General features: G+C 38.4%; 2 protein-coding genes, 2 long non-coding RNA genes and 1 pseudogene across 7 annotated transcripts in view; 1 reads left to right on the forward strand and 4 right to left on the reverse strand.

The window, feature by feature from the left end:
- The window catches only part of LOC104587800 (dehydration-responsive element-binding protein 1B pseudogene), a 5155-nt pseudogene extending 4333 nt beyond the window's left edge, over nt 1–822 (reverse strand). The window contains exon 1 of the transcript XR_016077646.1: nt 1–822. This exon is cut by the window's left edge and continues 432 nt beyond it. The product of XR_016077646.1 is annotated as a dehydration-responsive element-binding protein 1B pseudogene (transcript).
- A 23738-nt stretch (nt 823–24560) lies between these two features.
- On the reverse strand, nt 24561–29707 carry LOC104591311 (uncharacterized). 3 transcript variants are annotated; one of them, XR_016077708.1, is made up of 4 exons: nt 28441–29624; nt 25602–25677; nt 25322–25489; nt 24561–25204 (listed from the first exon to the last, which is right to left on the reverse strand). It is a non-coding gene; the product is annotated as an uncharacterized LOC104591311 (long non-coding RNA). The 3 variants fall into 3 exon arrangements; XR_016077710.1 differs by lacking the exon at nt 28441–29624 and adding an exon at nt 26807–27642; XR_016077709.1 differs by lacking the exon at nt 25602–25677 and having other exon boundaries at nt 28441–29707.
- A 3804-nt stretch (nt 29708–33511) lies between these two features.
- LOC104587808 (uncharacterized) lies at nt 33512–37000 on the forward strand. Its single transcript, XR_733661.3, has 2 exons — nt 33512–34241; nt 36534–37000. It is a non-coding gene; the product is annotated as an uncharacterized LOC104587808 (long non-coding RNA).
- A 3085-nt stretch (nt 37001–40085) lies between these two features.
- Nucleotides 40086–51957, reverse strand: LOC104587813 (uncharacterized). Its single transcript, XM_088890171.1, has 6 exons — nt 51523–51957; nt 50501–50621; nt 49794–50224; nt 42744–42812; nt 42512–42638; nt 40086–41765 (listed from the first exon to the last, which is right to left on the reverse strand). Exons 1-6 carry the CDS (start codon nt 51564–51566, stop codon nt 40242–40244), a joined length of 2316 nt encoding a protein of 771 aa, XP_088746297.1. The 5' UTR covers nt 51567–51957; the 3' UTR covers nt 40086–40241.
- An 8894-nt stretch (nt 51958–60851) lies between these two features.
- Nucleotides 60852–64626, reverse strand: LOC104587823 (uncharacterized). Its single transcript, XM_010245562.3, has 3 exons — nt 63264–64626; nt 62295–62490; nt 60852–61710 (listed from the first exon to the last, which is right to left on the reverse strand). Exons 1-3 carry the CDS (start codon nt 64140–64142, stop codon nt 61187–61189), a joined length of 1599 nt encoding a protein of 532 aa, XP_010243864.1. The 5' UTR covers nt 64143–64626; the 3' UTR covers nt 60852–61186.
- Between the last annotated feature and the right edge of the window lie 7463 nt (nt 64627–72089).

Raw genomic sequence — 72089 nt, forward strand, 5'->3', positions numbered from 1 at the left:
AAGGTGCCCAGCCAAATCCTCGACTTCTTGTTGGGCTCCCGCACTTCGCAAACCCACTTTCCGCCCTTCCTCTCCCTCACACCTCTGTAGATAGGGTGGCGCGTCTCTCGGAACTTCTTCCTACCGGCTTTTCTCTTGTGCCCCACCACCACAGCCGGCGTGCTCACCTCCGGTGGAGAGCGAGAGCTCGCATCGGAAGGCAGCTGTGTAGCATCTGCTGCTTCGCTGGAAGAAGAAGAAGAAGCGGAAGACTCCTCAATGTCCATGTAGAAGACCGAGCAAGAGCAAGTCTGAGGAGTTGCAGAAAAAAGCAGCACCGATGGGAGAAGACAAAAGGATAGTAGAGAAGACTTTATAGGCTTGACGTGAGTCGTGACGTTTGAAAGAGGAAGACTACTCTTACCATTTTATACGGAACGCACGCAGAAAAAACAAAAAAAGGGAAAAAAGCACGTGTGGAAGATTTAGTGCACGTGTTTAATGAATATGAAAATCGCACGTGAAAAGACTATGACAGACGGTGAGACGGAGAATAGAATAGACAGTTGTGGGCTCCGCCGCTCCGGGCTCCCACACCAGTCCAGTTAAATGCTTACGAGTTACGACACCATAATATGTGAACGCAAGATACTCCCGCTGCAAACACCAACTTCAATAGGAAGTCCTCACGTGAAACTGCAGTTTTAGCTCATGCTTCTCAATTAAAATTAAAAAAAAAAAAAAAAAAAAGTAGTAATGCAATCAAGAATTATTAGGCCCTGTTGTTTTTTATTTATATGGGTAAGCCTGTTATTCTAGGTAATTAAGTGTTTGCTCGGATAAACATGTTTTTAGTGTTGTTGTACACTAAATAGTGAGGTGAGAAGAAAAGAGCATTTACCAACATGATTAGTGGGTGGATAAGTGATTTGCCCAAGTGGAGGAAGGTATCACTTACCTGGCATTATGGTCAATTTATTGATTGTCTAACTTAATTACTTCCATTAAATATGGCTAAATGAATGATATATAAGAGTTTAATTGTAGTACATTTTTTAAACTAAAAAATTTTCACTGCATCAAAGCCATAAAAGTGATTATATCAAAGTCCATTTGGAGGAAATTGATGGAACAATTCAATTCCCTCCCTGTATTCTTTGTAGGGTATATATAAAAGAAGATTAATTTGCTATGTAGAAAAAAAAGATGATGATGATGGTGGTTATTATTATTATTAGTATTAGAGTTGGAATCTGCCCCCATTGGCTTGCGCCCCAAAAACATCCCACAGTATTAGTTAGAACTTAGAAGACGTCGTGTGTCATTTCACCTAAAAAGTGAGTTTCCCTCCTTCAAGTTTGAACCTCAATCTTTCACTCCCATCCACCTACCCTCTGAAACTTAGACCATCCCATCTCTTCCCCCGTCGGATCTTGTTGAAAAATCCGACACCGATGATTCTTCCGGCAGATACATCGGAACTCCCCATCCCTCTCACCACAGATATTCTTGAATATGTTTTTCTCAGATTTTTAACTTTTTTTTTTTTTTTTTGCAATAGAAAAAATGCAGAAGGGAAGAATCACCGGCAGATATTCTCCAATCTGTTCTCTCTTCCTCCTGCAATACTCCACTCTAAATTCACTTATTTGAGTTTAACCATGGAATGCTGGCTGATACGCAATGCAAAGATAAGAATAAATTTCATGGTTATTTAATGTTCAATTTAGAAGAAATACAAATGCAAATATATACAGTGTAAATACATATAAAATAATATATAGAAAATACAAGGTTTTGCATTCTATATATTTATATTTATACTCCTTCCAAACTGAGCCTAAAGAATGAAGATGGCATTAATTAAACCATAATAATTGTGTGGGTCAAACAGAGCACAATCGTTTTTGTGATTAGAAGGTTGGCTCTCTCCAAAAAAAGATTAGAGGGTTGGCACTGAAGACTTTGTTGTCCTTGCTGCTGATAATTTAGACATAGCAACTCAATGTCTCAAGATTAGAGGGTTGGCACTGAATCCTTTTCTATGGTCGTCCTTGTTGCTGATAATTTAGAGATAAAAACAAGCAGTTAGTTTGTCGAAATTAAAAGTCGCATAATCAAGTTTATGGGGATGATATAAAAAGACATTGTTGTCGTTGTTTCAAGCCTTTGAGTCCTAACCAGAGCCAGCACCTATATCTGTCGCGATTCTTTCCTTTTACGCAAAAAAAAAAAAAAAAGTTAAAAAAAAAAACTGAGAAAAGCATACTTGAGAATATCTGAGATGAGAGGGATGAAGAATATTACCTTCAGTGTATCTGCCGGAACGATCATCAGCGTTGAATTTCTCGGCAAGATCCGACAGGAGAGGAGATAGGGTGGTCTGACTTTTAGTGGGTACACCGGTAGGAGTGAGAGACTAAGATTCGAACTTGAAAGAGAGAAACTCATTTTTTTGGGTGAAATGGGAGTTAACGCGTGCATGCGTGTGGGAGGACACGTGTGGGGGTAGATTCGAACTCTTTTTTATTATTATTTTTATTATTTTTATTATTATTATTATTATTAATTGGGCTAAACTCATTTTCATTTACCAATTGAAAAAAAAAATGCATATTCCGTCTAAAAGGAATGATATAAACCATTTACTTTTATTTTTATTCTTTGAACCATCATAAGGCCACCGGCCCACTAACAAGAAAAGTTCAGGCTTTTTTAAGAAGGGATACCAATGCAAGGTTCTTCAGAGAAATATATTAGGTTAGAAAAGAAGCATCATTCACATGGAAGCTTAATTTGATAGTAGCCGATGGGTGCGTGATGGGTATACAGGATTCATGTGTTTATTGTGTCACCTTCTGCTTTTAGGGAATTTTTACACGGCTGCTTCTTCTCACCATACAAATAAGGCTCTATATATCATTGGTATATTTTTATCTTAATATTAAAATTAAAAAATTCAAATTTGAATTGTTGGCTTTGCAAGGGGAATGTATGAATGAGTTCACATCTGCGCCTTCACAACATCCCACAGCACATCCCTGCCATGTATTGGGAATATCTCCATTATCGATTCTAGTATTATCATTGAGAGATGTTCTCGATACACAGCGGGGATGTGCTGTGGGACATTGTGGGCCACAAATCTAAACTCTATTGGAATGTCAGTCAGTCTCCCTTGTTTTTTTTCCTAATAGTCAAAAAAATTTTCAAAGTTATTATTATATGGTAGGGACACATGTCCAATTGTCCATATTTGGGAGAATGACCGATTAGCTCAGCTCAGAATTCTTAATCCCACCATACAGGGGATGAATCATGACTGTAGATTGATGCCAAATTCATTGGGCTGCAATGTACTCCCACCATACATTGGGCTGCAATGTACTCCCATAAAAATAAATCTGAAATGTTTTGGGGCAAATGACACGTTATCCCACTAATTTCTTTATTTGTCTTTTTAATTAAAAAATATTGATTATAATTACTCTTTTACCCCTTATTCACGCAAATGTGTCAACCCCATAAAGCTCCAAAACAGTCTATGGCCTATTCCGATAATTTTGAGGGTGTCCAACAAAGAAATATGAATGGGTTTTGTTTTCTTTTTTAACAAAAAGCAACTTCTTTGCACCACATCAGCAATTGCTTTTATTCTAAAAAATGGAAGCGTTCATATTTGCCAAACATTCCCTTGGTTTGTCATCTTCACCTTTATGTACAGATAATGACAAGTTAAAATAGAAGGAATCACACATCTAAGGGGCGTTCTCGGATGTATTTAAGTTCTAAAAACAATACAAAACCAGCTGATTTAAAAATAAATTGGTTTTGACACAAAAACATAGAAATCAAGTTCTTGCTTATAGATGTGTTTTTGGTCTTCAAAACTGAGAAAAGAAATGTGTTCCTGAATTTTTTGTTTAAAGCATGGCTTTTGAACCGCTATTAACCCGGATGATTGGACTGTTTGGCCCAAGAACTGTCCACGCAACTGGTTCTGTTTTATCTCATACCCGGTCCTTGGCCAAAAATTGTTAAACCAATCAACAACCTATTGACCCAGCGATCAAACCATCAACCCGTCCAATGGTTTTTGGCCATTTTATTTTAATTTTTTTAGAATGAGTCATCCATTCAAATCGGATGGTCAAACCGTCGACCCAAAAATCGGTGGCCAAAACAATCATAGTTCTAGGTTCTTTTTCGAAATATTGGTTTAAAGAACATGTTTTCATTTGTCTAATTAGGGAAAATCTATGACGCCAAAAAGACATGGTACTGGAATAGTTTTGATCAATCAAAACTCACCAATGCATTTTGATAAATTCCACCTAATTGCTTGATAGACTTATGATACCGGTTGATTGGCCATAAATATTTCAGATATGATGTATTTCAGGTATCATAGTCAACCCCGACTATTTAATATCATGTTCTATAAATTATATAATTTCTATATTATAAAAATTATTTTTATTTTAAAAATCAGTGGTTTCAAAATGATGTATTGTTTTAATTCTGAAACAAAAACAACTTATTTTTGCTTTCAAAGCAAAAATACATCATCATCATCCCTGTCTTATCCCAAATATATGGGATCAGTTACATGAATCCTATTTTGCCAATCTGTTTCATTTAAAGTTGTATCCACATATTTTTATTTACTAGTAATTAAGCACATGCATTGCATTGAGAAATTTTTCTTCATATTAATTACTTGAATTTTAGATACATCATAGTTAAGATAGAAATTGAAAATTAACAAAAATAACAATATGATTAAAAATAAATTAAATATTTATTATTTAAATGTGACATCATGGATTTAATTTATTTGAAAAGTCGGATCACTAGCCCACCTTGATAATAAAATAGCTTTGCATTTGCATTAGTTTTAACTTAAGGAAAATTATAATCGGAGAAAGTTGTACATTTAAAACTAGGCTACAAGTTGGTTCATAAACCAACAAAACTTTGACAACCGGCTCTACATTTCAAATTATAAAAACCCTCGCCATGTCATTGGAGTCTTATGTGGTTGTTGCCAACATAGGACTCTTAATTAGACATGTTCATGGGCTGGATAGCCCAATGGGTCAGCTCGGCCCGGCCCGATCTAAGTCGGGCTTGAACAAGATTTCATGCCCACGGGCTCAGGCCTAAAATATTGGGCCTGACTTTTTTTCATGCCAAGCTCAGGCTTTCTTAAAAAAGCTCGGCCTGAGCCCGAGCCTGGCTTTATAATGTATTATTTAATAAAAATATATTTTATATAATAAAAAACATATATAATGCATTTTTTCTTTATTTTTCTTCTCTTTTTTCAAGTAATAATGTGATCTTTACACCAACTAGAGAACGATAGAGATTGAGGAAGAAGGAGATATTGAACAAGAAGGAGAGTAAGGGAGAAGAATGAGAAAGATTGATGGAGAACAATAGAGAGAGAGAGAGAGATGTTTTTGATTTGGCTATAGACTGAAGCTGAGAGAGTAGGAAAGACAGAGAGAGCGGGAGATTGAGAGATGACTCTGAGAGTGAGAGAAGGGAAGGAGTAGGGTGGCTGTTCACGGGTCAGGTTGGGTCGGTTTGAGTCATTTTTTTTCAACCGACTCGACCTAGTCGGTTTACTTATTCACTAAATCGAAACCGACTGACCCTAAAGCAAAACTAACCCAAACATGAAGGGTCGGTTTGGGTCAGTTTATCGATTTAGTCGGTTTATATATATATAACTAAAATATCTATTTATATTTAAGCTTATTTCTTTTTAGTTTTTATGCAAAACCAAAATATATATTTAAATCGATTAGTTTTTTATGCAAAACTGATTTTTTTTGTCAATATATATTTAAATTTATACAGAACTGAATTAAAAATTGTACCATCGTATTATATTTGTATTAGTTTTACGTTTTTAGTTTTTATTATAAATAACCATTTTTTCAAAGTTCAAACAAAACACAAAAAAATATATATATCAACATCTAACATATAGGGTAGGGACTAATTAATAATTACATAAAAATATAGGATCGGTTCGATTTTGGTTCCTACATGAAAACTAAAACCAATCCAAATTGTCGGTTTATTTTCTCATACAAATCGAAACCGACTAGTAATTTTGAAAATCTGACCAACTCGGGGTGGGTCGGGTCGATCTAGTCGCTTTGACATTTAATGTGAACACCCCTAGGAGGGAGATTGAGAGATAGAAGGAGTGGGAGAGCAACCGAAAACCTATTTTTGGTATAGGTTTTTTGCTGTGTCCAACATGGACTAAGAGTCCCATGTTGGCAATAGCCACATAAGCCTCCGATGGCATGGCAGGGATTTTTATAATTTGAAATGTAGAGTTGGTTATCAAAGTTTTGTTGGTTTCTGGACCAATCTGCATCCTAATTTTAAATGTACAATCAACTTTGTTTTTTTATGGTATCTGATGTAACCGTTTTTGGCCATGTACCAATTTTTTTTCGTGATGTATCAATTTTTTGGCTAAGTACCTCGTCATTTAACCTGCTCCCAGGTGGCTTGTGACTCAGAGGATGATAGAGCTCCCTGGTGGAGAACTGCCTGGTGATGAGCTACTTGGTGGCGAACTCCCTGGTGGTGAGTTACCTGGTGACGAGCTCCCTAGTGGTGAGCTACTTGGTGACGAGCTCCCTGGTGGAGAGCTACTTGGTGACGAGCTCCCAGGTGGTGAGCTATTTTGTGACGAGCTCCCTGGTGGAGAGCTACCTGGTGACGAGCTCCCTGGTGGTGAGCTACTTGATGACAAGCTCCCTGGTGGAGAGCTACCTGGTGACGAGCTCCCTAGTGGAGAGCTACCTGGTGACAAGCTTTGCATTCCCACCTATATGAAACATCTCTCCTTATTTAAAATTATAAATCAAAGTTTTGCTATATAACATCCAATAAGTTCCAAAAGGTATAATAATAGGCTTTTAAAGTGTTTGGAGTGTTACTTGAGCACTTCCAGTTATAGTGGAATAAGTAATTTGAAGGGACTAGGGAGGTCTTAGCATTTGACCGAGATTCCAAGATTAGATAAGAACATCAATATTAATATTTGGATGGACTGTTGTTATACAATGATGATTATTACCACTTGTTATACAAGTGATGGCTTAGGTTTCATTCCTAGAAACAGCATATGATTATTTGTTTTGTGAATTATGTGAAAGCTATTGTTAAAATTAATGGGGCTCAATGGGTGAGGCACTGATTAATAGAATTAGTGGTAAAGTGTGGGTAGGATTAATGACAAAATTAATGGGGTTAATTGGCTTAATTAGACTCTTTCACTTTAACTTAATCAGGATTAACAGGAAAGTAGGGTGATTAGAGATCAATGGCAAAGTGGGTTCAAGATAATGAAACCCTTTTTTTTTCATCGGGCTATGTAACAGGGCACAGGCCGCCCACTAAACCCATAACCCCAATCATGGTGGCCACAGATTCGACTATAACTAGCCAAATAACTTATCAAATAAGCCACTATCAGTTGGTATATGATTTAAAACTTAACTAAAGAGGATAGTCAAAGATTTACTAAGGCTGCATTTGATTGTGGTGGAAAAATCCTCGATGTAAAATTTAATTTCTCAGTTTAAAATTTGAATAGGTTGTTTGGGGATTTTTTATGTGAGAATCGATGTATCATTTACATCGGTTTACAATGGAAAAGTCAGCCAATTAAATTTTACATTGAAAACAAAAGTTTGAAAAAGTGAATCAAGTGTGGAGTTTTACATTGATCGGCTTTTAGACTGAAAACAAACAGATATAAATATGAACCGATAATGAATTTTACATTGGTTTGAATTTACATTACAATCAAACACAGTTTAAGGAAAATCATATCAATTAATACAAACAAGATACAGTCAATATAGCCCGATATAATATTAGGAATTCAACAACTCGGATTGAATTAGGGTTTACCTCAACCTCAACCTAGCCTGACTTTCACCCCTACCCCAACGCAGGTGGAGTGACACACTGACACCGAAGCTAGGCCACGACCTATGCCCCATGCAAAGTATATGGAGAATACATATTTCTCTATAGCCAACTTTTGTTTGTTTCCATACATACAAATACAAATCGTGTAACAACTATTACTTTTTCAATTATCTAAAAAAATAAAACGATTACTTGTTCAATTAATTTTTCGAGATAGCTAGAAATGTTGCACATCATTTGTTTTAAATTTTGTTTCTTTATCATGTATTATATGGAAAGACTTTTATGAAAATATGTTACCCTTCACCTAATTAATGCCAAGTTTTGACATGACGTGTTGATTTGTATCTCCAGCTTAATCACATCAAGTGTGACTCTATTTGCACCTTTCCACTTAATTCCAAATTTCCTATCCCGGCCCACAAGAGAAAACTAAGAAGAAAAAGCAAATACGAAACAAGAAGTGGAGAAAAAAATGCTTAACACGATTGCCACCTAATATCCAATTAATTATCCTTTTTACCTATGTATGGCCCAACATTTATATTCATGACAAGTAGAACATATATATATACTCTTGCCACAAAAATTGTAATTCCTCATAAAAAATAATAATTCAAGATGTTTTTTCTTTATTTTTAGCCTACAAGCCAAAGATGAAACTGGGTAGAGTGAATTATTTAGGTACAAAACTAATTAAATATCTTGCTTATAATCTAGGGATTTTTGGACAGCACTCCCCCTCAAAAATCTTTTCTGCAGCCCCCTCTTAGATTAGTAGCCCCCCTATAAACCACATCCTGCCTATGAATTTGGCATCAATCCACGAGCAGGATTCAATGTACCCTTAGGAAATCCTAGTTCCACCTAGGGGTGGACTGAATCATCAAAACCCCTATAATCCATATTACCTATAAAAGAACGAATATCCCTTTTTTCTAGAATTTTTATTGGATATTTTTTACCCCCTTATCTAAACAGCATACAAGAGGGTATGGTATATAAGTCCTTTACTCTCACTTCAAAAACTACCCATTTATAACAGTTAAGAAACTGTCCACTTATAATTGTTCAAAAACTGTCCATAGATTCTAAATAATATTGTCTTGGAGATAATATCATGTGCAAATACTTGTACGAATTTACTAGTAAATATAAATATCACAAAAATTCTAAACTGACAATGGCAATTGTTTGGCAAAAATAATGGACTTGGTGAGAGAATGTGAATAACTTTTTATACTTTATGCTATTAAAAGAGTTTACATCGTACACTGTAAGAATAACCTACCCCATTGAATTGGCATGTGTTCCACTTTATGACCCAGAGTCTCACTTGATGACCTCGGTTCTCATGAGAGGCTGAAAGCTTTCTATACCATATGATTCTCAAGGTTGGTATGATCCTTTGTTTTTTTTAGTTTTATTTTTTCTAACACATTATTATCATTGCGTCATTGCTATCTTAATCGTATCATTTTCATTAAAAAAAATCTCCAATTGGATCTTTAATTTGGGCCATCCTATTTCTTTCTTCAATGGGAGACATGATTTGACTCCATTTCTCCATCTCGATCGGGTCTATACACAACGACTCTCGAATTTTTCACGAGTGCAGACTTTTTAACCAACAATTATTAAGCCTTCCTTAATAATCAACCAGCAGTCATATGTAGCGAATTTGGAATTCTTGAGATGCTCTCTCAGAGAACCTTGGTTAATTTTGGTATTTCATTCAAGTAGAAAAAAAGAAAAAAAAAACTCGTTTGGAGTTTGAATTTGATAATGTCTACTTTTCAAAATACTTTTGCTATAAAAAGCACAAAAGAAGAATAGAATGCTTCGTGCTTCGATTGTGTGGTTCAGGACATTTTTGCTTTTTCGCAAAATGTGAAGGGGCATATGTGTGAAGCCATGTAGTAAATTTTTATACCACTTTCTTAATTTGGGTCATAAAAGTTTTGAGTTGGATATATGTTTATAGTTGCCATGCGCCACTTTTATGCCAAGTGGCATTAATTTGTGCAACATATCATAACCCATGGTCATTTTTAACAACTATTTTGCGAATTATATAGCAGCTTAAAAGAGGTAGTTAGGCTCTTCAAAGATACATAAAATTGCCACATGGCAAAATGAACAAGGCACAAATTCTATCCTACATGTGAAATTTTTCATATCACATATAGTATCAATACTCATGCTTTGAAAAAGAAAAGCAAAAGCAAACAAGCACATCCAAATGCAAATGCAACTTTTGTTGATGTAGTGGAATGGGCTTTGAAATAATGTGGGGAAGAATATTGATTATTGACCAAGCGTTTTGTCTGTTTTTCCATTGTCAAACTAAATCACTCTCATCAATTTAGGAGGTTTTGTTTGGATAAGTTACCGTTTTTGAGTTTCGAAATGGAAAATAAAATTTAAACAGAAAGTGTTTTGAGCTTTTTGCAAATTTGTCCTAGCTACGCCAATGAAGATTATTACCGAAGTCAGAATGACCCCAAAAATATCTGCAAAAATCTTTTGTAATTGTCTAATATTTCTATTGCTTCTTTTTCACCAACGGCACAGATGGAATTGCCGCAAACAGTGCTGCTTGATACTGTCTATTTCAAGGCCAATGCAGGTGAAACAAACCTCCTCGAAACAGTGTCGCTTGCTAACGTCTGTTTCAAGGCCAATGTTGGTGAAACAATCTCACCTGTCCTTACCGTCTGTGCCGGTCTGTTTCAAAGTCTCTAATTTCCGCTCTCCCCTATTTCACCGTCCCCCTCCACCTCTATCTCTCTTCGGTCTCTCTCTCTCTCCATTCTCAGACCTCCCCCTCCACCTCTATCTTTCTCCGGTCGCTCTCTCTCCATTCTCAGACCTCCCCCTCTGCCTCTGGTCTTTCTCTCTCCTTTCTCCATTCTCAGACCTCCCCTCTGCCTCGGTCTCTCTCTGGTCTTTCTCTCTCTCAACCTCTGCTTTACGATCTCTCTCAACCTCTGTTCTCAGACCTCCCTCTCTATTCTCCGATCTTTCAGTAAATTATTTGTAATTTCAATTTTGATTGTGCTCATTTAAGTTGTTTTATTTTGAAAATTTGAAGAAGAATAAAGGGTAAAATAGTACTGATGGTTCCAAATCCTCATCAACCAGTGCTATAGAACTGAAAATGAAAGAAGTAATAAGAATATCAAATACAATGAGATTTTCAATTAAACAGCGGATGCAAAGTGCAGGAATGCCTAAAAAACATGACCAAGTCTCGATACTCCAGAAACTTGCACCATCAATCCAAAATAGCAAAGATCAATCTTACATGGGAGGGATTCACAATATTGTATCACTATGGAAAAAGCAAATCACTAAGGCCCAGGCAAGAATTAAACATAATCAGTGTCGACTTGGACCAACGATCAATCCTAATAAAAAACTATTGAGAAAGATTCAATATTCCAAGTTTAAAGTTGTCAAATAAAGGTATTTTACTTTAGTTTTTAAGGCCCTATTTGGTTTGTGGGAATAGAGGTCTAGAATTGGAATTGGAATGGACTATTCTGATTCCAATTATTTGGTTGGGTGGAATCGGAATTCCATTCCCATTCCTATTGAAATGGCATTCCCCATTTGAGGGAATGGTCATTCCCTGCTCCTCCCTTGGGAATGAAATTCTATTCCTACTCATTCCAATTTCCATTCCCATTCCCATTCTTGTCTGAAACGAACATACTATGGGAATGAACCATTCTGATTCCAATTCCGACTATGAACCAAACGGACCCTAACTCTATTTAATCTGATGGCAATTTCTTCTATTTTACGTGTTTTTCCATGAAGCAGGTTAATATTCGTATTTTTTTTTTTTTTTTTTACCAATCTCAGAAAGTTCATGGGAAAGTCTTTAAGATTTTTATTGAATTTGATGCATTTTATGCTTTAATAATTAGTCTAACTCGTCAATGGAATTTTCTGTGGTACAAAAAAGCCTCAAAATAGATTTAAATCAATTGGATACATAACATTATGGAATGTGAAAGTGTTTTCTTTTTTTTTTTTGATAAAAAGGCAAAGAAGCCTAATATTCATTAGAGAACTCAGCAGAATCAGCAAGTACAATCTTCTTTAAAAACAAGGGAGCAGAGGACCAAGTAAAGGATGAATTACATGACAAACCAAACCGAGCCAATGCATGAGCCGCCTTGTTAGTCAATCTAGGAGAGAAGGCTACTGAGAACTCCGGGTGATGATTAATGATATTCTTGCAACTGAGAAAGAGTGTAGTCACACTCCATAGAGGGATACCATTACCCTCCAACAAGAAGTTGATCAGAGTAGCACAATCACCCTCAAAAACATCTTTGGAAATTCCACAGGATATAGCAAAAAGGAGACTTTCCAGCAAAGCATGGGCTTCAGATTCCAGAGAAGAACACAGGCAAGAAGGGACCACGCGAGCATAGATCAAGTTTCCATAATGGTCCCTAATGATACAACCAGCACTTGAGCGAACAAGAGAGGTTGCACCATCAAAATTAATCTTCACCAGAATAGCTGGAGGCTTACTCCATCTGCAAGGAGGGACTGGGGCAAGAATATTCAAAAGGTTATGAGAAGTTGGACAGACATCATACAAAAACCCAACAGATTATTCCCGGGCTTTACAGATAACCAGTTCAGGAGGCCATACAACTCCGCAAAAAATAACTACATTGTGAGCCAACCAAAGATGCCAAATGATTGAGAATGCCAGTGGGTAAGAAGGATGGGGGGAGGAGAGATAAGCTGATCCCAGGGAAATCCAGAAAGAGATCATCAGCTCAGGGAAATGCTTGAACAGATCAAAACGGGCACCCAAATCAGAACCAAACCAAACTGCTTTTGCAATTGGGCAGAATAGGAATAAGTGATCGACTGATTCCTCCTCAAACAAGCAAAATGGGCAACAAGAGTCAAAATTGGGCTTCCACAACTTTAATTTATTCCTTGTAGAGATCGCATCATTTAAGGCCCTCCAGATGAAGATCATGATCTTGGGGTGGATCCATTTAAGTTTCCAAAAATTTGACCATTCGCATTCACCATATAGAAAGTTTGCATTAGAGGAACAAGGTAGGTCCGAATCTAGAAGTCTATATGCTGAAGAGGTGGTGAACTGCCCATGGGGAGTAAGAGACCAAATAAGTTGATCCTCCATGACATTACTATATAATGGGAGAGCCAAGGAGAGAATCTCTTGTGCAGCCTGTGGCTATTGATGATGGATAAGATCCGCCACTTTCAGAGGAAGGCTCTGGTTTGGTTGGTCCAGCAATATCTCCATTGATTTCATTAAGATTACTGACAATGCAGTGCTCTTCTCTATCTTCAATATGCCTCATTACTGTAAATGGGACCTTCTTTGTTACTATGTCCACCCGTCATCCTTGGCCCGACAGAAATCTGTAAACGAGATCACCTCTTATGCTTCTTCGACTGATAAACCATGGTGTTTGTATGGTGATTTGAACATGATTCACTCTGCTTCTGAGAAATCGGGGGGTAGAGGCCTTACAGATTCGGACCTTGGTTCTCTAGACTCCCTAATTACAACTTGTGGTCTTCTTGATATTCGTTTTTCTGGCCCCAAATTTACCTGGTCTAACCAGAGCGACTTGATGATGGGCTCATTCGTATGAGACTGGACCGTTTCCTTGTTTCTTCTTCATGGGCCAATCTCTTCCCGAATGCCTTTGTGCAGCACCTTGCCTCGATGGGTAGTGACCACCATCCGATTTTGTTACACTCTACAAATTCCATTCCTTCTAGCTCTAAGCCTCGGAGGTTTGAAGAATTCTGGGTCAAAGAGCCACTATTTCGAAACCTGTTCATGGATATCTGGAACAAGTCACCTGGTATGTTGTGTAAATTTTGCTCTTGCTCATCTTAATAATCGGTCTGATTCAAGCTTTGGTAATTTCAAAAAACATATTGCACACATTGAAAGTCAGCTTGCGCATGAGCAATCCCGTCCATGTCATTCTATCTACAATCAAAAGATCGCGTCTCTACAGAACAAGTTATTTGAATGGCTGTGGAGGGAGGAGACCTATTGGAAATAAAGGAGTCTAATTAATTGGAACTTTGAAGGGGATAGGTGTACCAAATTTTTTCATATATCGGCCTCCAATAGAAGAAGGAGAAATGCAATCCACTGCCTTAGAAATCCGGATGAAATATGGACCTCATCCAAATCAGACATCGAAGATATCCTTACCAATCACTTTATTGGCCTCTTCTCCTCATCTAATCTGGACTTATCGGATTTTAATGTCCCTGACATTGCCTAGTCCATTTCTAATGATGACAACATTTCTTTGCTAAAAATCCCAGATGAGCTAGAAATTTCCCAAACTCTTTTTTGTATGGCCCCTTCCAACACCGTTGGGCGGCGTTAAAAGCTGAATTGATTCCCTGGGTGCAAAGTATTTTTCGAAATCCTTCCAACATAAAAGAGGTAAATGCTACTTATGTTTAATCCCAAAAAAAGATTTTGTGGAAGGTCCCAATGATTTTAGGCCCATTGGGCTAAGCAATGTGCTATATAAACTTATAGCCAAAATCATCACAAACAGGCTAAAGCCACTTCTTTCGAAGATTACTTCCCCTTTCCAGTGTGCCTTTGCACCGGGAAGGAACATTGTGGATAATTCCATTATTGTGCAGGAGGCTCTCTCTCCATTTCATGAAATGTCAAAAAGACAGATACGAGTCATTCATGCTTAAAATTGATTTATTAAAAGCTTATGACCGTATTGAGTGTGGTTTTCTCATAAAAAGTCTAAAATGTTTTGGATTCTCTGAGGACTTTTGTAATCTAGTTTTCTGGTGCATTTATTCCCCGAGATTCTCTATTCTTATTAACGGTTGTCCAAGCAAATGGTTTTCCCCTACTCGAGGTCTTAGACAGGGGTGCCCCCTTTCCCCTTACCTATTTATTATTGGTACAGAAGTTCTTTCTAGAATGCTGGAAGCAAAATGTTCTCTGAAGGCGAATGATAAATATCTCGATGGGCCCTTGCTTATGGGTAGAGCTAAAGTGTTGGAATGGAAGTTCTTAGTCGAAAAACTAAAGTCCAACCTGGCGGGATGGAAGAAGCGTGCAGATCTGTTCTTATTAGGTCCACTCTTCAAGCTGCTCCCCAATATATCATGCAGACCTATCTCCTTCCAAAGCAAACATGTTCGAACTAAATAATATCTGCAGAAATTTTTGGTGGTCTGACTCTGAGAATGCTGGTCTTCATCTTAGAAAGTGGTCACTGTTTTGTAGACCAAAAGCCTATGGCGGGCTGGGCTTTCGTGATTTTGAGTTAGCCAATAAAGCCCATATCATAGAAATTGGGTTGGAGATTACTTAAGTTCCCTTCGGCTTTGTGGGATAAAGTCCTCCGTGCTAAATACTTCAGGTCCTCCAATTTCTGGGAATTAAAACCAAAACCGAGGATATCCCACATATGGTGAGGTATTCTTGCTTGCAAATCTCATGTTCGCAAAGGGTGCCGTTGGATAATTGGTAATGGGTGGAGCGTTGATGCCTTATCCGATCCCTGGCTCTCTAATGTTGTGGATCTTTTTGTCTAGCCCCTCCTCTGAAGATGGAATATGGAAGTGTGGAACATTAAAGAAATCCAAGAACATTATTAGAAAGGTAAACAATAGTAGCAATTACCATAAATTCAAGAGAAAAACATGAAATCAATATTTCAAAGGAAGAGAGAGAGAGAAAAGAAAGTTACAGAGAGAGGGAGAGGGGAAACCTGAAGGACCGAAGGACCGAAGGAGAGAGTGACTAATGGACAACATTGAGTGGGGAAATTCAAGAGCAAACCTCTTAAACCATCCTTAGGGGTTAGCGTAATGACATGTGGTACCCTTACTGTTTAGTTATTGTCTTGTGGTACCCTTAAGTTTTCTGACAATTGACTAGCTCTACCCCTGTTGTTAATATCCGTTATCGGCCAAAATTCATACACACATGACACCACATGATGTATGATTTTTTTTTCAAAACCCAATTTTGCCCTTCGTCCCTCTCCCTTCTTCACCATCCCTCTCCCTGGCAGCAGCTACAGTGAACCACTCTGCAACCATTCCACTCCCTGTTCTTGCTGCCATCGCCATCACTGTCGTCGTCTGTATCCAACCACTTCTATCCCCACCAGAAAACCTTCAGCCGCTCTCAGGTTAACCAAAAACCCTCTCTCTCTAACCACTTCTATCCCCTACAAAATGCATCCACAAGAATACCCAGCTATGCAAGATTTGGCAGCAATTGTGACCGTAACATTTCGTCTGTTGCCTTCGGCATCAGCAAAGGAGCGTCAACAAGCATACCTGAGAAAGTAACAAGGATTTCAAATTTTGCTTCTTGAATTCTTCGTTGTTCTCCTCAGAGATGCCATTGGGATATGGTTTTATTTACAGGAGGCGATTGTCGCAGCTTGTGGGGGAACGAACTACTGGATCGGTGTACAGAAATCCTCCTGGCATGGGAGTTTCAACAGAGAAGGTTATTGAGAAGGCTGGGCTGAAAGGCTTCAGAGTTGGCAATGCAGAGGTTTCCAAAGTTCATGCTAACTTCTTCATCAATACCGGCAGCTCAAATTCTCGAGAGATGCTTGAACTTATTGGCTTGGTTAAGGCAAAAGTTAAAAAGGAATTTGGAATACAACTCCAAAAAGAAATACAATATGTTGGTCCATTCTGTAAATATTCACTAGTCGTGTCTCTGACCAAAAGCCATTAGGCGTCCAAGCTACCAAGGTCCATCCCTAACGACACCTTGCAAACCATGTCGAACGCGAACCTCCTTAATAGCTCTGCATGTCGACCACCTTATTATTCGCCGAAGCCGACTTCAATAAGGGCAACAGCCGCTCTTCCACCTCTTCCACCAGCGTCTTCACTACGAACTCCCGTAGGGATTTGGTGGTGAACTCGTGGCTTTACTAACTTTCGGTAAGTTTGCCATATATAGCTCCCCATCCACATTGAATATGTCGTAGCCCAGAAGGTCACCGAGGATCTCGGTGAAAGGCTTACCTTTAGGGAAAAAGAAGAATGGGTGAGTGTATTCAAGTTCACAACTTCGCATTGCGATCGACCTCTAATAGACTTGAAGTCTTGAATGCAATTTCGTACGAAGCCTAACGACTTCACATAATCAAAGTGTGCTAATGGGGAAACTGGAATTTAGTCTCATCACTTTTTCTAAAATTGGCTTCCTCTCTGCAACTATAGAATTTGTTCTTCATATCTGTTTTGAACTTCCAAATTTTTTCCGTTCCTCTACCTTTCCCTCTATTAAAGCGTCGTTTCTTCAAGGTTCTTCAGATCTGATCATGAATACGGTATTGCGTCCCATACATGTCACCACAGCCACCGTTGCCAGTAGCGGCACCGGTCTCGGTGGAAATGAAACACACCTGCTGACCTTGCCTGACGGTGAAATTGGAAGCCTCCGGGAAAGAAGGCATCACCGGTGCAAGCCTATGTGGAAGAATTGGTTTCCCATTCCTTAATATTTTGCACCATTGAAAAGGAAGAAGAGTCCCAATTTCCGCTGAGACCTTTCTCCACTAAAGAGGAAAAAGAGGGTAAATTTGACTTTAACGATAATGACAATTGTCAGAAAATTTAAGAGTACCATAAGACAATAACTAATGTGATATATCATGATGAAGTTAATTAAAGTTAGTAGATTTTTTTTTTTTTTTTAATCTCAAACTTTATTCTTGGTGGAAGGAGCAGTCAAGGTGGTTTTTTTTAAAGAGGCCTAGGAGAGGGACCTAAATATAAACAACAACAAGAAGAAAACAATTTTAAATGTGGTTCTATTCATATATTTAATAAAGGTTTCATTTAGAATGGAAAAGGGAAAGATAATTCTTTTTTGGGAGAAAGACGGTTCAGCCCAGGGTCAGAATTTGAAGGTTCAAAGTACTATTGAGGTAGGTGCCAGGTTGGAATTGATGCCAAATCATGGGTGGGTGTTAGTGCATAGAGTGTGGGTTGCTGACATTTTAAATGTTTATAGTTCTACAGTGGAAATCAGAAATTTGCATTGGGCATGTCCGTACTTTTCCATACATTTTTTAAGGCGGAGGATGATTCCTGATGTAACCGTTTTTGGTCACGTACCATTTTTTGTGATGTATAAATTTTTTGGCTAAGTACCTCGTTGTTTGACCCAGTGGTGACGTGCCTTGGTGATGAGCTTCTTGGTGGCGAACTCCCTGCGGGAGAACTACTTGGTGACGAACTGCTTGATGGCGGTCTGGTGGCGAACTGCCTGATGGCGAGATGCCTGGTAGTGCTCCCTGGTGGCGAACTACCTGGCGGCGAACTGCCTGGTGGCGAACTACTTGGCGGCGAATTGCCTGGTGGCGAACTACCTGGCGGCGAGCTACCTGGTGGCGAACTCCCTGGGGACGAACTACCTGGTGGCGAACTGCCTAGTGGTGCTCCCTGGTGGCGAACTGCCCGGTGGCGAGCTGCCTGGTGGCGAACTGCCCGGTGGCGAGCTGCCTGGTGGCGAACTGCCAGGTGGCGAACTACCTGGTGGCGAACTGCATGGTAGTGCTCCCTGGTGGCGAACTGCCTGATGGCGAACTGCCTGGTGGCGAGTTACCTGGTGGCGAACTGCCTGGGGGCGAACTGCCTGGTGGCGAACTCCCTGGTGGCGAACTGCCTGATAGAGAACTCGTCACTTGACTTGCTCCTAGGCGGTCTGCAACTCAGAGGATGGTGGAGCTCCCTGGTGCAACGCAACCCGACTACCCTCCGCGTGAGGTGATTTTCTCTCCTTTGTAGACGGCGGGAGCTGAGGGACCTGCGAGAACTGAATCAGAGGACTCGGGGGTATTTTCCCGGCGGGGACTCTCCGATGCCTAAGTTAGCATTCTGATTACAAAGGGCTTGGAGAGAAATGAGAGAGCTAGAGAGCGGGGGTTACCATCCTTCTTTCTCCCCTCTGGCTTTGGGGGTCGGAGTCCTTATATAGTGGTGCCCTCGCGGGTTAGGTGGGTAAAAAGCCTTCAAATGGTAAGACGTCATATCCCGTCAGAACCGGGGTACGGTGATGAACTCCTCGAGGTTGTCAGGCTGGCGCTTGTGCGAGGCGGCCAGGTCAGCGCCTAGGCCAGGTTGTCAGGTCGGCGCCTGTCAGTCAGCAGGTCGGTGTCCGGGCCAGGTTGCCAGGCCGGCGCCTGTGTCTGTCGGCGGGTCGGTGTCCGGGCCAGGTTGCCAGGTCAGCGCCTGTGTCAGTCGGCGGGTCGGTGTCCGGGCCAGGTTGCTAGGCCAGCGCCTGTGCCCGGGTCAGGTTGTCAAGTCGGCGCCTGTGTCCGGGTCAGGTTGTCAGGTCGGCGCCTGTGTCCGGGCCAGATTGCTAGGTCGGCGCCTGTGTCCGGGCCAAGTTACCAGGTCAGCGCCTATAGCAGGCTGATCCGGCCAGGTCGCGCAGGTCGCGCGCAGGCCACCCGTGGGCCGCGTGCAGGTCGCGCGCAGGCGCACCAGGCCGCGTGCAGGTCGCGCCAGGCCAGCCAGACTGGTGCCTGGGGGGAGACCAACTTGGTAAGTTGTTGCCTGGGTGCTTGCCTAGTTGTCATGAGGTGCCACGTGTCGCAATTTCACTGGAGGGCCAAATCTGCCCTCATCAATTGCCCCCCACTCCCGAGCTGAGAGTAACTCAGCGAAGGGAGTAGATTTCTTTTGGCCCGTAAGTCGACGAGCTAGTAAGTTTTGATCCAATTCCTTAGGCTTTGGGAGCTGCCTGTATGTGGCGAGCTGCCAGTAAGACGAGGGGGTCTCCGCCAGTTCAGTAGTGTAGCCCTTAGGCTTTGGGGCAACTTATAGTTCACTTTTGCTGATTTTGTTCCTGCTGAGAAAGCGACTGGATATTTAGCAATAGTGTGGCCCGCAGGCTTTGGGAGTGACTCGTAGTCTACTCTTTTTTTACTTTTGCTCGTGCCGGAGAGGCGGCTGGGCCTTAAGCAGTAATGTGGCCCGTAGGCTTTGGGAGTGACTCGTAGTCTACTCTTTTTTGACTTTTGCCCGTGCCGAAGAGGCGATCGAGTCTTAAGCAGTAATGTGGCCCGTAGGCTTTTGGGAGTGACTCGTAGTCTACTTTTTTGACTTTTGCCCGTGTCGGAGAGGCGACCGGGTCTTAAGCAGTAATGTGGCCCGTAGGCTTTTGGGAGTGACTCGTAGTCTACTCTTTTTTGACTTGTGCCCGTGTCGGAGAGGCGACCGGGTCTTAAGCAGTAATGTGGCCCGTAGGCTTTTGGGAGTGACTCGTAGTCTACTCTTTTTTGACTTTTGCCCGTGCCGGAGAGGCGACCGGGTCTTAAGCAGTAATGTGGCCCGTAGGCTTTGCCTGTGAGGTGTCGAGCTATGATTGAGCTGCATCAGATTCGTAAGGCCAGTCACCCACTCCTACAAGAAGCTACTAGGAGCTCGACCTTCGGGGGCAACACTACTAACTTTAGGTTGCCAGCTCACACGGGAGCCTTGGAAGGCTCGACCGGTAAGGGCGCCTATGTAGTCTGTTGGTCGTCAACTCCCGTGGAAGCCATGAAGAGCTCATCTTTGTAGGGGGGACCTTGCGGAGAGGACTGATGAGGCATTATTTGAATTGAAAGTAAGGTTGGTAGAGCTACTTAGTCTGTTAGCCCCCTGCAAAGTTTTTGAGTTCATAAAAAATGTAAACTATAAAGTGATAGCTTCAAAAAAGGTGAGGACTTAGCTTTGGTAAGATGAGAACTTAGCTTTTGTAGGATGAGAACTTAGCTTTTCGTAGCGTTTCCCACAGACGGCGCCAATTGATGTAACCGTTTTTGGTCACGTACCATTTTTTGTGATGTATAAATTTTTTAGCTAAGTACCTCGTTGTTTGACCCGGTGGTGACGTGCCTTGGTGATGAGCTTCTTGGTGGCGAACTCCCTGCGGGAGAACTACTTGGTGACGAACTGCTTGATGGCGGTCTGGTGGCGAACTGCCTGATGGCGAACTGCCTGGTAGTGCTCCCTGGTGGCGAACTGCCTGGTGGCGAACTACCTAGCGGCGAGCTACCTGGTGGCGAACTGCCTGGGGGCGAACTGCCTGGAGGCGAACTGCCTGGTGGCGAACTGCCTAGTGGTGCTCCATGGTGGCGAACTGCCTGATGGCGAATTGCCTGGTGGCGAGCTGCCTAGTGGCGAACTGCCTGGTGGCGAACTACCTAGTGGCGAACTGCCTGGTAGTGCTCCTTGGTGGCGAACTGCCTGATGGCGAACTGCCTGGTGGCGAGCTACCTGGCGGCGAACTGCCTGGGGGCGAACTGCCTAGTGGCGAACTGCCTGGTGGCGAACTCCCTGGTGGCGAACTGCCTGATGGCGAACTCGTCACTTGACTTGCTCCAAGGCGGTCTGCAACTCAGAGGATGGTGGAGCTCCCTGGTGCAGCGCAACCCGACTACCCTCCGTGTGAGGTGATTTTCTCTCCTTTGTAGACGGCGGGAGCTGAGGGACCTGCGAGAACTGAATCAGAGGACTCGGGGGTATTTTCCCGGCAGGGACTCTCCGATGCCTAAGTTAGCATTCTGATTACAGAGGGCTTGGAGAGAAATGAGAGAGCTAGAGAGCGGGGATTACCGTCCTTCTTGCTCCCCTCTGGCTTTGGGGGTCAAAGTCCTTATATAGTGGTGCCCTTGCGGGTTAGGTGGGTGAAAAGCCTTCAAATGGTAAGACGTCATATCCCGTCGGAACCGGGGTACGGTGATGAACTCCTCAAGGTTGTCAGGCTGGCGCTTGTGCGAGGCGGCCAGGTCGGCGCCTGGGCCAGGTTGTCAGGTCGGCGCCTATCAGTCGGCGGGTCGGTGTCCGGGCCAGGTTGCCAGGCCGGCGCCTGTGTCCGGGTCAGGTTGTCAAGTCGGCGCCTGTGTCAGGGTCAGGTTGTCAGGTCGGCGCCTGTGTCCGGGCCAGATTGCCAGGTCGGCGCCTGTGTCCGGGCCAGGTTGCCAGGTCGGCGCCTGTGGCAGGCTGATCCGGCCAGGTCGCGCAGGCCGCGCGCAGGTCGCGCGCAGGCCGCCCGTGGGCCGCGTGCAAGTCGCGCCAGGCCAGCCAGACCGGTGCCCGGGGGGGAGACCAACTTGGTAAGTTGTTGCTTGGGTGCTTGCCTAGTTGTCACGAGGTGCCACATGTCGCAATTTCACTAGAGGGCCAAATCTGCCCTCATCAATTCCCACTGGAAACATTGCTTTTTGGAGTTTGCATTTAATTAGCTTTAGAAACAAGGGGATCTACACTATCACATCAACCAATCTTCACTCATGAGTAAACCTATTCACGGGCCGGGCTTCGGGCCTGATTTACACTGTTGGACTTGGGGTTTTGGGTTGAGCCCCATTCAAAATTTGGCAAAAACCAAGCCCGATCCTGGCCCATGAACAGGTCTACTCACTACTTGTGAGCTGCAAGATCAATGTAGTTAGCAGGAGGACCAATTCTTTTTCTTACCCATTGCCTACTTTAAAGGCTATGTTTGGTTTGAAGGAAAAAATAGGGAAAGGAAGGGAAATGTAGAGAAATCTTTACAAACCTTGTATAGGTTTCCCTGCCTTTCCCTTCCTTTCCCTACTTTTTCCTTCAAACCAAACACAGCCTAAAAGCTTAAAAGGGTAAAAGATGTTTTTTTTTTTTTCATTTTGCCATCTATTAGAGCTATTCGACGAAGGTGTTCCCAATACAAGGTCGGGATGTGCTGTGGGGCATTGTGGGGCGCAGATGTGAACTCTTCCTATATTCCTATGGCATCACTACCAACCTTATCTTTTTTCCTTTTTCCACCGATTCATCTTAATATATGTATTCTTTTCGCACTCTTTTCCTACACATGTTGTTTATTGACTGCGGAACAATCTACTCCATACAATATAAGTTAGCCTTATAATTATTTTATAGAAATTTTCTTTTAATTTAAGTGATATTCACTATCACATAAGACTCTGGATGTAAAAATTTGAGTTGCAATTTTGCAAAATGTCTAATAAAACAAGTTATTTTTCTTTTTTGGTTTTCTTCAACCAATCAATGAAATGATACCAAACATAGATGAGCAAATTTGTAAGTTGAACATAAACCCATCTTATCAAGTCCCACATTTCAAAGGGGTAAAATAGACTTTTTGTGTTTTCTATCAAATATAACGGAGTCATATTCTGACAGGGGGTATGTAGTAGTATTTGTGGGGAGGTTTAAGTAATATCCCTTAATAAAGTTGTACTTCTATTTACATTATTTTCCAGCGTATTTGCTTTCCCATGTGTCAAACTAGATTTTTTGCTACCATCATTAAGCTCGTCCTTTTGATTGACCATGTACCCATGTTTGTTTCTTTGGAAAGGCCTAAGGCTTAGTTTGGAAGGAACGTACAAATACAAATGTATACAGTATAAATATATACAAAATAATACAAAATGCAAGATTTTACGTTACAAATTTATATTTATACTCCTTCCAAACTGAGCCTTTGGACAAATTCTCTGATCCCTTGTGAAGCTATTATGTTTTGCCTGAGCTTTTTAAGAAATTGTTGAGACCAAAGGATCCTTTATGTCAGGTAGAGATGCATTGTTCTTGCAACTTCGTGGATGAAGACAATTTGATGTGATAGTGCAGAATGACCCTCTTTAATCTACAAACTTAGCTCCACATGTAATAACATGTAAGTTCCACACTTACATAAAGGTTTGAAGTATTGATATGTATGTTGAAGTATTGTAGGAAACCTATTGACTTTAGGCAAATGGCACGCAATTCTTTTGCTTGAAACTTTGTGTGGGAGCTCTATACAACCAAAAGACTTCATATCTATAAAAAAGAAACGAGGAAAATGGGAAAAAAAATCGAGATTTTGAAGCTCAAAGTGGGTTTGAGTGCAAACTTGAGAAAAAAAAAGCACAATTTCTTGAAATCATTTCATATCTCAAACATTTTATGTTATGTTTGAGTATTTGAAATACGTTGATCTACCAATATTTGGTTAAAAATCTAAGATTCTTTACTTTTATGAATTATGAGGAGTTCCATACATTTAGCAACAATTTATGGAAAAGAAACAATTGCTGTAAAAAAAAAAAAGAAAATTTTACAGGTTTTGCGAGATCTTATGACAAGGGAATACTATAATGTGGATCTATAGATAATCTATCATATCTGTGGATCCATTAAATTTTATGTTAAAAAATATTTTTTCTAATTCTTTTATAATTTATTAAATATTAAAAAATACAAAATAATTAATTTTAATATAAGAAATTACTAGTTCCATACTTGCATGAAACCTGTGCCTTAGATTAATTGATCTTCTATCATTATTCATGAGAGAAGGATCTAAAATGTTTTTTTTTTTTCTCATTTTCTTTAGCTATTTAATTATTTAACTTCAAAATTAAAAATTACATTAAAATATTTTTAGCAAATTAAAGCTAAAACACTAGTTGATGCAAATATTTTTACCACACCAACAGTCGTATTGCATATATTAATGAAGTTGTCGGAAAGAATATTTTGAAAACATACCAACACAGTGACAGCCGGCGTTAAGATTTATTTGAATTTCCATAGCATATATATGCATGAATTAATTTTTCCACCATATCCCTATGTAACTAAAACATATAGAATATATGTTTCCCATGTTATATGTGCAGAATTTTCTCAAGTTACAGAATACAGAATAGGTAGCAAGGTTCCAATAACAGAGGTCACAATCTCAATACCTTTGGTTTGTCGGTGTGATTAGGTAACTACTTCCTTGAGACTTGGAATCTATCATAATCAAGCAGTAAGTCATGAGAAGCTAATCACATTTCTCACTTCTCCCATTTTTCTTTTTCTTATCAACCCTAGATCTACATCTAGAAGGAGCTAAGGGCTTGTTTTTTTTTTGGGGGGGGGGCACAAAGTAGTTGCCCTCAGACACAAGGAATGACCTTGGATCTACATCTCAAAGTTGCAATCTGTATATAGTATCGCCATGCTGTATAAGCTACAAGCACCAGATATGGTGCCTACATGAATACATTGTTTTTCCTATTCAGAGCTGTCCTGCTGCCTAGTGCCATCACAGTTCAGCCAAGGAAGAACTTTGCAACTTCTTTTTAAGCCGAAGAACACGTTTTCTGTGTGAAGGACCCTTTTGGTGTTGCTCCCACTCATGTGCTCCCCTAAGAATCCGACTTCCACAGGCCTACAGAAAGAGAAGTTGAAGGTGTGTTGATCTTAAAATCATTATTATAATCACATGCCACTTGGAAATCAGAAAAGAAAATTCTGATAGTGTCCCACTTGTAAGGCATTAACTAACCTCACAGATATGTTGAGTCCACAAATCTCTTGAAACTAATTTTGGCCTCTCCATACCATTGAACATCTCTGAGTCTGGGCACCAAGTATTCATCCTTGAACAAGAAAGATCTGATTACGGTAACAGAAGGTTTAACCACTTGTTCTTGCCATGATTCATCAGAGTTGCCTGCAGTTAAGTGTATTCAATGAAACAATACATGAAAACAGGTAGAAAGTGCTTCTCACAACTAAATAGAAAGAAATGCATTGAACAGTAAATTACTCAGATTGTCACATACACAATATGGCTTCAGTTGCATCAACATAATGCAGATCCTATCCAAAAAGGGTTTGCAATCTTGTGAGTCTCCTTTTCTAGAAAACAATGACATATCTTAGCCTATGACCTTTGACATGGAAAAATAGCCAAACAAGAAAATATGGCATGGCAAAGAAATAGAAATGCAGAAGACTTGGGAGTAAAACTGCTGAAAGGAGAAGTTAAAGAATCAGTAGAAGCAGCTAAACTTAGGGTGTATGATGAATTCTGCAAGAAACTAAATGCAAAAAGTGAGAAAAGCATTAAACAATCCAAAGACAATGGAGAAATTAAAAAGTAAAAACCTAGATGAAGTTGGATGCATCAAAGTGAAAATCAAATAACCCTAGTAAAGAATGAGGAGATCAAGAAGCAGGTTTCAGAGATTAATAAATAAAGAACATTTTGGAAATACAAAGGGGCCATTACTTGTATTGGCATAATGTCAAGCCTACAAGCCTGAAAAAACAATGTATGTCTGAGAGAGAGCATAGAGACATTGTAGAATTAGGGATTCAGAGGTTGGAAAAGCCTTTCCCAAAGGCTTTATGTTTGTTGCCATCCCAATAAAAGTTTGGAAATACTTAGGTGAGATAGGCTTATTGTACTTGACTAAATTATTCAATATAATATAAAACAAAGAAAATGCATACTGAGAGGAGTAAAAGACATGAAATTTGGGAAAGGGTGAGTGACAATTAAGAGATGAAACTCGTAGCTTATAAAAGGAAAAAAAAAAAAACAATTTGGATTCATGCTGACTGTGATAATCTGGAATATATAGAAGAAAAGGAATGATCGAATTTTCAACCAAGTGCAGACATCAGAGGAGATAACCAGCAGGGCCTGTGGTACCCTATATTCTTCTTTTTCGATAGGTAAATAGAATTTTTTTTCATTAAAAAGAAAAAGTATACAATCTAGACAGGTGTTCAGGCAACACAAACAATCACAACAAAGAATTAACAACATCATGCCAATACAAAATAAAAAGAAAACCACATCAAAACATATCATCCAGGTTACAAATTTGTAACCCCAAAACTTCCCCAAGACTGTCCCCTAGGTCTTCTCTATTGACTTGTTTGATCAAATTCTGGCAAAACCAAGACCCAATCTGTTACGAATTTTCCAATAGCTGCCACAAGCCTATCCAAGTTCCAAGCTTTATCCTCAAACACTCACCTATTTCTTTCTGTCCATATATTCCAGCAGATGGCAAAAGGTAAACAGCTCCAAATTAACCTGGCTTTCTTGCTTCCTCTGAGTTTTGACTTGCAACAACACAATATCCTGATTACACTTTCTCAGCATATTTCTCACCAGAACCCTTCTTCCTTTTCTCAATCCCCTGGCATTCCAAGATAGCAACAACACAATAGTCGCTTCCCTTCACTCTCCCTTGTCAAGGTCCTCCTCCTGCCCTTTACTTTCCTCCCACGCTTCTCCCCCCTCCCCCCCCACTGCTTTCTTCTTACTATATTCCTCCCTCCTACTCCTTTCGAATTCTCCAATTGCCTTTCTGACCACTCTCTCCTCACCCAGAAAGAATAAGCCAAGTGGTTTTCCCACCCCCACCTGTTGTTCAATATCCACCCTCAGCTAAACAGTAATTTCTTCACCTAAAAGCTCCTCTCTCTCAAGTCCTCTGTCACCTCTCCTTCCTCCCTTACTTCCTTCCCCACCTCCCATTCTTCCACTTCTCCCCTTGCACCCCCAACCCCTCCGCTTCCTTGACATGAAAATCTTCTCTTTCAGTTATACACCCTGTGCTGTTGTTCAAGCCTGTCACCCTCCCCAGAAATTTTCCTCTTTGATTTACACCCTCTTCAACTTCCATGGTTCTCCTGTTATCCCCTACTTTACTGGAACCTTCCAGCCCCGACGAAGAAGGGAGGAGGAACAAAACGTACCTCAGAATTCAATTGCTCTATAATCTCGAAAGTCTTCAATCCAGGCAGAAATCTGTCCAAGTGCTCTAACTCTTTGTCAAATTTTGAACTAAAAATATTTCAATTTCATAAAGGAAAATAAAAAGGAAAAAGTCATCTATAATGAAACTCAAAAATATTATGGGTTTGAAGAGAATATATTCATATTAAAACAAATTATTTGGATGATATATATATATATATATACATATAAATTGAAAACCTGATGTTGATTTAATTAGCAAAATAAAACTTGTTCAGAACAATATAAAATATTTTAAATGCACTAGGAAATTTGTCAAGATATATTCCAATAATATTTCATATCAGTACCCATGGAAATGGAAATATGTTGTTGAAATATATAGACATTTTCAACCATGGACAAGATGAGAATGTTGAGATGGATGAGTGAAAATATTAAAAAGGAAAGAATTTAAGTGCATTGAAGAGAACCTAGGAGTAGTTCCAATTAGTGACAAGATGAGTAAAAGTTGACCAAGATGGTTTGATCTGGTGCATATATGACTAATGATTGCACCAATAGGAGTAATTTGGTACAAGTAGAAGGTTCTAAAAGAGCATGGAGAATAGCAAGAAATGCATGGATTTAAGTGCTGAAAATAATCTAAGGGCGTATGATTTGAAATAAAATTTGGCTCCTGATACAGAACAATGACAGAAGACGATTCATGTAACCAATACTAGATAGTTGGGGATAAATGCTGAGCTGAGCTTTGAGGTGAGTTGTAATAAGCAAAAAAGTGTACCCAATTATTTCTGAAAATTGAACTACAGTATGATAAGTATGCTTATCATGCCCTAACCAGGAATGCATGTGCAAGCAAGAAGGCATGACACATAAAGATGTGAAAGTAGTACACATACTTGACGATGAACCAGTCTTCTGGTATTTGCATTTAGCTTGTCAATAGCTTCTTGTAAGATAATTTTGTAATAGTCATCATCAGAGAAATCCAAAATAGCCCTCAAATTCTCTCTTAAAATCATATTTCCCTTGTTTGTCGAGGTACTCGTGCCACCCCCAGCACTTGAGTCATAATGTGCATCTGTGATACAAGAATGAGATGCATTTGTATTGGAATGAAATATTCTAAGAAAATCTTCAAATTCGCGTACACCAATAGCCTGCCGCAACCCCCGAGCGTAATCTGAAGTCAGGCTAACCTCCTTTAACCAATGGGCTCTTGGTTTATATTTCCTCCATCAGTGCTAGCCAACCAAACTCATCTCTAGCTGCTTCTCTATCCTTCCTTTCAGCATCAGAAAGAACCCCCAACCTCTTCTTTCACATCCAGCCTCTGGATTACCTCCAAAACCTTAAGACTTTCTATGAGAGAGACATCCAACCTCTTCCTTGCACCAGGCCTTGATTTTGCTCTTTAAGTACTTTAGCTTCCTCCAGAACACCATACATGCAGAACCAGACACTTGGGATTCATTCTACCACTCCTCTAACTTGCCAAAGAACCCAGGGATCTGGAACAACATCATCCCCAGCTTGAAGGGCCTAGGCATTCTGTTTCTAGCCCCCACTCTCAAAAGAATTGGCCAATGATCAGATGTTGGCCGAGCTAACGCCACCTGTACTGAACCTGGAAACGTGTCATCCTGCCTATTGTCAATGGAAACCTGTCCAGTTTAGACAAAGCCAGGTTATCTCTGAAACTGCTCCATGTATACTCCGCTCCCTGTAATGGCAAATCCAATAGCTGCAACCTGTAGACAAACTCTCTGAATTCAATCATCTCAGGTGACAGCCTCCCCCCTCCTTTTCCTGAACAAATCTGATAATATTAAAATCACCTCTAATACAAATAGGGAGGCTCCATCTATTAACAAAGGATTTAATCTCTGCCCAACAGCTCCTTCATGCAAGTCCATTCATATCCCAGATCAGGAGCATACCACCAGACACTCCAAACTGAAGGCTGGAATACAAATTTGGTTTCCTTCATACCCCCTCTACTAATTGCTTACTACAGCTCTCCTTTGTCTTTTTATGTCTTCTTTGTCTCATGGAACAATGCCAGACTAGGTTGCCTCTCTTCAAGCACCTTCTTTACCGCCGCTCTTTTCTTAGAGTCACCAAAGCGTGTTCAAGAAGCCAGGTAAAAGGTCAATTGATCAAAATGTGTCAAAAAGCCAGGTAGGGTGCACACGGAAAAATAAGCCTCACCCATAAGAGTAGGCATACATGAAGCATGCCTTCAAAACATTGTCTCAAGTAACTAGGTCAAGCCTGGTAAACCCAAAATATTAAAAGGTTGTTTATGGACCAATTACCCTCAGATCCCACAGCATCTAGATTAATTGTGCACTTGTGCTTCTAATCAAACCCCTTATGAGATTGGTTCCAGGTCAATCTTGAACCAGCCTGTTTCTAACCATTGGCAGCACTCACAAGATATTATCAAACCAAAATCCTTCCTCTCCCCAAAAACAGGAAAAAAAGATAATACTAGGCTACATGGGTTTGAATATGGGAATCTCTGACAGTTGAATCTACCTAATCCCAAAATTCTGGGTCACATTGATTCATCTTAGATTGGTTAACCAATGAATATGCATACAAGAACATATTGTATTTGGACAAAAAACAGCCAAATCCCAATAACTTAAGAAGCATTCAAATTCCACCGGTCACAAGACCCCAGATAGCAATATTTTTCCAGATTTTTAAACTCTTAATGCATTTTTTTTCATAAAAACATTGTTTTGAGAAAAGGTAAAAACGTTTTTCTGAAGATAATGTTTTTTATTAACATTTCCAGATAGTAACATTTTTTTCATAAAAAGCATCAATTAATAAGTTATTTTGAGAGGGGTGTGTCTTCATTACTGATAGGCAGAGCCCCGAAAATACATGTACAAGCCCAAAACCTCATATACAAAGTATGACTGTACAGCTTAAACAGAATGTGTCTGTCCGTCTGTGTACTGGATACATGCCCAATCCATTACATTTTAGCATTAAAACAGACATGATTCGCTGGATCTGAACCATGTCCCATGCCCAAATAAATAAGGTTTTTCTAACTATAACAAAAATTGAGAAGATAAGCAATCATAATGATAACCTCTAATTAACTAACACTGTGAGTTTTACAATAGACAAGCTCAACCAATCATGGTGGCAGATGAAGATTTATAAACCAATCCATGTCATGAAAACAGAATACTGATCCAAGAATTAATTGGACAGAGTGACACGAATTTTCTACTGCACAAACATACAAAAGTAAGAAGAACAAAAATTCCAACCCGAGTGGATGTCCATATTACTAACCATTAATGAACAGAGAAGAGTTTTAAAAATTTTATGATTTAAAATACAATTCAAATTCAAATCATGAATCACAATTGTTCTAATTCAATTATTTCTTGAATCTTATGATTTCATTCATGAATCTTATAACATACAATTGAATCAATTTGGAAAGGACCTAGGTTTGTATTTGTATTTTTTCCTGAAGGGCTTTTATTTTAAAACCCTTGCTAGAATAAGGTCTGCTTGAGTAATCTAAAACCTATTTCAAAATCTTTTTTTTTTTTTTTCCGTTTATTTTCCATCATATGCAGGCTAAAAAGCCATATTGTTTAGGTTAATTGAACTTGAAGTTAAACTTGCTCGTATCATCACTTGTAGTGTAAAGTTGAAAAATTTGTTCTATTGTTTACTAAAATGATAGATTTGGATTGAAAATGTGGTCAAATCATCTTTCTATGCATTTAAGTTTGTAGTATAGATGTTTAAAGTATTTTTGGTAATAAATAAAAAAGAAAAAATTTATTAATAATAGATGGTACAGTACAACTGAGGATGATGAGAGATCACCAAGAAATACAGAAAGGTACAAGAAGATAAGATAGCAATAAAAAGAAAGACTATAACCAAAAAATGAGAAGAATGTAACTCCAGACCAACTCAAGGAGATTCCAAAAACCAGCACCAAGATCTTCTTTTGAAAACCCCTCAAACTCTGGAAGAATGACAACCTAATCCATGATCCTTTTACTGCAAATACGTTTAAAATATTGTAATTCAGTTTGATTACCATGCATTTAATGTATTTTGAAAAAAAAAATCAGAAATAATTTTATGATTTTGATGCAATTCATTTCATAATTCAATTTGATTCAACATTTAAACTTTTAAAGTGTTTTTATATGATTCAAAATTGATTTCATTAATCAAGCATAATATAACTTTACAAGCCTCCCTTGGAGAGGCACAAGGTGCAGCCTCTCCTAATAATCATTACAAAGGATCATAAAAACAGATTACATAGCTGCCCAAAATAACGCATCCCTAGAGGACCCTTGTTTAGCAAGAGAGTCGGCCAAAGTCTTGTTAAGCATTTGACTTTTTTTACGAGGTCCCTATAATACCAAACAACTGAATCTGGGTTCACCAGCCAACCCACAATCACCTTGGAGTCTCCTTCGATAAGTAGACTCTCTACTCCAAGTTGGTTGGTAATCTGAATTCCTTGTACTGCAGCCACTAACTCAGTCACCTTTGTAGAGTCCCCTATTCCCACCGGGCCTGAAAACAAAGAGACTGTTGCCATCCTCATTTCTCAGAATCCCTCCAATTCCTAATGGTCATGGATTGCCTTGGCTATTACCACCAAAATTCAATTTAGTAAAAACCTTCTAGAGGAGGTGCCCAAACTGTTACAGATCTTTTTTTCTTAACCGAGGAATGGGACATAACATTTCAATTCCTCCAAAAGTCATCCAAAGGAAAGGAGCTAAGGAATCCAAAGATTTCAGCCAATAAATAGCCCTGGTTAGAATACAATCCTTCACTTACTGTAAGGGACTAGGAGAGGAGAAAAAAGATTTCAGCCAACTTGTAAAGTATTTTACAATCCATGATTACAATATGTTTAAAGTATTTTACAAATAAATCAGCATTCTCTACAACTAACAATATGATTACAATTTTCGGAACATTGGCACAAAGCAGGGTGGAGAAAAACGTACCTCAGAGAAATAATTGCATACAAAATATCAGATACAACCTCAATATCTATTCCTTTAAAGCAACATAAAATACAGTGCATACCTGGATATAATAATTTGTTCCCCCAACTATGACTGGCAAGCAATTGCGGGAGAGTATGCCATCTATAATCTGAAAATCCAATTATTAAATCAAGTGGTGGATTACTAAATGTCAAGCTTGATATATGTAAGCACAAAATAAATAGTTAAACACTTATTAAAAAAGAAAAGAAGTTTATGACACAATGCAAAATCCAAAGGTAAGTTAGTCGAATAAACAAATAAGATGGGAAGAAAAGCCAAACAAAGTACAAAAGGTATATAACCAATCCACTGGAGGTACTTGTTGCTTCCTCAGTCACCAGGTTCATAATTTGATTCCATTTGTGTCTGATTCACAATCCGCTATTTATAGGGAGGTTAGCAAGCAAGGTGCAAAATTATAAAAAAAAAAAGAAGTCAGAAAATTCAAAATATGCCAAAAATTTTAAAAAATGCAAAATAAAATATTAAACATAATGTTAATAAAAATATAAACTTAAATTTTAAAATAAATGTTTTAAAAAGCCTATTATCTAAAATTAAAATACATAAACATAACATGTAAAGCGTATTCAAATGAAAATTTAAAAATAAAAGCAAACATATAAAGCATTTTCAAACATGCAAAACCCACAATCTCTTTTTTCCTTAATTGCATTGCTTTAAGTAGCTAATGTGATGCAAAACATATTACATTCTTGATTCTATGAGTCGCCTTTGTACCACACCCCTTGAGGCAAGCCCAAACAAGTCTATGTTATGGTCTGAAATTCTTTTTTATGTGAGAAATAAGAATTTCAGACCTTAACATAGATTTGTTCAAACTTGTCTCAAGGGGCGTGGTCAAGGGTTCAGGGGTGGAGCCCCCAGCCCAACCGTAAGACTCAAAAAAAAAAAGCAAAAAGTGCAAAATATTAAAAAAGTGCACACCTGGGCTGAGGTGCAAAGCACATGCCTATGCCTAGGCACACCAAGCGTGTACCTTTTGAAAGGGGTATACCATGGACCTAGGCGAGGCACATACCTCACCTATGCGCCTAGGCATGCCTTTTAAATCACTAACCCAAGTATTAAGCTTCAACTCAGAATTAGTTCATTCAGTTTTTAAACCCAATAGATCCATTTGTTAGTTTCATGAGATTGGCATTTGCATTATGCAGATATAAATGGAATATTCACAATAAAGACAAACAATTTATTATTAATTATGAGAAGTGGATTGACTGGAATGGGAATCCCATTCCCATTCTAGGCGGAATGGGAATCCCCCGTATGGGGGAATGGCCATTCCCAACCCCCCAAAGGAATGCGATTCCCATTCCGGTTTATGGTTGATTTTTTTTTTGTTTTTTACAAAAATACCCCCTTCATTTCCAACCCTAGTCAAACAGAGAGCCATCGCCGACAGAGACTGCAAGCAATGTAGAACTCCAAACCATCTGCCGTCGCCGAAACAACCTCTGGCGAGGTAAGGTAGGAGCGCTGCTGAATCATTCTCCTCCTCGTCCTCCTCCTCCTTCCAAATCAACCGCCCATGCTCTGGTGTGGGATCTAATTGCTTCGGTTTCATATGTAATCCAATCTTCACAGAAGACGAATCATTTTCAACAAAGGTACGTATTGTTTAAGATCCGTATAAAATGTACCATTATAGTGTTTTTCTTTTGCACAATAGCTGCACCGTTATGCTTTGTGTTTTATTTATTTATTCTTCTTTTCAAATTTAGCTTAGACATTGTTTTGATCCTGACATAAAATAATTGCATAGTATTTTCTTGTTAAGTTGCAAATACTTGCATCAATTTTGTGTTGGAGATATTCAGAAAGTTGTAAAAATATGAGAAGTGTAGGAGAGTCCAGATGCCGGAGGTGGTTTTTTGAAACTAAGGATGACGTAGAGAATTTTATTGGGTTGGTTTGTAATGTTGTTGAGAAAGATGTGGTGGTCCTGGTGGAGCCATGGGTCTCTAGGGGTATAGGTTGGAAGAAGACTAAAATGGGATTCTTGGCAGCAGTGATTAATAGTGGCAAATACAAAATGGGTTAAAAAGGGGGTCAGCAATTGCACGAAGGTTGACAAGGGTACCTCAAAAAGCAATAGAGACAGAGGCCATAGTGTGATAAGGAGAAATAATGTCCTATTGACTGGGCGCTTGCTGTTTCTTGATTCCCACCTAGCTTGTAATTGGAGAGAGTTTGGTTTTGTCATTGTAGTTTTATCATGATGTTAGGAGTTCTTGTCTAGAAGGTTGGATGTTTTCTTTTTTTCTCACTCTTGGGTGGTATTTATTATGCTTCTTGTTTACTTAGTTTCATCATTAATAAATTCTTTTAATTTATTTCAAAAATATTAGTATTCTCAGAAACCTACAAATGCTTATGTGCTTAACTTAAATCAAGACCAAGTTGTGCAGATTCATGACACTGATCACAAGCCTTTAGAGATCTAAGTTGCTGACTTACCTTTTTCAACTTGTACCATATGTTTTGGTTTTAGGTGCAGGAAATTCCATTATCTTGGATAGTGGGGCACCCATCATTCTACTTATATGCTTTCTATGTTTCCTAATAGAATATCTGTTACTTCCCCTCCAGAAAGAAAAAAGGAAAAATCATTAGCTCAATCAGGCACTTGGATCAACAAACATGTAAATTCTGATTTAATGTGTTAACTGATGCCATTAATATGGAAACTGCTTCATATGTTAGTAATATTGACAGTTTATATATATATATATATATATTTGGTAGAATTAATAAATGTTGAAGCTGAAGCCAATGGCAGCTAGAGGAAGGGGATGTAGAAAGATTAAGAAAGGAAAGGTAGATTCATCAGGGGGTGAGAAGTCAGAGAGAAGGAAGAGTGCAAGCATGAAGGGAAGAGGCAGAAGGGGCAGCAGGAAGTAAAAATGTCAGAGATTGCAGAATGCAGATGGTCTTGTGAGGTGGTTTGATGGGGGTAGATGATGTTTGTGATATTTTCTGGTGGTTCATGTTGGATGTGGTTATGCACATTTGTGTTTGGTTTGCTCGGCATTCTGTTTGTTTTCCTTTGTTTTTGGCATGTTCCATGGTTTTTGTATAGTGCTTCATGTATGGGACTAGGGTTGACAGGAAGTGGCTAATTTTTACTGTCACTCTTTTGTCTTGTTAGGTTTGTGGTATTTTGTTGTTTTCTTTTATGCTAAGGCTGCATAACTCCTTTTAATACAATTTTTAATTTACTTTAAAAAAGGTTGAAGTCTTAGGCTCTTAGCATTGTTAGAGAATGTTGGAATATCAATAGATTTGACTTGCATAAGGTGGAGGTAGAAGGGGGCTCCAGTGCTACCATTGGGTTGCTCAATTCACTTTCTGCTTATCCTTGGAAGATCTCTTGAATTTCAATTTAAGACTAGAGCCTTGGCTTATATTGTTGTCCTTGATTCCAGTTTTCTAATTTTGCTAATAACCTTGCTGGCTTGTTGACCTTGGTGCCAGAGGGTTGAGGGATTCTTTGTTCTGTTGCAATGTTGATTTTGTAGCCTGTGCATGGGTCAATTATGTCAAATTAAGTGCAGGGAAAGAATTCTAACTACGTTTATATAAATTTAAATTATCAATAGGGGGATGTTCTCTATTTGTGTCAAACCTACAATTTCATAAGGAGTTATTGGAATATGACATCTTTGTGGAATTATGACCATTAAAATTTACCTTACAACACATGTCAATTGCTTTATTGGGTATTGAGCCTTGTAATATGAAATGCTCTTGGTTTCTTTGGTAAACTTCCAAAAACCTCTCTGGAGTACATGCATGCAAATTATTGGCACTCATTATGTAGGAGAAATCCAGAAATGAAGGAAAATAATAACAAAACATGTCACAACATGATCAATATTTTTGTCATTAAATGGTTGCAGGTTTCCTTTTTGCTATATATTCTTGAATGGTTAGGAAGCATAACCAAATGGTCAAAAATCGATGGACATGATGAATGTGCTGATGTTGGGAGTCTCCAAAAGAGTGGACACTTGAGAAAAGGATACATTCCTTACTTGTACGGCAATGATGGAATCGTAGACAAGCTTTTCTCTGTTATTGCTTGAGCAGGTTTTGCCAGTGAACCCATTTTCTAGACCTAATAAGCTGAAGGTAAACTGAGTTGATAAGCTTTGTCTTACTTAATGGCTTGACATGGGGAATAAAATGGTGGTTATTTGGTTGAGTAATGAGAGTATCTATGAAATTTATGACTTGTACAAGTTACTGAATTTACCTGCCTGGTTCAAGTTTCTAAAAGTTATTTCGTGTACTACAAACATTAGCCTTACTCTCCCATGACATTACCAGATTATAATTATGGCTTCCCAAGTTGATTTACTGCAAATATTTTAACTGGTAAATATGTAGATATTTCATGTCAACAACACTTGTTACTTTTGAACAGCTTCTACTTCATGAACATGTTTCTAGGATTTACTTGTTGGTTCTAAAACAGCTCTACATGATAGATAAAACTGTAGAAATCTCATATTAGTTCTAAACAACTTTCCTATTTTGAATTTGGTTAGGAATATATTTACTTGCCTTTTGTTATTTCCTATTTTGAATTTAGAAGATCATAGAAGAAATGTTGTTTCTTTTGTATCTTAAAATCAATATTCTTTTGTAATAACTAATAAGCACATTCAACACTATGAATCTGTAAATAAGGTTGAAACTTTTGTAATGGAATTAATAATGAAATACATTTACATGCAGCTTTTATTAATTATGAATGTTGAAAGAATACTATGTACAAAAGTGATAATCCTCATGTTAGGTTGTCTCCTAGCACAGAACCCCTTGCTTACTCTTCATAAACACCTGCAAAATTTCAGGTATTTTCATGCATTTTTCTGCAAAATTGTTGTAATTTCTGCATTTTCCTGCAATTTTTGCAATTCTGCAAAATCCTGATATTTTCATGCATTTTTTTCTGAATTTTCTACAAAATTATTGTAATTTCTGCATTTTTCTGATTTTCTTGCAATTTTCTGCAAAATTTCAGGTATTTTCATGCATTTTTCTGCAATTTCCTGCAATTTTGCAAAATTGTTGTAATTTCTGCATTTTCCTGCAAAGTTTCTACAGTTTTTTTTGGCAATTTCTGCAAATTTCGAGTATTTTCATGCATTTCTCTGAATTTTCTACAAAATTATTGTAATTTCTGCAATTTTGGTATTTTCATGCATTTTCTGTTTTTTTTATTAGGGGCAAAATTGGAAATCATGGCTGACTGCGATTCCAGCCTCTTAATGAACCAAACAGCATAAATCGGAATCCGATTCCGTTTCCGGTCAGAACCAAACATCCAGGCGAAATAGGCCATTCCAATTTCGATTCTGATCGTGAACCAAACGTGGCCCATAGTTTTTTTTTTCGCTTATGCTGTTGTTAGGGGATTGTTTCGGTGGTATTAGGTCTAGTTTCGGTGTAGCTTGATGTCTGTGTTGTCGCGTGAGTCTCTGTTGTAGTAGCTTTTCTCTTTGCCCTTTGAATTGAAAATCTTTCTGAGAAAAATAAAAACGAGTGAGACCACAATATGATGATGCAGCATAGTAGGACTCGTGAGTAGCATATAACACGATGAATACAAGTTTGGAATAAATATGATAGACACCATTGTTGCACTTTCTGTATTTTTTCCCTGTTTTTACTAGTATATGTATTTAATTCAAATCAAATTGGATCGGGTAGGGGGAGATCCATATTTGATCGAATTTAAAGAGATGGAATTTGGATCACCCTTTGCAACTGAGAGATAAAAACGAAAGGGAAAAAGACTTCAGGGGTGTTCAAAAACAAATCCAACCATGTTTTCAACACCCCTTAGGTTGTGTTTGGTACCTCGGTGAGAAATATGCTGTCATGTCAGTCATTTCAATCAGAAAATTGCATATGTAGGAGACTGATCAATGACATTAATAATTGAAACTGCAAATTTAATGTTTTGAGTAGAAACAGTAATTCGTATTGATTAAGTCAATGTTTTGGGTAGAAAAAGAAAATCTCTAACAAATTGCATTGATCAACCTAAAACCTCCCTTGATACCAAATATTAAAACTTTAAACCTCCCTTGATGCCAAATATTAAAACTTTAAACCTCCCTTGATGTTTCTGATAAATATTAAAACTTTCTGTCTTTTAAAAAATGGACTAAGACCTCTGGTAGAGTTAAGTCCAATGCAATCATCAAAAAGTCTCTTCTGCCCTTGCTAATTCTGCATATTTTCAAAATAGTAAAATTTCTCTTTAATAATGGATACCCTTGTGACTCGTGTGGAAGATGGGTGTGTTGTAGAAAGTAGAAAACAAATATAAAGAGAGGGATAAAACTGGAATTAAATTTATAATGCCAATGGATTGATGGGATGTCGTACAAATTTCAGAGGTGTGAAGATTTTGAGCAAACGAACGCTCTGAAAGCCTCTTAAAGTGCACACTACCTATATTATAAAGTACAAATATAAAGATAAGTGGTAACGAACAGAGCCTTATACTCTGTCAAAAAATGTTGCCATTTTTCGGTCATCACCCCACAACCCATCCTCCTCCGTGAATTGGGAACATCTCCCGACTCCCGATTAAGCACGGAAGGTGTTCGCAATAAACGGGGGATGGGCCGTGGGCCATTGGTTTCAAGTTCCAACATCTGTTCGAAATAATAGGAAGCAAGGTTATCAGATTCTTTTTGATATTCTTTCTTTTCTTTCTAAGTGACCATAAAGGGGTAAAATTGGATTTTTCAAAAAATTTCAGCCCCATGTAACGTCACATGTAAACTGAGCTTGATGGACGGCTGATGAAAGGGAGGTCTTTGTTTGAAAGTCTTGGTCTTTTTTTATCAAAAAGAGAAGTTATAGTATTTCTCAAAAATGTCAAGGGAGATTTAAAGTCTTTTACCCAAAAAGAAGTGCATTCAGATTCAGATTTCAGACCATCTACCTTGCAAGCGGTTGAACCAGAATGCCACATTACCACTTACACCATCTTCAGCAGTTTTCAATAAAATCTGGCTTGGGGAGTTGAGCCAGCCCATTAGGTGATGGTCCAAACCCTTAACAGGCCAATCTGCTCCATGCTTAAAAATTAGGGTGTAGAAATAGACTCCGATCTGCTGCAAACTCAAGCATGTATAGCGGGCTACTAATCAATCATGAGTGAACATGCCAGTGTTCCCTACACATGGGGCCACACCATATGCAGGTCCAATGTATACCAACATACTGTGTTTACACTTCACAGCAGATCCCCGCACTTGGAAACATTCCTACAGGATTTTCCTTCTCCATACAAAGAAAAAAGATGAGATTACATTGTCACTGCTCGTCACTTTGGTAGCAAGTGGCATGTATTGTTTTCTCAAATGCTGCTAATCAACTTAGCCTTAAAAATCTCTCTAATTTGGTAATTGAAAGGAAAAGGCGGATTTAAATACACAGTTTTTTTTCTTTTTTTTTTTGCATCTATAACTCAAATATGATACAGATGGTCTCCTACGAGAAATACATATTGCATAATCAATATCACAAAATCTTCACGGGAGACTTACAACGTGAACAGCCCAGTATCTGCCAAATGCAAACTAATATCTATGCATATTAGGTCGAATCTGATCTTTGTACACAGCATATCGATCTCCCGACAGAACTCCAGGTGCCATACTTGGTGTTAGTCCTGGAAATCCATCACTAAAGCTATTTGGCATTCTTGGCATAGGTTGCCGTCCAGGAAATCCATTACTAGAGCTAGATGGCATTCTTGGCATAGGTTGCAGTCCAGGAAATCCATCACTAGAACTAACTGGCATTCTTGACACAGGTTGCAGTCCAGGAAATCCATCACTAGAGCTAGATGGCATTCTTGGCATAGGTTGCAGTCCAGGAAATCCATCACTAGAACTAACTGGCATTCTTGACACAGGTTGCAGTCCAGGAAATCCATCACTAGAGTTGGATGGCATTCTTGGCATAGGTTGCAATCCAGGAAATCCATCACTAGAACTAATTGGCATTCTTGGCACAGGTTGCAGCCAAGGAAATCCATCATTAGAGCTCATTGGCATTCTAACTCTTGGGATAGGTTGCAGTCTTGGAAATCCATTGCTAGAGCCAGCTGACATTGTTGGCATTGGCCGTGATCCCTGAAATCCATCATTAGAGCCGGTTGGCATTCTTGGCATAAGGTCTGCATATGAAGGATAAGTGTATCTACTCATAGTAGGTGAACCAATTCCTGCATCCAAATAAGGATCAACATATGGCTTCTTAATAGAAGTTCTAGTTTCAGTATCCAACTGAGGGCTGTAGGCATATTGATATCTATCAGCAGGTCCAACTCTCACACTGGGATAATAACTGGTCAAACTTAACTGAGAATTGGAGGAAGACCCCAATAATTTGGTATGAGAAGAACAAGTAGCTTCAAATTGGAAATCAGTTGGTACTCTGAATAGACCAGCACATCCAACAGGAATATCTATTGTATCATCAGCCCCTGTAGCAGGATCAGTAATTTCTGGCACTCTTGCCATAGCTCCCACTTGGGTTGACAATGGCAATTTATCAAGTTCATGTTTTAGTGATAGCTTTGCACGTTGAAGTGCCTCCAACACACTCCCCAAACCACTGGCTGTTTCATGCAACATTACTGCATGGGAGTTGTTTTGGCTCTTTGATGATTCTCCTTCAAGAAAATTCCCATCCATATGAGAAGAAGAATTCTGTACTTGGCAGTGATCAGGGTACTCAGATGAAGGTTGGTAAAGATGGTCATTCTCAGGACACTCTTGCTTCTGCTTCACCTTGGAGTTAAGCTCTAGGTTAAGTTGGTCTGGAAAAGAAAAAACAGCTGGGAGTTCATTACCAGCAGTGCTTTTGCTACTGTTGGAATGTTGATCCAATGAGCATCCCATATCACCATATGTACTGGGGACAAAGGAACTTGAAGGAGTTTTGGCTGTTGCATCATCATGGCAGCAGATACCTTCTGCCTCTGACTTTATTCCTTGGTCATGAGAAAGAACTGCTTTACCGGGCTCTGTTGTTTCAGGCCTGATGTAGTCTCTTTCTTCAGTAACATCTGACCGATTCCCAGGTTCACATGAATCCTTCATATTTCATGGACAAGAATAAAGCATAATTGTTAGTTTCTAGTACACCACAACCTAGTTCATAAAGTACCAACAAAAGAAATATCTAAGCATAACCAAGACTTCACACTGAAAGGGTGTCACATGATAAGGGTAAACAGAATTTAATGAGTCGGGCAAACAAGTAAACTGTAAACATCACTTGTTTTTTTTTTATGAATGAAAATACTGTAAACATCACTTGTTATGTGGAAATAAGGACCAAAATATATCTAATCATCAAAATATTTAGAAAACCTATCAATCCCCAGGAGGAGAGGAAAAAACCAAAGTACCAACAACTGGTTCAGTAATGCACCTAAGAGTCAAAACTAATCAGCATCACAAATCCCATAAAGAGTTGGTACTGGAGTTCCATAATTAAATTTAAAACTATTAGTAGATATGGAGCCAGTTCCATTGACAATGATGCCATTGAAAGTAGTCTGCTACTCTGCATCTGATTGACATATCCTGACCCAATATACCAGAAGTATTACCGAGTACTGACCAAGCTTTGTATTCCTTAAGAAGACATGTTGTTTCTAGGATAAAAGGGGGGCATATATTTCCATTTTCCAATACATGCAATATGTGTGTAATGCTTTGCAATATAGCAGCTGATAAAAAAATGCTTTGCAATATAGCAGGGATTTTCTGACAATATTTTGAACCAAAGGCATACAAAATGTCATGCAATTTAAAAATGCATCCATGAGGCATACCGGAGTACAGCTGTTATTTTCTCTGTACTTCTCCTCCCATTCTCTCTGAGCATTTTCTTCTGCTTCATATTGACCTATGAGCTGAGCTTGGTGCTCTAGTGCTCTTTCCATGTCTGTATCTTGTCCACTTCCATTAACAAAAAAACCAGTGTTAGTCACCACGTCTTCCTCACCTCTAGAACCTTCCAAGATGACAAGCCCATCCATAAAATAATTATAAGTATTTTCCAACCTGGTAGCAGCTCCCTTTTCTTGATCCTCAAGCTGGATAGGTCTATCGTATACCTCATCTTCTGCAGATCTGACAACAAAATCAGAGTGTGTAAGGTTTTACATATGAAGATTGTAGTTACAATTTATTTGTGTCTATATGTGTACATTGTTGCTATAGAACATGCATGCGTAATTGATGATAAGGATGACCCTTTGTTAACCCAAACAAGATTTATCCAGACATTTCAATACTGGTACCTTGTGACACCATGGGGAACGAATAGTGGTCAGATCATATTAATTCTAAATAAAAAACCAACAGGTATATGATGTCTTTGCTTTAAACAAGAGAAGGAACCAAACAAGAAAACTAATATAATTTTTTTATTGGAAATGGTAACTTTCATTCAAATTAATAATAATTAAAGTAACAAACACCCCGATAAGGTGTGCAGAATCCCACAACTTAGTCCACTATTACAGTGCTGCCCAAAAAAATTCAGTCCCAGTTGACCCTTGTTTAGCTAATCCATTGACTGGTCTTCTAACCCAATTAAATTCTATATCAATTTCCCTTGTCAACCACCATATTTATGTCACGGCTTGTTCAGGCCCCTAAACTTCCTTCCTGCATCCACCCTTACCAATTTTGATTCCCCTTCTGCTTCAATCTGATGGAGACCCAATTGTTTAGCCAATTTCAAAGTTTCAACCCTTGGAAGAGGGCCAACACCTCCACTCTTATATTTTCCTACTCCATCTCTTAGAGCCCTTCCTACCCCCAAAGGCCCCAGGTTTCCAAGTGAACTTCCACCAAAATTCAGCTTAGTTCTTTGCTGTGTAGAAGGTTCCCAACTTTCTTGTGCCGTAGGCTTGTACCTTGAATAAGTTACTACTGCATTCCAGACCCTAATTATATCATCAACTGAGAACTCCTTAAATAAATCATTTACTTTAACCCAATGTGCTACCTTAATGGTAATGCTGTCAACCAGTTCCATAAAATTGCTGCTCTTATAGATCTCTAAAGAGAGACAAAAACCATTCACAAATACAAGAGACAAAAGAACACGAGATTAATAGGAGTTCAGCAGTCTCACTACAACCATAGCAGAGGACACAGATATGGGGGGATTGGTACCAATTTGGCCATCAACTTTGAAGCACATCGCAAGTGCTGATCTTTTTGTGAGCCACTTCACAACAAAAAGCCCTCACTTTTGGAGGTACTGGACTAATCAAACTCCCTTAGCTGGAAAGGACCCTGTCAAACCTGGGGACACAAAAGTACATTGAAAAATAAGGAGCACAAGAAGAAACCTAAAGCTAAAGGGGAGGCTGACCAAACCCTGCTATCCTGACAAGAGGTGTCTAAAAGGCTGAGTTCAAAAGAGAAATAAAGCTAATCAATTGCCTCCATTTAAGTCACCCTAAGCCCTCCTCAACCCCAAATCCCAAGAATTCCCATTACCTCTGATAGCAGAGATTACTTTTCTCTTATTCAAAGAAATGGAGTAAATTGACAGGAATCTATCCATGAGAGATACTTCCCCTAGCCATACATCTTTCCAAAATAACACTAATATAAATTGGATTGCTTCTTCTTTTACACTCCCAGTCTTCAATTTATTTCCTTGTGCCTTGTGGTCTTTCAGGATTTGAACCTACTTCTAATTTATGTTTTAATGGAGGAATTTGGTGTTGGAACCTTTTTTATCTGCTCATTGTCATTACAACTTCCAAATTCATTGTTTGATTCTTTTCTAGTTTTACCAGCAAGTTAAGGGGAAGAAAAGATTATTTTCGGAAGAGTTAGAGAAAGGAAGATCTGGTTGGGTTATCTAGAAAATTAGTTTATATTTTTTGGTCTGAGTATTTCCGGTATTTTCTGTTTATTCAGGGTATATTTGTCTCTATCAACATGGTTATTTATGTCTTTTGTTATGTTGTAGGGAGAGGCAAGTAAGTCCTTTTATTTGTTTTTGTAACACATAAATAAGACAGAGAGTAGTTTACTTGCTGCTTAAAACAGTAATTCTGTCTTTCTACTAATGGATTTACCATGGATTTTTATCAGGATATTGTGAAGCATGACCTTTTTTTTTATAGACTTGTGAAGCACCTTTTAGAGGTGTTTAATCAGTTTTTTGATAGAGGAAGAACAAATCTGGGAGCCAATGCTACTTTTGTTAATGTAATTCCTAACAAGGTGAGAGCATGACAAACAAAGGACTTTAGACCCATTAGTTTGGTGGGAAGTTTGTTGAGATGATAGCCAAGGTATTATCCCAAAGGATCAAGAATATGCAGCCAAATAGTGGACCGATTCTTGGTGGAAAATAAGTATGTGGAGGAAAGAAGTGGAAGGAAGGGCGTAGTCTGCAAGCTATGATTTAGAAAAGGCATATGATTTGGTGGATGGGTGATGTAGGATCAGCTCAGTTCTAATCCTTAGAGAATGATGAATGATCTTCTTGATCAGAGTTTTATGGCTGTCAATGGCTTCTTGAAGGAATAAGAGAGAAAATAGGGAGAGAAAGAAGAGAGAAAATACCTAGAATCACTCACAGGGTGCCTAGAATCACTCTAGGGCATGGGAATCACTCACCATAGCTAGCATAAGCTGAAGAAAACTCAATATGATTCATTGCCTTTGTGTAAAACATCCATACATATTTATAGACTCTAAACTCATAATAATCCTAGGAGTCAAGCTGTTAGACTTAATAATCCTAGTAGGACTCAAACTAAGCTGTCATATCCTATTTCAATTCAAAGAAGAATCAATAACTCTAGTCTTACTTATGCAATGACTTTGAAATTTTAAACATAAACAAACTATAACTAGACAATTTAAACCCTGTCATTGGACCCCACAGAAAAGTGCAAAAAGACAAAAATACCCCTACTGTCCAAAAATACAGAAATACATAAAATATCATAAAATTCCAAATTTGACTCTTCAGTTCTTGCATCAATGGGTCCTTTGTTGGAGTAGGGAAATTTGGATTTGGGATAGATGGAGAAGATGGATAGAATGGTGTTTGAGGATCTATCATTATTCAGAAGTGGTAACTAGTGCTGTCTATGATTTCTTTCTGGTTAAAAGAGGACTAAGGTAGGCCGTAGGGGGACCCCCTCTCTCCCTTTTGTTCATGCTAATTGCTGATGTGCTAAGTAGATTGGTAAGTAGAACAAATAGTTTCAACCTAATTAAAGGATGGAGAGACAAGATGTGGCGGTGACTCATTTACAATTGTAGATGATATAATGTTGTTCTCTGAAGGAGGTTATGATGATAAGGTTAGGAAAATTTTACATTTCATTAGAAATTTCAAGAGGATATCTAGTTTGAAGATTAACTTAGGGAAGAGCTGTGTGGATGGGGTGAACATGACTGAGAAGGAGGTGAGAAATATAGTAGAGGTCCTAGGGTGTGAATATTTTTTTTTTTGAAGATAATAAAAATTTTATTAAACAAAAAAGAAGATACAAAGAGAGGTGATAAGCAATCATCTGAGGGGAAAAAAACAACCCAAAGGAAACCCAACTAAAGCTGACAAATCCAGCCAGGCCAAACCATCCCAACAAAGCCAATCCCTCAAAATCCAAACCCCTTACAAAGCAAAAAAGAACAAAAATGAAACAAGAAACAACCACCAAATAAAAACCAGACCATTAAAACAAACAAAACCGAATCCATACAATACCCGAAGCACACAAAACCGCCACCCACAAGAGCTCCAAAGCAAAACCCAAAACCCCAATGGACTCTGCATCAATAAGTCTTCTTATCCGATCTTTTTAATGCAATCTTCTTCTTGTCTTCTGACTACATTTTGGTGTTTTCTTACTATCTTGTTAGGCCCAATGCCAAATACACCTCCTTTTATCATTGCAACAACCTTTGAAGCTGGTATCTGCTGTTGGCTTCTTCTATTCGAACTGTTTTAGGATCAATGGAAAATGTTGGATGCCATTATTGAAAGTATAACTTTAAAGGTAGTCCATTGGGTTAAGACTCTAGAGATCTTTAATTGTTTTACAGTGGATGGCATGCTAAGAGGCTATGGAGCAGTAGCAGCCTCCTCCACATTGAAAGTTTACAAGACAAGTGGACTCCTTCAAGCAAATAACAAGATAAAATTAAACTTTGGTGGAAGTTCACATGGGAATTTGGGACCTTTGTGTGTGTGTGTGTGGGGGGGGGGGGGGGGGGGGGGGGGGGATAGGAATGGCCATGGAACAAATTATGCTCTTTTTTTCCCTCCTGGTCCTATAGGCTAGAGAAGTTTACTTAAAGCAGAAAACTTAGCACTACTACAAGGGTTAAAACTAGCCAAACAGCTATAGCTCAGGTACGTGGAGATTGAATGCAATTCAATGTTGGTAATGAATAGAGGTAGCCAGGGATATGGATTTATAGACAAGTTCTGAGAGAGATTAGATAGCTACGAAGAGAGGTTGAGGCTTCATTTAGATGGGTTAATAGATCAGCCAATGGTTTGGAAAATGCACTCACCAACCAAAGAGTTTCTAGGGAGCAATATTTTTTGGGCTTCTTTGGTTACCTGATGTCATTAAGGGGCTAGCTCAGTGGGAGCCATTTTTGTAAAATCAATTTGTATAATTTTATTTTAACTTAATAAAAGTTATTCTGTTATTTACTGATGAAAAACTTATTTTGTTATTGATAAAAAAATACTTGGTTAAGTGGGTCATGTACTACTCTTCAGGTTTGTCTCATAAGATCTTGTTGAATCAGGCTGCATAACTTCTTCTGGTTAGTCCACACTTGGAGATGTATGCTGATCTTTCTAGCAACAAATGTAGAAAAGAAGCTGAGGAGGCTCTAAAGAAGACTACAAGGGTTAAGACTAGCCAAACAACTATAGCTCAGGTATGTGGAGGTTGAAGGCGATTCATTGTTGATAATGAATGGTGGCAGCCAAAGGATATGGATTTATAGACAAGTTCCGAGAGAGATTAGATAGCTAGCAAGAGAGATCAAGGCTTCATTTAGATGGGTTAATAATAAATCAGCTAATGGTTTGGCAGATGCACTCACCAAGCAAGGAGTTTCTAGGGAGCAATTTTTTAGGGCTTCTTTGATTACCTGATGTCATTAAGGAGCTAGCTCAGTAGGAGCCATTTTTGTAAAATCAATTTGTATAATTCTATTTTAACTTAATAAAAGTTATTTTGTTATTTACTAATAAAAAATTATTTTTTTTATTGATGAAAAAATACCTGGCTGAGTGGGAATTGGGTTTGTCTCATAAGATCTTGTTCGATCAGGTTGCATAATTCCTTCTGGCTGGTCAGCACTTCAAGATTTATGCTGATCTTTCTAGCAACGAGTGTAGACAAAAAACTGAGGAGGCTCCAAAGAAGAAGACACATGAATGGCTAAAGGGAGCTGAAGTTGCCTCTCCTCAAGCTTATTGTACTTCTCCCCTTGAAGGGAGGCAAGATAAAATGGTTGAGACTCCAAGAAGGACACATTCATGAATATGTAAACTCGTTGAGAAGTATGGTTATAACATTCATGCCCTTTTTGAGCTAATTGATAACCAATGAAGAGACATGAAATAGAACAAGAATCTAGCTTACCACAAGGAAGGAGGCAAGTCATGAACAATTACAAGTTTACTAAAAATACTAATCATGACAATTACTATAAATAGTAAGTCCAAGAGTTACCACAAATAGTATTTCAAAATAATAGTAAATTTCTAGAAAATTTATTCCCAAGATTTTCACAAATTCAATAAAAACTGTATCTTAAATAGACCCCGCTTTTAGCTTTTGCCAATTCTTCTCCCATGAATTTCTTTCAAGACGAAAATGAGGTCAAAAGTCTTTTTCAAGCCAATTTTTCTTTCTCTTTAGATTTGTTAGCATCTTTTTGGGCTTCCAAAGAGGCTCAAACTGATTCAACCAAGTGCACACTGTTGCATCACCGATGCTGCCATTTTTTGTCATAAGAGGCACCTGCTCTCCCTCAGGAAGATTCATTGCAAACCTCCTATTCTCCTCTAACTAGACAAGAGAGTACCTCCTGAATAGTAGCCCTTGCTGCCCAAAAATTGAATTCTTATACGCTCATACGCTCACAAACAGGGTTATAGCTAACAAAGAAAGCAAATATACGTTTCTGATTAAGAAACACCTTAGCATCTTGTTCATGGCCCCAGTCAATACATTCTCAAGTTATATGTATAATTGATTATAACATAGTTGTCAAGGCAACGCCTAGGCGACAAGGTGCCCTTTGAGGCTCGCCTCGCCTAATCGCCAAGCAGTTTTGTACTATGTATCATAAAATACTTTTTTATTCTTTATTTTTTTACACTATAATTATAAAATAGGCACTATTAAACTAAAATATTCATTTTGTCTGTTTATATACTAATTTCTATTCTTTATTTTTTGACATTATATACTTTTGAATCCCCTTCCACCCAAGGTTCAAAGTATTGATTACGTATCAGCCTGTATCAGCCGATACATATCGTGCCGATGGCTTCCCGATACGCCCCTCCAGGGGTTGTATCGGGTCAGACACTGGTTCAGAGGATGCTGGGCCTTAAACCGACCCCTCTGAACCAGTTTCGAACAAAAATAAATAAAACCTAAAAAAAGTACCGATACAGACCGATACCGGCGTATCAGCTTGTGTCGATACTTTGAACCTTGCTTCCACCTCAACCTGTCTGAAGCCCAACTGCTTTGCTAACCAGAGACCTTGTAATAGTGCCCACAATTCCCTTGCAGACATTCTTAGTGTAATTAATATACAGACTATCTGCATGAGTGCAGATAGAAGGGCTAGGCAGTTCTTGGGAAAAGAAAAGCCCATTACCCCATGATGGTCCCGACTATCTGCTATCTGGGGTTTTGTAAGGGCTAGGCAGGATACAGACCTAACCTCTGGCATTTGTGCACACAAAGTGGCTGTTCTCACTTTATGACAACAGAAGGCCTCACATTGCTGTGCGTGTGATGTATACACATGTATGTGTGTGTGTGCGTGAAGAGAGAGAGAGAGAGAGAGAGAGAAGTTAACCTGGTTTCTCTTCGTTTTATCTGGCGGCATGACTTGCCTGGACATTGCCTTGGAGAAGACCAACTAGTATACATCAAACTGCTCCGCTGCCTTCTAGCCTGATCCATGTATTTCTTTTCAGTGGATTTTGGACTATCATTGGAGCTTTTCCAACACAAACTTCTACCAGGTAAAGAACCTTCAAGCTCCAGAGAAGGCAATTCCTCTGGTTTGTCTCTCAGTTCTGATGTCACAGAACTTTCCTCTTTCTTTGTGGAATCATCATCCTCTTTTGACTTAGAGGCTTCTTCCTGGTCAGAGCTTGAATCAAATGCCTCCGAAAAGTCACTGATTCCATGGTTCTCCAAAATAGATAGAACCTCTGCCGTTGCCTTCTCAGCTTTCTTTCTTTGGAGAGTCACAAGCTTTAGTTGTTCCTCCAGTTCAACTACCTATATTGAGTTTCAAGCAACAAATAGAATGGAATATATTTGAGACAATTGAACATAAGGCAACCCAATCATTGTAAAATGCTTAATGAAGTTTCAGATAAACGTAAAGAAACAAGAAATTTCAATTTGTGAAGAAAAAAACAAAGACAAAAAGAAGAAAGCATAATATGCTAATAACCACAGTACCAGAGAGAAGGCAAGCAAACCAAATTTTTCAACAGTAGATCAAAGAACAAAATCTTCACAACCAAGGATAAAAATTTCAATGAAACTAACCCTCTTAGCTAGCTCTTCAGCTCTTTGTCTTGCAGTTCTCGAGACAGATCTTTCAGATAGTAACCGAGCACGAAGGAAGTCAATAGTCATAGCAGTTGAGTCCTCCATACCCGTATTTTTCCTGGGAAATAAGAGCACAGATACTCAGTTTTCTTTCAAATCACAAAGTCTCAATTCTTTATACTTTAGGAAAGATGCCTTTAACATGCCCCTACCAAATTACAAAAGCAAATGAGTAAGAACCCTAATTTTCAACAAATCCAATTAGTAAGCAAGTACCTAAGACCTTCAAACCGGGGGAAAACAGTGATTACAAACAATAAGTAGCATAGCAGAATTCGCGGAATCTACAAGTTATAGTACTCGAGAAACCTCTAATCTCTGATTATTTCATTTCATCAACTCACACAATGTGCCAAACACCTAAAGCTCTTGCATTTTTCAAAAGAAAAAGAAAACGCATAATTCTTTAAATCCTAAAACCTCTTCATTATACCGAAAATCAGTAGTTTATTGGAAGTTAAGAGATTTATCATGATACTCCAAAACAAAAACTTAATTCACACGCTTTCATCAATTCATAAACTTCATTAGTCCAAGGTCCAAACATCTTCCATTTCCCAAAATATAAGTAAACAAAAGAAAATGTAGGAACGACAAATACTTCTTTGAAGTCCCTAGAGTTCCTCCAAAGCCAGAATCCCTAAATAGAGTACATTCGAACATTGCTTTAACTTACAAATTCCAAAAAGTCAGCGAACGAATTCTCCATAATCAGTTAAACAGAAGCGAAGAACAAACACGAATTCATATCTTAACAAAAAGGGGAAAAATTCCGTGCATCAACGCACAGTAACAAGTCAACGGAAAGCAATTTGAAAGAAGATTTACTGGAGGAAAAAAGAAATACAGAAATGAACTCTAAAACTGTAACTACAAGCATCAAAGCGCCCAAATTTCTACATAAACACGTTTTAGATACAAATTAGAACAAGATGAGTAAAGGATTTCCAGCCTTCTACCTCTGATCTTGCTTGTTCTGATCCTCGTCCCCAGAATTCTGCATTATAAGAACCCAACCCGAAGAAACCCTAGCTTCGTAACTTAGCTTCCGCTACTTCAACGAGCATCAAGGCAATTCAAATTCTTGTCCCATCAGCATCCCCAGCATCAAGTTGAGCTGAAGTTAACAACCAGATTTACGAGAACACTAGCAAGTCTGACGAATTAAAGACAAACGAGAACGAGATTCAGGACGAAACCCATCAAAGATGCCAACGGAAGCAGTTGAAAAAGCCACTTTCCATTTTATTTTGACAGAAATTAAGACGGAGACAACGACGACGAAGAAGATAGTTGTACTGTTGGGCGCGTTTGGTTGGTGGCGTTAAGAATACGCGCTGGAACTTCCGTTCTGTCGACCTCCGGAACAAATATCCCCAAAATTTTAGGGCCTTGTGTGTATTAATTACTAACTTGCTTTAATCGAATTTTAAGCTGCATAATTACCAAAAACGACCACGAAAATGACTAAAAGCGGCCTATTTCACGACAAGACGTTATTGAAGAGGCTTAATGATACCTTGAAATAATAAGTTGGTTGTACATAATTAATAATGTTTGTCAATCACTACCGTCCATTTACAGTTGGACGGCGGTGATGATTTCACTGTCTACTACTTTTAAAAGGGTAATGAGGATTGCACGCCTCACTACCGTTCAATCATATATGGACGGTAATGATTCATTCGCTATCATAATTAAACCAAATGATTAATTATCAATTAGGTTCGATAAGCCGTGAGTCCATGACCCGCCGACCCACTGGCCTGCTCCAAATTGGTTTAAGATAAACGGTCCATGCCAAGTGGTTGAACCAATAGACCTGCCACTGCCTCATTACTGTGGACCAAGTCAGAGTTTTTGCAAGGGATATAGTAATTTTGAATATATTGTGAGCAGCATAATTGGCCTCTCGTAACATACCTTACTGAGCAAGATGGAAGGTTGGTCAAAGGACTTCTACAATCAGATACAAGGTTTAAAATGTTGATACAGTATGAGGGGGAGTATCAGGCTATATCGGCCCTCACTATTCCTTTTTTTTTTTTTTCTTTCAGAACCTGATTCAGAGGGATTGGTCTAAGGCCCTTTTACCCTTGAACCAGATTAAACCCTGAAACACCCCTTATAGGAATGTATCATTTGGGAAGGCTCCCAATACGATATGTGTCAATTGATATTGTCCGATATGTATTGAAATTTCGAACCTTGGTTAGTTATAATAGTGCAAATCCGCCTATAGTATTCTTTCTAGGTATGAAACAAGATTGAAAGTATCATACGATATTAATTTTTTTTATCATTAATATCTTAAATATAAGGCTTTTATGATTTTGTTGTTTTAAAGTTATAATATATGATGTGACAAATTCCGTTGTCACTTCATTATACAGAAATTTATATAGTTTCGAGCGATCGAAAGTCTCAATATGCAAAATTTTTCAAATCAAAGAGTATGGAAAACTTTAATTAATTAAGACAAAATTTTTGCTTTGGGCCTCATTCCTTTTTGATTGAGAAGCGGGTCATTAGCAAACATAAGGCAAGCCCATAACCCATAGCACAAAAATTTAATTGTACCTCAAGCAAAATGTTTGAGTCTCATTATTGGCATTAAGGTGTTTTTTATCTTGATAAGGTGCCTGAATTAACATTTTACACCGTTTTGAGTTTGGGTTTTGGATTGGGTCCAAGTTGCACCTACAAATAGCTTCTAATTTTGCTAATACTTTGGGAGGGTTCTATTTTTTTTCATTTGTTTCAGCATGAAATAAAAAGGAAAAAAATAAAGAAACCAATCAATCATGCCAAGGGCCTGAGGCTATAATATCACCTCTTTTATGTTTCATGATGATAATTTTTTTCGTTGTCATTTATTTGATTCACATAGAGTAAGGTGCTGAAATTAATATCACAAATAAATAAAAAAAAAAGGTTTCTTGACCTCTTATTTATAATTTCATAGTTATTCTCGTGTTTTAAACAATTCTAGTTACGATATCACTCGCCACTATATCCACTAGGTTGAACCAAGAGTTGGACTGGTGAGCCCTGATGAGTGGACCGGGTCTTTGAATAATTCTTTAAAAAACCCAACAGCTACAACAGCGGGCCCGGCCCATATGGCGAGTGGAGTAGAATTATATATAGCATTAAGGTTTAAGCAAGAAAGAATTAACAAATAACAATGTATGTAAATGCAATTGTAAAGGGAAGGGGTGAAGTGGGCCTCGGTGGAACAGGGTCACCGTCCACGGCCCAACCAGCAAGGTGTGAGAAGGAGTCAATGGTGCGGTTGCATGGGATAATGTTGTCCGGTCACGTCGTAAATCGTAATACAACCAAGAAGTGGGCTGGAAATGGAAATGGATGGATATCATTAGACGATCTGAACGCCCACACATTGACAGGTCCGTTGAAGGCGTGACTCATACTGCACGGCTTTTAAACATTCCGCAAGCTGTCTTTGTACTTGGAAGTTGGAATGCTTCACGATCACGACTCACGAGCGAGCGTCTCTTCTTTGCCTACGATGATGATGATGTATGGATGTATGTATATGTATGCGTCAGCATAAAGGGAGTGGACACGAGATTGGAAGTTGTCATTTGTCAAAGTGAAGCGAAGATACTCAAGGTAGTTGGGCTTGGGCTGGGTCATCTTTCTTTCATCCTTATTTAGTTGTAGCTGGATCTCTGAGGATGGGCCCCAAAAGCCTTAGTATCAAGTGATTAGCTATGAGGAGCCATTTGATATGACTGAATTGAATGACTTTTTTTTTTTTTGTCTTTTAGTAAGTTCTTAGTTAGGTTGCAAGCTCTATCTTTCATGGGTATCTAACAAAATAAATGATAATAATAATTAAAAAAGCTCTTTCATGAGGTGGAGTGCAGTCTAAAAACCCCTTTATTTTAATCCTTGGATTCATCTGACGTTTTTAATCCCTATCAGCTTATCTGTATAGTTCTTTAAATTGAGGAAAGATACAAATCTAAAGGTTTTTGTACAATGACCTACAATCTTAAAATGGGTTGCAATCTTAATTTTTTTTTAACTTTATTTGAAAAAGTATAGATAAACCTATTACAGATTTCTGAATTTCAATGCAGACCTATAAACATTTAAAATATGAAATATTATATATCAACGCACAATGTCCGCTCGTAAATTGGCATTAATTCTGAATTAGTACCTACTTCAATTATATTTTAAACCTAAAAATTCTGACCCTGGGCTGAACCATCATTCTCCCTTTTTTCTGTCTGTGTGTATTTGGGGGGGATATAATCAATCAACAGAAGGGCAGAAGGGCACAGAACCACCCTTTATTATAAGACCATTTATATCCATTAAAAGACAGAAGAGTCATTCAATTGGGCCACTTGCAAGCATTATCAAATGGATTAGGATGGGGCCAGGCAATAAAGGAAACTGTGGCAGTAGAGACTAGAGATAAAACTTAATACTCTACCTGGAAGACAATGTAATTAAAGTGGAGATGAGGGTTGGTGACACCAAGTTTGCAGTTGTGTGGCCATTATTACATTGCAAGCCTCCTGACTCCATGCTTCTGCAGGATTAGACATTCTTTGGGGGGGAGGGGATATTTATTAATTCAATTCCAGTTCAACTCCCACAATGAGAAAAACAAAGGGGAAGATCCCTTGTAGGCATGAACGATATCGATGTAGGTTAGTGATTATATAACCCTGGTTATTTATAATGTTACCAAACGACCTTATAATGAACAGACTCAAAGGCTTAGATCATTGTGACGTCGTACTAAAAAAGAAAAAGACTTAGATCATTGAAGTCAACCTTCCACTGGTCAGAATCTATAGGCTCATTTATGTTAGACAACTATATAAATTAGACTCCTTTCCCAGCTCCAAGTAGGAATTGTTATAGCCATTTGAAAGTCATTAGCTATCGTCTTCACTAAAGTACCAACAATATTTATATAACATTTGACTCAATAAAATGCCTAAGCACAGAAGCAAATGAGAATGTCAATGAAAGAATTTCTCTCTGTAAAAGGATGAATGGGGATATGACTCGGAATAGTGAAACATGATTCATGTAATCAAGCCTTGGATAATAATGATGATGATGATTTATCTCATGTTGTTGTTTGAAATCCTTTCATATTGTAAATTACATATTAAGCCTTTTGGGTAAGACGTTTTTCTATTGCCATTTTCTTAAAAAATGGCATAATGTTGCCGCCACATCAATGCCATGCCATGACATATAGCAGGAAACGTCATAACGGATGTTTCATAGAAAATCAGTTCTCTCAAGTTCCAAGGCAATGCATTTTTTTACCAAATTTTGGAAAAACGGCTTTCTAAATTGGTGTCTATATAACCCATTTTTTTTAAAGAAAACAGCAATGGTACCAAACATCCCCTCATTCGGTATGAAACTTACATAAGGAAGTTTAATACTAAGAACTTCATAGATCTTTGCTCAATTCACTCAATTTGAAACCAGAAAATGGTTCTCAATTCGTTTTTTTTTTTTCAGGATTGTTTAGAAAAAGTCACTCAGAGTTTATTGTGACAGTTAGCTGACACTTGACATTAATTTTTGTTGTAGTATATATGATATATTGGACAGAAGATGAAGGTATATAATGACTGGGGTCCACGGAAGCTGAAGTTAGCCACATGTGTTGTGAAGCCAGCAAGGACCAGTTTGCCAGGCTAGCTTTGTCATAAGAGCATGAGCTCATCTGCTTTTGGTAACTAATAATATCTTCCTTGATAGCTCATTATGGTTTTTTGGTTTATGAGAATTTATAGGATAATGCATTATAAGATCTCTGTCCCCACCACTCTGATTACCTCTTTTCTATATAGTTTGTTTTAATAAACTTATGCCGTGTTTGGTTTGATAGAAAATAAGAGAGTAATAGAAAGTTGAGTTGAAATTCTTAAAGAATTTCACAAAAAATCCTTAAGTACTTTTCTTCAACTTTATGTTTCTCTCTTCTTTTCTGTCAAACCAAACACAGCCTTGCGGATATAAGCCCAAGATTAACCCAACTACAACTTTCTGTTTCTCTAATTATAGTTAAAATTTTGATTGAGAGTAAGATCAACCTGAAAAGTGGAAATCACTTTGCTCGGCTCTAACCTGTTTGTAGTTTTATGGGTCTGGGCTGGTCTTGATCTGACGGGCCGGACTGGGCTGATTGAAATGATGGTCAAAGTCAAGCCTACTTTCAATTGGGCCATAACAGACTTGCATGCTTATCTTTTTCTTGCTAAAACACTAGTTATTTAATCTTCAATGCATTCTGTTTCGTTGGTATTCGTGTTTTTGTATTAATCGATGCTGCAAATCGGATCCGGCTGAGCTTGGGACTTGGGAGGAGGCCTTAGCGAATTCAAACCCATCTGAGCCCATCATGTGTATGTTTCGTCTGTCAACGATTTCAGTGTGTATCCTTTCAAACTTCATCGAAGCATCAATTCTTGGTATAGTATAGCACTTTTTCAGCAACAATATAATGGATCTTACTATTTATATCTCAAATTACGTGTGCAACTCGGGTTCGCCCAATTAGCATTTTACTCGTTCAAAACTTGGCAGAAGACTAACCCGAGCCCATCCAAGTTGCACCCAGAATTCAGATCCCGTTCGATTAACAGGAATAGGGGTTTGGAATTGAAAATGGGATGGGCTATTTCAATTCTAACTGTTTTGTTGGGTAGAATCTGAATCCCATTTCCATTCCTGTTGGGATGGTATTCTCCTATTTGAGGGAATAGCTATTTTCTGTCTTTACCTTGGCAATGAAATTTTCTTCCTGCTTATTCTAACTCCCATTCTTATTTTTGTCTGAATCAAACAAACTATAGGAATAGATTATTCCAATTTCGATTCCGATTCCAACTGTGAACCAAACGAAACCTCAAATGTCATTTTTATCCACTAGCCGAGTGTCATGTGGTTGCACGTGCAAAAGAGAGAGAGATCTCCAGTCCCCCTCCCCCTTTTTAACGTAATAGGTGTAACATTACCGGACTCAAACATACCAAAGACTTGGGAGCAAAGGCTACAAGAAGATTATAGGTGTTAATTCTACTGGTCCATTTGATTCGTAGTCGGAATCAGAATCAGAATTGGAATTAGAACTGGAATCTTTCAGAATCAATAATAGAATGGTCTTTCTTTTGGTTCAGATAGGAAAGAAAATGAAAATTAGAATCAGAAGGAATGAGATTTTATTCCTAAAAGAGGGATAGGAAATATCATTCCACTATGAATGGGAATAGAATTCCAATTCTGCCCAACCAACCGGTTGGAACCAAAATAATCCATTTGGATTTCAATTCCAGACCCCTATTCCTGCGAACCAAATGGGGCCTACAATCTTTTCCAAATTATAGATGTATATTACTCTGTTACTGAGTTTTGATTTAAATGAGATGAAGAGTTTGTTGTGGACAGATTGGAATGTACTTGATAGTTGACACCCATACCCCATCTTGTAATGGCATAAGTCCCGTCTGACACCAAATAGAGCAGTGAAATTGGCTTCATGTGATGGACCACTAATCCATTCTGTACTGCCTAATGTAAATTGCCTGTATAGTGAGGTACTGGACTGAACACAATAGAGCTAGTCTACTGCAATTTCTAGTTTTGAGCCATAGAAATTGTGTTGGATTCATGATCTCAATTATTGTACCATATGTGCCTCAGCTATTTCCATGTGTATAATTGAACAAGAAAGAAATAGATGCATATCTGGAAAAAATCTACGGTGCTTCATGTAACAAAAGACGTGATTAATTGAAGATGATAGTAAATATGTCTTGTGAAAGTACATTTTATGAAAGAGGAACCAATGACTCAATAAGAAATAAGTAGCGTTGATTGAGATTTAAATTTAATGTGCAGCCAATAATAATGAATGCACCATAGTGAATTCACATATCTGACATAAGTTTCGTGTTTAATACAATTTCATTTACACCAGTATAAAGGTATGGTAATGCAAATGAAGTAAAATAATAAACTCTGAAGAAAAATAAAATAAAACCTAAAGCAAAAGTATTTCAGAATTTAAAATTGTCTAATTTGTACTTCCATGCATTTGTATTATTGCAAATAAACGGCAACTTAATAAGGCTTTAGTTGGGATCTAGCCACATCTCAATCCAATTTGATTACTTTTAAATCTGAATCCAATCTGAAAATTATTGTCTTTAAAATAAGAAAAAAATCTATGCTTCTAGAAGGACAAAGGCTTTACCCAATCAAAACCCCATTGAATTTTGATAAATATCACTTGGTTGATAACTTTCATGATATGGGTTAATTAGTTTCAAGTTTTATACACGCATCTATATCTATCTATAATATGGTTTTTGAACCGCCATTAACCTGGACTGGTTCCGTTTTACCCTCAGCCCAATCCCTAACAAAAAATTGTTGAATCAACCAATGACCCATTGACCCAGGTGGTCGAACCATCGCCCTGTCGACCCATTCAACTGTTTTTTATTTTTATTTTTTTATCAGAACAGATCGTTCATTAAACCAGATGGTCGAATCATCAATCCGAAAACCAATGACTAAAACGATTCCATTTCAGATCGTTTTTTAAAACCATGATCTATAATATAAAGAGGAATGTGTCAGAATTGAAACATTTGTCACCACAAGCCTCATAAGTATTTTTTACGCCAAAAGGCAAAATTTCATTCAAAATACTCAGCGAGTACAAGTCAGAATCAATCAATTGTCGTAGAAAAAGGACACTCCGACGAGGTACAAGGACGAGAAATTGAAGTTGCATGTGTTGCTAGTTTATGGGCAACCTTGTTGCAGCACTTGTTAGTAAACTTCACTGAGTATTGGGAGAATTTAGTAAGGATTTCTCTGCAGTCGGCTAAGATCATGTTGATTCGCAGGGGGGGGTGAGGTGATGTCCCCAACAGAGAATTAATGACTATTTGCGCATCTCCCTCAAAAATAATATGATCCATATTCAAATCAGTTGCTTTGAAAATTTCAAAGCTTCCAAAAGAGCCCAGGCTTCACTTTCCAAAGGAGTGCAGGTAGCGAGATTAATAGACCGAGCAGCAAGAAGATCCCCCAAATGACTCCTTATGATCACACCAGCCCCAGGTTGGGGCAAAGCCTCACAAGTTACTCATTGGTTTCTCACTCTTCACACATATGAGTTGAAGGACTCTTATTTAAGAACATAAACACCCTTATTTAAATATGGTTAATTAACTAACATAGAGGTTAATATCATCTTTAACCGTCTTTGTTCTAGTGGACTAGTGGGGAACCGAAAATAAGATCGGTTTCTCCACAAACTATTCTCTTGGTGAAACCCATTCCACTGATTTCTTCAAATCTTCCATTATATTTTCGAATATAACGGATATATCCCTCTTAATGCTCAGATTATTTTGTCTCATAATTAATCAATGCACAGATTCAGCAATATCCCTCTTAATTAATTGACTTTAAATTCTACCTTTTTCTTACCCTCAGCTAGCTTGCTCTTCCTCTTTCCATCACAACCACCACCACCACCAGTAGGCCACTATTAACAAAGGAGGAGCCCTTCATTCTCAGTTCAATAGGTATATATCTATTTTTTTTTCTTTATTTTCTTTTTCTTCTTTCATCCAAATTGATCCGATCCAAAATGTCTTATTGGTCCGTCTAATTCATCCAAATTGATTTTGGAGGTGCATTGAAATGTCCAATCTGATAATCAATGTTATGTTGTTCTCATTTACCGCCTTATTTAATCTTATGGCTAATGGAAACCGTTAATGAAATTGGAATTTGACGGCATTTGCCACAACTTTCGATTATATAGTTAATACAATTATTATACCTGACTAGAATACAAATTACAAAGGGAGTTTTGTACACTTTGTTATTAATTTTTTTTTCATGAATAAATGACAATAAAAGGAATCGAGTACATTAATGCCTTGAATTCAACATTATAAATATGCAAAACATATCTTCAAAGTGATGATATCCTTATTATATAATGTCTTTGCAAAAAGTATTTTATCCCATATACTACCATTTCCTTTGCACCGGTTTTTCGCTAGTAATTAATTATATACAGCCAACTTCAATTCAACTTGAATCTTAGTTGGTATGTTGAATTGGGACTCAGTGGCAGCCCTACGAGTACTCAGGAGTCAGGACCCATTATTGAATGACCCTTTCTGGAGAAATTTGAAACCTAGCTATAAAGTATAATCATCATAAGTATGATAGATATTCAGATTGTAGGTTTTGAATCAATAGGCATGAAGCTCTGGTTTTCTTGTAGAAAATTTCTCATAAGGCTAGCCTACATAATTTTTTTCTCGATAAATACATGGGAGTTGAAACATATACATCATCATCGTCGTCGTCGTCGTCCCTTTTATCCATGAACCAGGATACCCAGAAGGACATCATCATAAACCCAAAACCTTCCTGCATTGCCTTTCAAGTCTGGTTTAACCTACACCTTTGCAGCGCTCGTTAGACTATCCTATTCCTATATCTATCCTCCAATAAAATGAAAAAATAAGCAAAATTAGTTTGGATGAACAGAGACAGAACTTCAGAGTTCAGACATGCCTATGAATAAACAAGTTCGTCTGAGAGTTCCTGCACCAAGAACCCAAAGATAGCAAGCTCAATATCCATTGCTGTATCTCGCACCTGCTCTTGCTGTCTCCTCCACTCATCTCCATCTCTTTTCAAGTCCATCTCCACCATCATGTCGATGGTGTTGAAGTTCACTTCCTTCCATGATTCCAAGCGTTTGCAGACTCTCTTTGCAACGAATTCTCTGTCATGGCAGGCTGTAGCTTCTTCGTCTTCCTCTGTAATTAGGTCTGCAACTAGTCTCTTCATGTCCTCTGGAATTCTCCTTACGTGGGAACCCTCCAACCAGCTTAGAATTTCTTTCACAAACCCATTATCCTTCTTTTCATTATCTGATAACACTGACCCATCTTCATCATAATCACATTCTTCGTCTACCAACTTTTCATCATCTTCATCTGCTTCTTCCCTCAGACTTTTCTCAAGCTCAAGGGGATCTAACTCAGCTAGTCTCTCAAATCTACGAAGCTTGTGCAATAGCTGTTGCTTTGCTCCTGGGAATGCAAAAAGCAATTCAAATATCAGAACCACCTCACCCAGCTGTGAGTCTGACAATACATACACATTCACATACTATACATCGAAATTTGAATCAATAGGGGCAATCTACAGTCACACAAACTATACATCATTAATGGCGACAACCCTCCTACTCCAATTAATCTTGACAGTGTTCAGAAAATGAGAGGAATGGACCCCCTCAACCATCATTAATGGCGACAACCCTCCTATACATCATAAATGACGATGATGGCTCAAGTACAAAACCAAGCACAAAAACAGTGAATTCTATAAAACTTGAATAGCAAATTTGCCAACCCTACAGATCAGGAATGTGCCACGTGGCTAAGATACCATTTCCGGCACAGCCCACATAGCACGTGTGCCCTCCTTTTTAACTGCTGTGAAAAGAAAAACAGTAATGGACCAATTACCTACAGGAACTTGGTTGGTTCAAGAATGAAACCCAATCAACTGACCAAATAAACCATTATTTTCTGAAAACGACTATACAACCGAACAGGAAACAAATAAGACAACCACAGTACTGTTCAATGTTTCATGCATTAGTACTTACTCTGTACAAAGGCAAAGCTGCGTTCTAGTTCAAAACCCTCCTGAGCCTCTTCATCCTCGTTTCCGTCATCGTCGTCGTCGTCGTCATCGTGGAAAGGAGGGTCCAACACAGACACGGGGCTGCACTGTTCCTTCTCCTCTTCATAGTCCTTTCCTTCACCATTTTTTAAGCAGCTTCTCTCGTCGTTTCCTAACACCTGATTACATGCAAATTAATCTCAATTAAGATGGGATTATTGTGAAGTGGGGAAATGGTGAAATTCCTAATTTTTCCTTGTTAATTTGATGAATGGCAACAAAAAATTCCGAGTCATAATTCATTGACTATTGACTTTGGATCCTCTGCTTTCTTTCTATTTATTATTATTTTTTTTAACCCGACCAAATTCAATAATTTTTGTTTATAAAATCCAACCGAAAAAACAAAGACCCTATTTGTCGTTTTCTCCAGAATTATTTTGGAGACAAGAATTTTTTAAAAAGATTTCATGGCAGAGCCGAGATCAGAGTATAGTAATGAGAATTGGATTAATAGCGAGATGACGTTAATACCCTTCGGGCTTCAGTTTTTGCTTACCTTAGTTCCTCATAAGCATATTTTTTCAACAACGATAAAGACAAATTGGATGATTTGCCGACAACTCGGGAAGGCCGAACCAGGTCTATGACCCGATCTGAGTCATGACTCACGAGTACGGGAACCACACGGATCGTCCGCACTGAGTCAACAAACTAGTAATGGAATTGGTATTTTCTAATCTGATTCAAGGTTTAAGCCATGAAAATGCTTTCTTTCACTTTCGATATTTTGAACGTGATTTTAAGTTTCGACTTTAATTTGAATGAGGACACTCGGTAAGCGAGTCATGTCCGAGTGACGAGTTCCGGACATGTCATCAGCGGTCAAATAAAGTGAAATAAAGCTGACAAAAGTTTCTTTCTTGGGGGATAAAAAATGAAAAAGACAAACCTCTTTTCTGTGGCGACTAGGAGAAGTAGCCGGAGACTCAAATTCCGGCGTCCGGCGACCGGAAGATGGGCTCTTGGGAAGCACGAAGCGGAAGGAGTTAGAGCAGAATGGCTTGTCACACGAATTGCATTCTCCATTCTTTCTCTCGTCGACGATGAACTCCATCTCTTCGGAATCCTCGGACCGGCTACTAGTGGAGGTCTCCAAATCTTCAGACTTCTCTTCGTTGCTCTCAGACCAAGCACTGCTGAGTCTGCTGTTACAGGAGCAGGAGAAACCCATCTCCGTGATGACCTCCTTTTCTTCTGAAACCTCCATTGGTGCCGGGGTTTCCAACCTATTATCCTCCATGCACAGTTTACGTCCATCACACGAATCCCACCTCAAAATATCCTTAACAGAAACTCTAACCTCCTCACCCTTGATCTCTCTCTTTCGGTTCCGTTTTCTAAGGGATATTCTCTTCAAAATCGATCCGAGGAAGCCAAAGCCCAAGCTTTTATTCGGACTCTTGGATTTTGAAGAAGAGGACTGCTTCTGAATCCGAAGAGCAGCTTCAAGAAGCACAGCAGCTGTCCTTGAAGAGATGTGAATGAAGACGGTATTTGGGTTTCTACACGGGCTCCTGGCCGGAGAAGCGAAATCGAACAGAGGGGACCTTAGTACGTCTGGAGAGTCGTGGAAGGAAAAAAAGCAAGCGCTTTTACAGAAACTTGCAGGAATACTCGAGTTTTCCGACATGGGTCTCCGTCTCTTAACCTGCAAGTGGGTTTTGGGGGTCCATTTCTTCAGCTGGCAACGTCTCTCGTCAATGTAGTTCTGCAGAACGAAAGGCTCTTGATCTTCTCTCAATAGCTCGCGCAAATGCTTGTGAGCCATGATTAAGCTCTGCAACAAAACTAGTGGGGAAAGGGAAAAAGGTTTAGAGAACCAATTTGACGAAGCCTCAAATGACTTCGAACTTGAGTTCCATGAAAAAGTTGGAGAGATTAAAGTTCAACTTCAACACAAAAGGTAGGTCATGGAGGATTTTGGAAGGTAAGAAGTGGAAAAGAGAGACGCTAGAAATAGGTGAGCCAGCGGAGCGGAGAGAGTGAGGAAAAGAGAGGAAGGAATGAGGAGACTTCGCATTTGAAATCTGGGTTTATGATTTCGAGGCGTGGAGGTAATGAACAAATATTAAATAAACATCTTGGGCTTGCCTTGCAGCTCAGGAGTGGAGAGGTGGGAGTGTGATCTGGACTCTGGAGGGTTCTGTCTTCTGTGTTGTGTTGTATATCCTCTCTCTCTCTCTCTCTCGTCTTTACTGCACACCACTCAGTCACGGTATACGCCACAACTTCTCTCGAGTGTCTCGCGCTCTGCTTCTTTGTCTGCAAATTAAATCAAATACTTAACATCTCCCGATATTTTGATCATAATCAGTTACTCCGATACTCATAAATAGCCCATTCATTATTTGTTGATATTTATGTAGAGCCCGACCAAAAGAGAAGCCCAACCTTCCATTCGGCAAAGTCCTGGCCAGGCTACAGTCAACCCGTCCGTCCTCTATCAAATAGCCCTGTTTTCATGGTCATGACTCATGACTCAAGAACGATGGACGGCTCAGCTCAGAGCAGCTGATGCTGAATTGAGACCTTAAGGGGGTGTTTGGAATTGATGCTGTTTTCCTAAAAAAAAGACACCATGTAGAGATTACGTTGGAAATTCTGTTTAGTTGATTGTTTTTTCTGAAAGATGCTAAAAAGCCATTTTCTAGGACCACACATTGAAAATCAGAAATTCGTGGGCTAAGAAAATATATGCTGTTACTAGCGACTGTTTGTTGATGTGGCATTGGAAAAATGCTTAGCCAACTCGCTCCACCACGAATGATGATTGGAATCAAAATCATGATGCATGGGGCTCCTTCATGAAATCACGACCCTAAAAGAGAGGGGTGTCTGTGGGGCCCATAATCCCCACCATTCAAATTCATTTAATGAGAAACCCTATTGGGCAGTTTGTGGGATCAGATGATTCATCATCACCACTATCATTATTATCATCAAGGTGAAATGACCGGAACAAATTCAGGTCTGGGCCCCAAATTTAATAGGGTTTTTTCCATTTTTTTTTTCCTTTTTAACTGAAGGAAATCATTCCGGTACAAACACGTAACTAACTCCTATGATTATGATTCCTCCACAAAAGCGTTGACGGCTTTTAATAAATAAAAGCATAAAACCGCAACCCAGGCGATATTTTAATAATAATTTCAATTTGTCGCGAAAAATAGAAAACAGATGGTTGATGGGTGGGATCGGGGGCAGGGCCGTCTCCGTCTCGGGCAGCACTAGAGCCGAAACCGTAAAGAAACGGACAAAAAGGAGGTCCACGCGTGCCGACGATTCCCGATCCCGACAAGCGCAAAACCGGATCTGGACGTAATCTTTGACGGTCTCTTCCACCGTAGATCTTAATTACCGCCTCTTTCCCGCGCTAAATCCCCTTCCCCCCACCCACCCCCACCCCCACCCCTTTTTACTGATTCAGCACTATTTCTTATTTTCTGTCCCAAAAGGCAAAATCAGGTGATCATGCGGGAGTGGTCCCGCTGGGTAGGCCCCTGTGAGTGCTATTGTGTCCAAAACTTATTGGCTCTGAAGAGGCAAACAAATTTGAGTTTTTAACTCCCTCAAATCTCAATTTACCTACGTCGTAATCAGTATCACACAAGATAGAGCCCAGAGTTAAAAGCCTCTTTCTCTCTCTCTCTCTCTTTCTCTCTGTTTGTCACCGCCAGAGCGTCCGTCCGATCGTACGCTTTCGCCTGTTCAGGCTTCAACTTTAATTTAAAAAAAAATATTTATTTTATTTTCTTGTCCCACCCAAACAGCGACTGATGATCCTCCGGTTCAACAGTGACCATTCTTTTTTTTTTTTTTTTTTAACAAAGAAATTAATTGGGATAAAACGAATAAAGGAACGAAACACATTATTTTTTTCTTTAGATAAACTGGTTCAAAGTACTCTATGGAAGCTGCAAAAGTTGGGCACGCAGGAAGAAAATCTGGGTCTGGTGAGTTCAACCATGACCATTTGATCCAGATGAGACTTACTGTGAACGAAAGTGACAAATCTTACAGTTAGAACTTAGAATCATCCGAAATGGGTTGGATGAATTCTCGGGGAGGACCCGAAATTTGTGACAGTACATGGGAATAATCGTTATCGGATCCGGACCGGACATTGGGGGGATGAAGGGGGTAGGTGAAGCCGTGAAGCTAATACAACTGACAAAAACTGAATCTAGGTTATATTAGCTCGTCCTTTCTCTTTCTCTTGATGTGCAGATTAAGAGTAGTTCTCTTCGAGGGGGACCTAATTTTGTCATGATATAAGGAAAGCATGGTTTTCAAATTAAATGAGGTAAATCTATATAGCTCAAATATTTAAGTGTGAAATGAGGTTTATGCCCATTTTTATGATGAAATGAAACAAATGGTCCCTGATAGATAGAAAGGTTTCTCTTATAAGAAAGAAAATAATGGATGAGTATGTCCTTTGGGGAAAATAAGTAGCCCATCCTATTTGATTGTTTGTTTTATTTTTTTTTTAATTTAATTTTTTATTCAATTATCTCTAATATCTGATTATTTTATTATGAGTTTTCTTGGCTATTCACTTATCCCAATAATATAATTTGAATTTTATCATCTTTTTCTTTGCATGATTCATATTTATTTTATGATTGATTTTATCATTTCAATAGTGATTTGAATGTTTCATCATAAAAATGATGAAATAAATGGACCCTAGTAGAAAAGGTTTTTCTTGTAAGAAAGAAAATAATGGATTAGTATGTCCTTTGGATAATGGATTAAAAACTGAAATGTAGATGTGATGGTACTAACCAAACAGTCAATCACAAGTAATGCATGCATAATGAATAGTCGATACTTCTTAGCTATACTGTTCTTCCATGTGTTGAAAGAGATAGCTTTATCCTCAAATGAAGATTATTGGTGAGATAACTATAAAAAAATAATAATAATTTGTTCTTTTCTTCGTAATTACTGACCTTAATTTCTTTGGTCTAGAAATTTGAAGATAAGGTTATTCACTTTGGTTGATTTTTCAATAGCTAATAAACCATAATTGAAAGCATGAATCAATATGGGACAAGTTATAGAATGGTGCCAAAATCAAATTTTCTAGGCTTGTATGGGTATGGGGTGAGTGTGTTAGAGGCAAGGCGGCTACGTCCTCTCCAGTATCTCTTTATTATTCTTTTGATAATGGTTAATAAAATTTAACATGACCACACTTTCACCTGGAGTGAAATTTAGGGCTACAAATTTTGTAGACATACCAATTTGGACCGCAAACTATCAAATGTAAGTCGATCCATGTTTCACTGTGAATTTTTTATAGACATACCAATTTGGACCGCAAACTATCAAATGGGTTCATGTTTCACTGTGAATTTGTAGTTTGTACAGCATTAAAAGGCTATTTTAAGTAGATTTTGTATATATTTGTATTTGTATTCCTTCCAATCTAAGCATTTGGTACAAGCAGTAAGAGAACGCTAACATAGACGAAGGGAAGTGCCACCCTAGAAACCTGGATCATACCCAATGTTGGCAAGAAAATCCACAAACTTGTTACTTTCAAACAAATCAAAAGCCCTCTCAATTTTCATTAACAGACTGGATAAATCTATTTCTCCCTAGACCGCACATTGGTGGGAGCCTCATGCACTGGACTGCCCTTTTAGCAAATATTCAATTTCTTAAAGTTGTTTGTGGACATTTGGGGTCGAGCGATTCCATCATATCCTACTATGGAATCTTTTGGTTTGGTATTAGGCCCTAACATTGCTTTTGGGGGAAAAAGGATAATAATAGTTGTTGTAATGTAATGACCAGTTGTTAATTAGTATGATAATGACTGGTATACTATTTGCTATTATTAGCAAATAGCTAATATTAAACTCTTATGTAGCCACAAAAAAGGTGCAAAATACAAATAACCAATCTTTTCTTATCATATTCAATAGAGTAATGATAAATCAGACCAGCATCTTTGGCATGTCCCAGTCATGTAAACCATTTAAACTAAAGCATGTTTATGGGATTCACATGCCACAAAACATGGGTGCCTAACCATGTTTTGAATGGTTAAGAGGCTACGGACCAGTCAGAAAAAAGAGGTCCTGCCTTCCTGGAACTGGTTAAGCATTCTCATACTCAAGTTAATCAACCCAGTTCATCAATGTTTTAAAACTGACCAGAAACCGGAATCACTTTGGCCATCGGTTTTTAAGTCAGCAGTTCAACCATCTGATCTGAATGGATCAGTCCATGATCATGGTTTTAAAAGTCGATCCGGAAATAGAATCGTTTTAGCCATTGGATTTTGGGTAGACGGTTCGAATGGATGATCCGTTCTAACAAAAAATTAAAAAAAAATAATTATAAATAAAATGGTCAAAAACCATTGAATAGGTTAACGGTTTGACCGCCTAGATCAACAGATTATTGACTGATTCAACGATTTTTTATTAGGGACCGAGTTTAGAGTAAAATAGAATCGATTGCCTAAACAATTCCTGATCCAAACAGTCCAACCATCTGAATCAACGGAAGTTCAAAAACCATATCCATGATACTTGAAAAAAAAGGCTAAAAACCCATTATCTAATTCAACGGTTCAACCGTCCAGAACAACGGAGACCACTGGCCAATTTAACAGTTTTTTTTTTTTTTTTTAAATAACTGTTTGGGGCCGAAACGGAACTGGTGGTCCAACCAACTGGATGTACGATGTTTTTAAAACCTTAATTGATGAAGATATAAGGGGAGGGTTTGTAATATTGATCAAAAGTTAAACTTAAATTTCTGACTGCTTATGCTTCCATACATACATGTTTTGCTGTTGAATTTAACTGCTTTACACTACACTTGTGTTTATGCTGTTGTCATTTCAGTACTTTTTATGATGTTCAGAGAATAACCAAATAAAATAGATAAAATTAAGAATTTAAGCAACTAATGAAAATATGTATATATATATATATATATATATATATATATATATATATTATTTATTTTTAATAAACAAGGAGTACCTTTGCAGCTAGTTGGTATTCATGTATAAAAAAAGAATCCCATCTAAAATTTTTTTTGTTGTTATTTAGAGGAGACACCCTTTGTCCTTTCACTGGGAATATACATCTGAATATAATAGTGACAGAGGGAAGAACCATTTGAGTTCTTGTGAAGAGAGAAAGAAAGCAGAGGGAAAGAAGACAAAATTTTCCCCATATCAGTCACCTAAAACAAAGAAAAAGCAAAGCATGCTCATATCATAACCTAATCTATTTAAATGTAATTGATGCAGAGGAGGCGATGGTAGGATGAGAGTACCATCATCATACCACTCATTACAATGAGGTGCTCTTCCATGCTGCCATGGATCAAAAATCAAAATTAAGAAGACTGGATTTAGAACCTATTTACATATCTATATCAAATTTCCCAGATTGCAGATTTCAATCTCTCTATATCCAATGGTGAAAATTGGAAAAAAAAAACTACTACTGAAAATATTAACCAATAAATATTAAAAGCTGCCTGATTTATCTTAGGCTAGCTCTATTCATTTGATAGTGAGTATAGATCCCTTCATTTGGAGAGTAGGAATTTCATAGATCTTATGATGAGGCCACTCTCATTAATAGTAGCATGGCTACAGAGATACATATTTATGAAAATGTGGGGCAATGGAGAATGTGACATATGAGAGAGAGAGAGAGAATATGTATTGAGGGAAATGTGGAGAGATGATATGTTTGGTAAGGGGACTTGCTAACTAGAGGGTTCTGTCATGCTTTTCCATTATACGTGTTTGGTAAGCCCCAGTTTTCAGGCATCACATCCGTAGCCAATGTACATTTAGGGTGCCACCACATAGGCTGGTGGTAAGGCTGCATAAACCCAAAATATGTAAAACCTGGGACAAAATCCATGCATTTTCATTTCTGCAACACACCACCACACCACTGTACCAAACTATCACCATGGAAATCAGATCATTCATCAAAATGCGTGGCATTGTAGTACACTGGCCAGTCAGCCATCTGGTACACCATGTGTTTGAATCTTTTCCACAATAATGCAGCAAAATTAGTTTCACTTGAAAAATGTGCCTCAGAAAGAAGGGATTCCATACTGCAATATGGCCCCAAAAAAGTCATGGAGCCCTTCGAGGCTGTTAGCTGAGTTGACACGACAAAGATATCTGGGTCCTCTATATCTCATTCCCACACAACTCATCTAACTAGTGCCATGCATCCCCTAGTTCTAAACATTTGGGAAACCCTTAATAAATATATTTTATTAGATAAATATTTAAACTAAGATTGATAAAATCTTTCTTTTCTTTCCTAATTTCCCTCAATTAAAAGATCTTATAATAGAAATCAGGGTTTTAAAACCGTTCATGACCCGAGTGGTCGAACCATTTGACCCAGGGGATGATCATCTATCTGGTTCCAATTTTTAGCTTGGCCTAAATTTTTCCAAAAAAAAAAACGTCAAATTGGTCAGCGAATTGTCAATTCAGATGGTTGAACCATTTGACCTAGACAATAATTCCTGAGTCTTTTTATTTTATTTTTTTAAATTTAAAAAACCTCATAGATTGACCGTTCGAACCATTCAACCCAGAAAATGATGGATAAAATGATTCCATTTTCCATTTTTGGATCGATCTTAAAAAACTTGAATAAAATAAATAATAAAAATATTATAAATAAATAAATAAGTAAATAAAGCAACTGCACTAGAACTAGAAGCCCTCCAATTCAATATCTATAAATAAATAAATAAAGTGAGAGCAGTCAATCCATTTCAATATCTATAAGAGTTAGAATGGTAGTTGGCACAGGAACCCAAAGTTAAGAATAGGGTTTGCTTGCGTTTACCAGGCCCAAGAAAGTGTTCAGAAACCTGAGAAAGAAACAAGGGGAACCCAATGTACCAATGAAATTGGTGTCCTAGTCCTTCGCTACATTGCCCATTCATGTCTTTTGTTCTTTATTTTATTTATTTTGTTTGTATATAGATCTACATACTAACAAAAGCATGAATTTATTATTTATTATACACCAACCTAGTTAATGGGTTTCTCTTTTTTTAATTACCTTATCACAGTAGGAATCTTCTTTAATGCGGACTTATATTGTTGTCTTCACTTTATTTAACCATCTTTTAGGATTATCTGGACAATCACTAAATGTAAGAAACTTGGTTTTCAGGCCAGCGGTTCTTTTATAAACCTACTACTTAACTGGGTACTGGCTGTAGGGTTGCAATTTGAGTGGACTCAACCTGAACCCAACCCGATCCGTATTTTTGCATGTTTATTTTTTATTTTTTATTTTTTATTAAACTTTTGCATGTGTTGGATATGAGTTTTCGAGCTTCCAGCTTTTGGGTTGGGTTTGGGTTGATTTTTCGAGTAGTTTAAAGTTTAAACGCAGTTCAGTCAAAGCTAAATCTGTCCAAATAAATATATACATATACATGCATTTTACTATATAAAATATTTTTTTGAATTATATAATGTACATTTTTTAATGAAATTTGCATAAATTTTCAATCCGTTATACTCCTAAATTAGGCTACAAATCCCAATAAAAGACGGCTGTACAAAAATATATTTATAAATTCTTGTAAACTCAACCAACCTGTCCAAACCTGGCCCAAATTATGTTTAATTAAGCTTGGGTTGGGCCTAACCGCCTAGGTTAATAAACTCTCGATTGGCCTTGGG

The sequence above is a fragment of the Nelumbo nucifera genome, chromosome 6 (assembly GCF_055504915.1).
Source record: "Nelumbo nucifera cultivar China Antique chromosome 6, China Antique-T2T, whole genome shotgun sequence".
NCBI classification, from domain to species: Eukaryota; Viridiplantae; Streptophyta; class Magnoliopsida; order Proteales; family Nelumbonaceae; genus Nelumbo; species Nelumbo nucifera.

Excerpts from the sequence above, each read along its gene's own strand:
- LOC104587813 (XM_088890171.1), bottom strand. The coding sequence starts at position 51,566 with ATGCAGAATTCTGGGGACGAGGATCAGAACAAGCAAGATCAGAG. Across the intron at positions 50,622-51,522 it reads CAGAACAAGCAAGATCAGAG|GAAAAATACGGGTATGGAGG; the intron begins GTAGAAGGCTGG and ends CTTATTTCCCAG. Across the intron at positions 42,639-42,743 it reads GAAAAGGGAGCTGCTACCAG|TGGACAAGATACAGACATGG; the intron begins GTTGGAAAATAC and ends TGTTAATGGAAG.
- LOC104587823 (XM_010245562.3), bottom strand. The coding sequence starts at position 64,142 with ATGGCTCACAAGCATTTGCGCGAGCTATTGAGAGAAGATCAAGAGCCT. Across the intron at positions 62,491-63,263 it reads CTAGTCGCCACAGAAAAGAG|GTGTTAGGAAACGACGAGAG; the intron begins GTTTGTCTTTTT and ends GCATGTAATCAG. Across the intron at positions 61,711-62,294 it reads CAGCTTTGCCTTTGTACAGA|GAGCAAAGCAACAGCTATTG; the intron begins GTAAGTACTAAT and ends TTGCATTCCCAG.